The sequence below is a fragment of the Colias philodice genome, chromosome 31 (assembly GCF_061535455.1).
Source record: "Colias philodice isolate Cphi_HAF_F1 chromosome 31, ilColPhil1 Martin Lab GWU primary, whole genome shotgun sequence".
Classification (NCBI taxonomy): domain Eukaryota; kingdom Metazoa; phylum Arthropoda; class Insecta; order Lepidoptera; family Pieridae; genus Colias; species Colias philodice.
This window is the reverse complement of record NC_143116.1, coordinates 5,363,203-5,435,291: the sequence shown is the minus strand read 5'-3', so window position 1 is coordinate 5,435,291 and position 72,089 is coordinate 5,363,203. Positions and strand designations below refer to the sequence as shown.

At 34.3% G+C, this 72,089-nt stretch overlaps 1 protein-coding gene across 1 annotated transcript; it reads right to left on the bottom strand.

The window, feature by feature from the left end:
* Positions 1-21,647: 21,647 nt before the first annotated feature.
* Positions 21,648-65,811, bottom strand: LOC149475300 (uncharacterized). The gene is made up of 9 exons (XM_089713679.1): positions 65,606-65,811; positions 33,013-33,095; positions 32,430-32,552; positions 29,935-30,000; positions 26,532-26,623; positions 26,024-26,104; positions 22,736-22,854; positions 22,246-22,354; positions 21,648-21,950 (listed from the first exon to the last, which is right to left on the bottom strand). Exons 2-9 carry the CDS (start codon positions 33,060-33,062, stop codon positions 21,766-21,768), a joined length of 825 nt encoding a protein of 274 aa, XP_089569805.1. The 5' UTR covers positions 33,063-33,095; positions 65,606-65,811; the 3' UTR covers positions 21,648-21,765.
* Positions 65,812-72,089: the final 6,278 nt, after the last annotated feature.

The window sequence follows — 72,089 nt, the reverse complement described above, 5'->3', positions numbered from 1 at the left end:
AAAACACAAATGGCGCGGTAGATTCCTAAACAACAAGCTAAACACAACAATTAACTGTCGGGCTCAAATGCCATTTTGATTTGTATAAAATCACGGCAACAGTCGTCCGAGCGATGTTGGTGAGTGTGGGGTGGCTTTATTGTCAGTCCGTCAGACAACTGTGATTAAAGCATAAGTACTTGATGCATTGTTATCAATTATACTACACGAGATGCGCTTTCGTCTATAATTTAGTGTGAGCTGAGATTAATATATAAAATGACAATAGTATTTGCTTGGCGGCTCAAAACGTTAAAAATGTCCCGCGGACAACCAGTCACTGGGCCAACCAAAGTGGTTGTACCATGGACAATTTGGTTGTACCTAGGACAATAATTATATAAAACTTATACTTTAACAGTTAAATAGTTCATGTTTTGTTTATTACTCGGCTGTTTCGGGAACACATTTTTATTACGCGATTTTATGTCTAGTTTAATTGTAATTTTAACATTTCAAAAATCAAGACGCTACTACTACAACAAGATGTCCCCATATGAAAATCACATTATACTTCATTCATTCAGTTATATCGAGAATCAGTTCATTTTAATTAAGTAAAATCAATAATGCGATACGTAACAAGCTCGCCTTAATAGTTTTTTTGTAAAAAATATCACTATTTCCGCTTTACTGAAACTTTTTTATATATGAAACATTATTTGGTTGTTCAAAAGACATCATTCGTTTAAATTTTAATAAAAATATTTCGTATTTTGGGTGTAAATAGAACAAATATCAAAATATTATTTACTAGCTGTGCCCGCGACTTCGTCCGCGTGGAATAGTGACTGCATAGTAGTTACTAATTAACACACAATTATTGAGTAAACACGTCTTGAAACACGTACTACCATAAACAACTAAATTATAAGTACTTACAGATTATTTTACAGTTAAGAAATAAAATAAATAATAACACAAAATAACTGTTATTAAAATTTATTACTAAACTGAGCTAAAAAAACTTAGGTAAAAAAGAGTTCAAAATTTCCAGGGTATGGCTATCCTCCCGCTCCCATATCCTTCTACTTTCACAGACTTTCAACTTTTCCCTTTCACCCCTAGTAAATGGCAGAACCGATTTTGATGTAAACCATGTCTAATTGTACCTATATGTACACGTCATATCCTTTCGTTTGGTGCTCCATTTGGATTATTTATCCCCACTATATCACCCCTAAGGTGCCCTATATGTAATAAACAGATGAACCGATTTTGATAAAACATGACTGATTGTAATTCAGACGTCAATTGATATGCCGCTTGAGTATATTATTTGACCACATTCGATTATTCATTCCCACTTTTACCGCTATAATCCAATAAATGGATGAACCGATTTTGATTAAATACCTAGATGCCTCATTATACTTCTCACGTCATGTCATGCCCTTTCATTTGATATGCCACTGTCAAATATTCCCAATTTGACAAAATTCATTTTTTTATTCCCACTTTTATACCGATATCCAATAAATGGATGAACCAATTTTGATAAAATATGTCTTATTGTACTTTACACGTCATGTCTTTCATTAGATACGTCACTTGAGTATATTTGATAAAATTCATTTATTTATTCCTACTTTTACCCCTATATAAAATAAATGGATGAACCGATTTGGATAAAATTTGATTAATTGTTTCTGACAGGTCGTCTATTTTCATTTGATACCTATATCACTTGGGTATAACTGACAACATTCATTTTTTCCATTCCCACTTTTACCCCTATAATATAATAAATGGATGAACCGATTTTGATACACTATACCTAAGAACAACTAATGTAACAAAAAAAAACGCATCTAATTCGTTTTACCCGTTAGCGAGCTACGGTTGCACAGACGGACACGCAAACACACATAGCGGATGTAACACCCCTCTTTTTGCGTTGGGGGTTAAAAATATAATACCTACGACATAATTTAAAAGACATTTTATGTAGAAAATTTACCTAGAAGTAACCATAATGCTATTTGTGCAGGTTTTAGACTTATGAGCAAAAGTCGAAATAAAGGTCCTTTGATCCCCCTACTACCCCCTCAGCTAAACCCCCCCCACCCCACGGTACTTTCGATATGATAAATAAAAATAAAATAAAAAGTTCATTTATTTGCCTTCACAACTTAAGCTATTACAAAGGAACTAAATATGTAAACGTGTAGCATTTTCGTTGTGAAGGACTAGTGTCTGAAATAGGTCTGTGAAAGACCTGTAGTACAGATCACTAGCCCCCCTCGCGGATAGCACTACTAAAAATACATTCAAAGTTTCAATAATCAAACGACAATAAGAAGAGAAAAGGCAAAAACAATAGACTGAACTTAAATCTAATTCTACTTAAAAAGTAACTTAAAATAATATGCGTGACCAGTGTGTTAGTGAGTGTTTGTCTGCATGTATGTGTGCGCGTGTATGTTTGTATGTGTGGGTGTGTGTGAATGTGTATGTTAGTGTGTGCGTCTGCGTGTGTGTGCGTGTGTGTGTGTGTGTGTCTATGCGTGCGTTTGTGCGTGTGTGTGTCATACAGAAAGTTGTTAATATACAGTGCGGAATAAACGTTAAGTTTTTATATTTAAAAGATTTTCAGTTTGTTGGTAGTCTAGGGTTTTCAAATAATTAGTTACGGCTAGTTTACAATTATATTTATTTTGAGGATATATGTTTAATGTTTTATTTATTAGGTTATAAAGAAGAGGTCCCAAGAAGCAGAAAAAATTGTGTGAATGAAAACTTTTGAATTGTAATGTAGGGCATATTTTATCTTTACGACGTTGGCTAGATTGTAGGTTTTTGTCAAACACTAGTTGAGAATGCTGTTTTATGATTGTCTGTAGTATAAACGATTGCCTAACCGTCAGTAAGTCCCACTTTTTGTATAGCTCGGTGGTAGGGAAACGGTAAGGGAGGCCAGCACCAACTTTGAGGATCGAGCGCTGGGCTCGCTCTACTTCTATAAGGTAACTTTTTGCACTACCGCCCCAAGATGTGATACAATAATTAATTAAAGAGCTACATAGGGCAAAGTAAACCATTTTAATGACTTGTTGATCTCCTATATGTCTTAAGCCCTTAAAAATGTAGATTAATTTACGCAGTCTTGTTACAAGGACATTTATATGTGGTTTGAAAGATAGGAGCTGATCAATAGTTATGCCCAGATATTTAATAGTTTCGGTCCTCTCGAGTATAGGACATTGGCAATTCGGAAGAATGGAAGAACAAGAGTGAGCTGCAATAGAAAAAGATGTAGATGGAAGCATTTTATTTCTATGTGCAAAGACCATATATTTTGTTTTCATTACGTTTAAAGTTAGAATGTTGCGTTGTAGCCAGTTACAGACACTATTAAATCCCTGTTGAGCGTAATTGAATACCTCCTCCCATGAATTGCCAACAAAGAAAAGGGCAGTGTCATCGGCAAAAGTGATGACTTTACCATTTGGAAGATTGAGGTTGCACAAGCCATTGATATAAATCAAGAAAAGCGTTGGCCCGAGAATACTTCCTTGAGGTATTCCATATTTAACTGATAGTTCATCACTAGTTGCATCACTATTTAGCCTGACACGTTGTCTTCTATCAGTCAAATAGTCACTGATTAGTTTTAATGGGATATCACGTACACCGATACTTTCTAGTTTATCTAATAGGTGAGGGATAGAGACCGTGTCGAATGCTTTTGCCAAATCAAGAAAGATTGTTAAACAATTTTTGTGTTTATCCAAATTATTGATGATAGAGTTGACTAGCTCATGGACAGCATCACTAGTGGATTTGCCACGTCTAAACCCATATTGATTTAAAGAAAGCTTACTATTGGACTCTAAGAAACCAATTAATCTTTTATTTACTAGACGTTCTAAAATTTTGGATAGTGTTGGCAATATTGATATAGGCCTGTAATTATTCACACAGTCTCTATCACCTCCCTTATGTATTGGATTTATCAAAGCTATTTTAAAAGCGTTAGGGAATATACCTGATACCAAGCTCAAGTTGCAGATATGTAATATTGGAGGAATCAGTAAGTTAGCATACCTCTTAACAATTTTTCCTGAAATAAAGTCAACGCCGGATAGAGAATCATTATTTAAACCATTAATAAGATTTTGTACTTCTTCTTTATCAGTGGGAAGTAAGACAAGAGAATCAAGAGAGGATGAACAATTTGGACATAAATATGAGTCAATTACTGGATGTGAATTTTGATTCGAGCTGATTATCTTATCCGCTAATTTAGCACCAACGTTAGCGAAGAAATTATTAAAATCATTAGCACTTTGGACAGGATTTGTAGACCCTAAGCTAATATTACCAACTGATGGTTTTTTACAGTTACAAATAGATTTTATAGAATCCCATACTTTTTTATTATTTCCTTTATATTTCTGGACTTCTTGCTTTTCAAAGTTCCGTTTTGCCTTTCTTAATTGAGCGTTACAAAAGTTCCTATAGCGATGATAAGTAACTTTTAGCGTTTCGTTATTAGGATTTCGCTTTAATTTTTTATGTAAATTATCACGATTTCGCATCACACGCAATAGTGACTTAGTTATCCAAGGTTTACGTATTTTTTGCCGTAATGGAGTTTTAAAAATACGAGTGTTTTTAATTATGAAGCTTGATAAGCTGTTTATAAATTTATCAGTAGCTAGGTTAGCATCATTAAACTCAGAAATATAATTGAAATTAAAATTAGATAAGTCTGCGTCAAGGCCTGAGAAATCAACACGATACGATTTATTAGAGTTATTGAACGATGATGTTACTTGTAAGTTCACGGCAACACACTCATGATCCGTGATAGATGATTCAATTATAAAGCAAGTAGCTTTTAGGTTAGTTCTGATCATAGCATGATCGAGGCAAGTCCTCCCGTGAGTAGGCACAATGTGGCCAGGTAAAATGCGATAACCAGCTAGTAAATTAAGGTAATCGTATGCCCGCTTATCAGTTGTGTTTGATGAGATATCTATATTAATATCACCACACAATATAATATTTTTATAAGAACTAAGTTTTGTGAGGAGTACATCTAGAGAGTTTATGAATTTTGATGTATTCGTATGGCTCGGCGGGCGATATATTGCAATAATACAAGTTTCTGAATTTAAGGATAATAATAAACAGTTAGCATCACTAATACAAGGTTCCTCGTGCGTTACAATGAGGTGTTTGTTGTAATAAATAACTACTCCTTCGTTTTGAGTGTGTTGAGAAGATGTTGAAATGTAATGATAATTATAGTTAGGGAGCCAGGTGCAAATTGGGTTCATTATTTCCTCTCAAGAGATAATTCGTCAGAAGCATCAGAGTATAGTATTATAAAGCCTCGTGAACGTCAGCTGGCGCTCGGCTGGGGGGGTGAGCGGTTGTAGCCTCCCACGCACGTAGGAAAAAAAAATACATTCATTCATTTCCTCTCAGCTAAAAATTTGTCAAATTGTAGCTAACCCAATATCTCAACGAAAAAAAATAATCAGCTGGTTACAACGTGGTGTATTATACGTCAGCTGGTGTCTCGAACATGAAAAAAGAACAATTATTTTCCGTGATTTCCTCTCAAACAAAAATTTACCTGATGATAGCTTATATGTAACTGTGGATAAATATATAAGTCAGCTGGCTGTATCTTGGTGGAAAAACCGTCAGCTGATACTTTGAAAGTTATTACATAGGAGTTAGACAGAAGCATCTATTGCCAATTTATATGCATCAGCTGACTAGGTTTTCCTCAACTTATTGCTAGCTGATTTTTTAACCGACTTCAAAAAAAAGGAGGAGGTTATCATTTCGGCCGGTATGTTTTTTTTATGTATGTTCACCGATTACTCCGAGGTTTCTGAAACGATTGACGTGATTCTTTTTTTTTTGTTTGATGCGGAATGGTGTCGAATTGGTCCCATAAAAATTCGGATTCGGATTTATTCGGATAGGCCCAGTAGTTTTTATTTTATGAGCATTTTTGTCTAATCTCGATGACTTAATTGAAATGAAGCAAGTAAAGTTGATTCACTTCCTGGTAACCGATTGAGCAGAAATTTTGTATACGTATGTAAATTGGATAGCGATGAAACATTATCATGATATTATAGAGCTGATTTGATGATGGAATCGGAAGGTGGCCATAGGAACTCGGTAATATATTGACTCAACTTTAGGTATCGAGTTTGGGCTCGTTGGATTCGTGTTGAAAAATACACTAAAAAGTATTAAATAAAAATAACTACGTTAATCATTGATCTTTTTTAGACGATTAAATCCGTACATATTATGGCAAACAAACTCTTCATTTAACATTTATTAACATTTACGAGAAATTATTTCAATCTGACTTTATGTTGACGTCCTGCAAAACTTACATCGTTGGTATATAACGACTCTGATAATGAATCGGAAAGAGAGGAAAGTGACTCAAGCCAGAGCGAAAACGAATAAATCATATTGTTCTCACTATCATTTTTTATCAAGTTTATATAATAAATATTATTTATCGAGTAACTAGTTCATTTATTGCTAATTGATTATTTAATTATTTAAATATATAAAATTATTTGATTACATACTTATTCGTTTCAAAAATATTGATACTGAATGTTTATTTCAACTTAACTCTTATATTGAAGCGCAATGTCGAATAATTAAAGATACGTCATTTCCTCTCAGATGAAAATTTGTGAGCTGATTGTTAATATACTGATGCGATAAATAAAAAAAATCAGCTAGCAATAAGTTGAGGAAAACCTAGTCAGCTGATGCATATAAATTGGCAATAGATGCTTCTGTCTAACTCCTATGTAATAACTTTCAAAGTATCAGCTGACGGTTTTTCCACCAAGATACAGCCAGCTGACTTATATATTTATCCACAGTTACATATAAGCTATCATCAGGTAAATTTTTGTTTGAGAGGAAATCACGGAAAATAATTGTTCTTTTTTCATGTTCGAGACACCAGCTGACGTACAATACACCACGTTGTAACCAGCTGATTATTTTTTTTCGTTGAGATATTGGGTTAGCTACAATTTGACAAATTTTTAGCTGAGAGGAAATGACTGAATATATTTTTTTTTCCTACGTGCGTGGGAGGCTACAGCCGCTTATCCCCCCAACCGAGCTCCAGCTGACGTTCACGAGGCTTCATAATACTATACTTTGATGCATTTTACAAATTACCGCTTGAGAGGAACTTGGTCATAAAATCTGCTGCTGGCTCCCTAACCATTATCAAGACTTGGGATGTTTCTAGTTGATGACAGCCAACATTCCGATAACACAAGTATGTCCCACGAAATATTAGATCTTTGGAGAAATGTTATAAGATTCGGCATGTTACGGTTAATACTGCGTATATTTTGTGACAAGAGATTCAAATTGAGTTTACTATTAGAATTTATGAGATGTTTATCAATGTTATCTATGTCGCATATTATAGAATTGGCCACTTGTATATCATCAAGATCAGAGTTTAATGTTTCAACCATTGGCATCATTTTAAGTAATATATTAAATGGGGTAAAATTACGTGACGACGGCAACACCGTGGCACGTTAATTCTATAATAATTGTAATAAAAATAATAATATAAACTCTGATCATAAACGCAAGTGGCTATTAGCTGTGTTTTGATTAATAAGTAAAATAGAAAATTGATCTTGGTAATAATTGTATGGCACGTTTTATATATAGAAATAGGTATGTTAATTATGTTTAGTGTAAATATGTATAAAATACAGCATGTGCGTGGGTAACTAAATTTTGTGTATTTTGTGTAGTGAGTTAATTGTATGTGTAATGGTTGTTTATACGTAGTTATGTGTATTGGTCCGCATATAGATATAGAACAAGTTGAAAAAATTATATAAAAATAAAGAGTAATATAAGGTGTAATACGTAACAAAAAAGTTAAATTCATAATGCGTACATTATATAGTCATGCTATATGTTGACATAGATCAATTTCATTCACAATACGTATGGGTTTCGAGCTCAATTCTTTTTTAATATATATCTTTCCGTAAGAGGTCCATGCCGCAAACAACTTTTTGTTTTTGACGTTCTCACGCGCGACGTAAAAAATTCTTCGCATTTTACTAGATAAGAACTCGGAAATATAAATAGGACGCTTTGGACCTATTAAGTTAATATGCTCAGTGTTCAATTGGGATTCTTTATTTTGGCGCCTATTTTTATTGTAATTTATGAAATTCGACATAAAGGATTCCTTACGGAAAGATGTTGTGAATTCCACTAATACAGCGTCTGACCTTGTGCGAAATATTTCACGTATTTCTGAATTTTGAATTGGCGAATCGAGGCCTAATGTCGAACCGATGTTGGAGATAATATTTGTAAGAGTTTCTTTATTCTCATTAGGCTGTTTGTGTAAGTTCCTCACTTCAAGAGTAGTACAATGGGCCGACTTTTCAAGTTGTTCCAGTTTCAACTCCAGGGATGCCACACGATCCTTATATTCCTTATTTTCTTGCTCTAATTCGTGTATTTTAAACAATAAATCTTGATGTTGTCCTGAAATAGTTTCTACTGATTTTTGTATGTCCTGGTTTTGCGACATAATAGTAGTCAAAACATTATTTAAAGATTCGAATTTCATATCTTGTTGTTCTTTAAGTTCGACGAACATGGATTTTATATCGGAATTTGACGCGGACGGCGTAACGGGAAGTTCCGCAAAGGAACGCTTTTGGCGCTTCGTTATATTAAAGTAGTTGTCCGCCGTTTGTTGCATAGACGAAGTGTTGAGAGCCGAATCCGAGTTGTATTGCAAATTAGTATTAGGTGTATGCAAAGAATCAGGTGGTGAACGTTGCACAGACATAATTGCGGATAAATACAATTTTCGTTTACTGTCGATACACAGTTTTAACTCGTGTGAGTGCGGTGCAAGGTTGAAATTCGCTTGGCAACTTATTAATATATCGGATCGAGCGAAAGATTTGTTTTGCAGTGATGGATAAAGATGAGTCACTCACGTAACTTGTCCTCGTCGCACGCGTGTCGTCCCGTTCTTTACAAACACTTAGCTCCTGCGTTTGAAGTACTCGTAGTTGTATTAAGGTGAGTATCGACTTCGCGCTCCAAGAGATCGAACATTGGCGCGCGCTCCAGCCGCGTGAAATGGATACCAGTTTGGAACGCGCGCCAAAATGTTCGTTGGAGCGGTCGAACGCGGAGCGGTCCGTTCCGTCGGGTGTCGGTTTTTTACCGCGCATCAAACGTGGCGCGCGCGCCAATGGAGACGGGTTTGTCGTATTTTTTGTGTTTGTTGCGCTCCGAGTAATAATTATGGATAACCAAAGTTGCCGTAAATTAATTCAGCTATATGGTACGAAAGAAGTTTTGTGGAACAGTAAAATTTCTTCGTATCATAATAAATCGCTTAGAGAAGATGCTTGGAGAAAAATCAGTAGTGAAATGGGAGTCCCTGTGCCGGAGTTAAAGAAAAAAATTCTGCTGCTGCTCGTAGACGACTAGCTTCCATGATGAACGGTCAAACACTGGAACAGTTGCCACGCGCGCCAGGCGCGCTTAGTTGATATACTTCAATTATTTGGAACGCGCTCCGCGGAACGCACTCTCGGCGCGGTCATTCATGGCGCGCGCGCCAGGAGCGCGAAGTCGATACCCAGCTTAACGGTGGTACTTAGTTGGAACACGTTTTGTGTGCAGCGCGTGCGCAAGCGCAGTAGAAGTGATCAAGCGGCTTCTTGCGTGTTATGTTATAGTGGTAATTTGTGGTTCGTACAGTATATTGGATGAATGAAGGAAACAGCGGCAAATCCTTTGGATATTATGAGCTACTATTATTTTGTTTAATTTAAACTCACAATTCACTTTAAACTTAGTACAAAAAATACAAATTACTTAGAGAAAGAAACACGTCTGTACTGTACAGTGTCCGAGAGGGAAGGAATGATCATCTGGACATGTCAAGGAATAACTTTAGCGTATAATTTACGTAATAAAGTTATTCATGTATAGAATGCCTTAGCAAATGTTCGCCGTGATTACATAAATGGTCATAACTTTTTTATTTATGAACCGATTGACATGAAATAAACACTAAATGTTAAGTGAAGCTTACCACAATATATTAGTGAAAACCGCATCTAAATCGGATAAGCCGTTTCTGAGATTAGCGTGCACGAACATACAGACAAACAGACAAACAGACAAACAGACCAAAAAATTTTTAACTACAGTTTTGGGTTCAGGATCGATTTAATAATAACACCTGCTAAGTTTTTTTTTAATATTTTCATTGTACAGACATCACTTTTCTACGATTTTATTATATGTATTGATTGATTATTTAATATTAGAAGAATTTGTTTTAATTCTTAAGGGAATTTAACATTTAAAAAAGTACTATTGTGTAAGTTGTCCAAAGGACATTATTTCCCGTGAATAGATCGGTTCGTGAAGGTAAATCCACAAATGTATTTAATCAACATCACTGCTGCTTATATAATCTTAATCTACGAAGAATTATCTTCTAAATGAAATAGTAAAATGCTGAAAATTAAGTAAAAAAAAAATACGAGAAAATTATGATCGGGACCTTTAAAAATTGATTGACACCTAGACTCTATGTTACTACCTAAACTTAAATTTTCAAATGTTAGGTACCCTAAATCAGCATCGAGCTTATAATAATAAGCTTTCCGCCCGCGGCTTCTCCCGCGTAACGCGTTGGTCGAGCACTCACCTTGTGGACGCAAGCTGTACCTACATATTTTAAACAGAAGTAGCTAACTAGCTGTAGTTTACATAAATCTTAATAAAACACAAAGATCTATCAACGCACAGCCCAAATTACTGGACCGATCGGGCGGAAATTTGTTTGAAAGCAAGCAAAGAAGCACATGGGCTGTCTAATATGTAAATAGATTATCCAAACTAATATCTAATCTATACTAATATTATAAAGAAGAAAAGTTTGTAAGTATGTATGTATGTATGTATGTATGGTTTTCACGCAAAAACTACTGGACCAATTTCAAAAATTCTTTCACCATTAGAAAGCTGCATCTTTACTGAGCAACATAGGCTATATTGCATTTTCAAAAAAAATAGAGATCCTTACCAAAAATGCAATAATGTAACCCAAGGTGTAAAAAAATCCTCAATAAAAAATCTGTCATCGCGTGCGCTGCGGAATCTATTGAAGATAGAACAAAAAAATGTTCTACGGTATTATAGAATGGATCAATATCTACAAGAAAGTCCGCGATACCATATGTCCATCTTCAGTAGTTATGTTACTACAACAACTTTTTTACGTTTTCAAAGTAAATAGAAGTGCCGACAGTAATCAAACCATGTTATCGATACACATATATTAATTAGTGTCCGACCGAAACTGGTTTCCAGGCCGAAACCGAAACCGAAACCGAATGTTCGGCCGTGGCTTCAGTTTCGGCCGAAACCGAAACCGAAACCGAAACTCACGTGGTCTAGTATGAAATTTCTAAAAATACTGAACTTTGGTGCATTTTACCTATTATTTTGCCTTAATTAGGGCATGAAAGGAAAACACAGTATATTAAATTTGTTGTAATCATTTATTTAATATAAAATAAAAAAATAATATTTTTAAAATATTAATAATAACAAATTTAATTTTTATTATTTATTCAAATTAAGTTCTCGGTAAAATCAGTCATCCAAATCAAATCAGTAATTGTTACTGTTACTTTAAATACTAAGTTTTGGTATTTTGAGATCTTTCTCTTTATTAAAGAGTCTTTAATACTTTGGATTGGTATGTGTACTTAGAAGAATAATAAGTCTCTTTCAGGTACCTCTTATATAAAAATAATAATTATTAATTACTATTACACCCAGTTCCAATCTCAACAATATCAATAATCAAAAATTGTTTCCACCAGCGTGGGTCAACCAACGCTTTGGCAGCGTCCGTCAAAGCGTTGCCGAGGAAAACGAAGTTAGGCGAGCGTGAACGTGTGTGAACTAAGTTCACTGAACTTGCGAAATAAGTTTCGGTTTCGGCAAAAGTTTCGGCCGATTTTGGCCGAAACCGAAACTGCGGCCGAAACTTGATTTTTGGCCGAAACTCGGCCGAAACCGAAACCGAAACCGAAAGTTCGGTCGGACACTAATATTAATCCTTATCCCATTAAATGATGTTTTATTATAGACTGTTTCAATACCAGCAAAATACTTTTTAAATGAAAAGAATTGGATATTCCATTCAAAAGATATAACGAATTTTTAAAAGTGTCAATCTACAGAAAATAGTAGGTATACTGTTCGAGCAAGCCGTAGTGCGGGGGTCATGGAGGAATTCTACCAATATGCGTCTTGACGGAACACAGTGGGGTTTTGGTCGGTAGGAATCCGACATAACCCACGGCCCCTTCCCCGGAGGCCGTGGGTATCTATGAAAGATTTCCCCACTAAAACAAAAAAAAAAAAGGCCGTAGTGCGGGACGGGGTAAAGGTGATTATCATGTGATTAAAAATTAAACCTATAGTCCGACCTATAGTAGACTTTTCACTGTAACGATATCGCTATCTATGCGGATGAAACCGCAGGGCATTGCTAGTATTATTATAAAGCTGAAGAATTTGATTGTTTGCTTGAATGCGCTAATCTCAGGAACCACGCATACGATTTGAAAATTTATTTCGCAATTAGAATGTCCCTTTGTCTGTAAAGGTAATTGACGTAATGAATAAGTAAAATCAATCACTTCTAATACCAATAGGAGCGAAGCAATGCGGGTAAAACCGCACGGCACAGTTAGTTTATAAATAAAACAAACAGGTAACGTTTAAATTATTTTATTGACAATTTTTTTACATTAACTAATAATATTGCACAGCAATTCTTAATCATATTTTTAATTGAGTAATTACTAATTACACTACTGCTTATATCTAATTATTATCTAAAGTAATCTTATCTTATCTTATATATAAAAATGAATCGCAAAATGTGTTGGTAAGCGCATAACTCGAGAACGGCTGAACCGATTTCGATAATTCTTTTTTTATTATATTCCTTGAAGTACGAGGATGGTTTTTATGTAGAGAAAACGTAAATATGTACCACGGGCGAAGCCGGGGTGGACCGCTAGTCTTATATATAAAAATGAATCGCAAAATGTGTTGGTAAGCGCATAACTCGAGAACGGCTGAACCGATTTCGATAATTCTTTTTTTATTATATTCCTTGAAGTACGAGGATGGTTTTTATGTAGAGAAAACGTAAATATGTACCACGGGCGAAGCCGGGGCGGACCGCTAGTTGAAGATATTAATATGAAATTAACTTTATACACATGTCCTTTGCGTAGATCATGTTGGATTCCGATAATCTATACCTACTATAATATTATAAAGCTGTTTGTTTGTTTGAACGCGCTGATCTCGGAAACTACTGGTCTGATTTGAAAAAATATTTTCGTGTTAGATAGCTCATTTATCGAGGAAGGCTATAGACTATATATCATCGCGCTACGACCATCAGGAGTGCACCACGGAGGCCGGAGCCACGGGGGTGAAACCGCGCGGAGCAGCTAGTCTATACAAATATTATAAAGAGGAAAGGTTTGATTTTTTGTTTGTTTGTTTGTATGAATTGAATAGGCTCCGAAACTACTTGGCAGATTTGAAAAATTCTTTCACTGTTGGAAAGCTACATCATTTCTGAGTGACATAGGCTAGGTTTTATCCCGGAAATCCCACGGGAACGGGAACTATGCGGGTTTTTTTTTGAAAACGCGGGCGAAGCCGCAGGCGGACAGCTAGTTACCAATAAAGAACTAACCTTGTACGCTCGCATTATAAAATCTGGTAACCTTTATGCCAAGAAGCTTAAAAACATTACAATTTTATCTCTTTTATATTGACGTCGGTACTATAACCACTAGACTCACAATAAAGGTTTTTAGAGTTCGGCGGCGCGCGGCGTTGAAAATATTCCGTATATTTTGTGGTAGTAGGTATGTAGTAGGTTCAAATTTTATTGCATTCACTCACTAAAAATTTTGCGTAGGCACAATTTGTATCGGTGAGTTTATGAGCGAAGTTATGGGTGTAGTTGTTTATTGTGCATACGTCTAGGCTCTTTCGTTTTTCAATTTATTTAAAATGAAAGAAAGAAACAACTAAGTAACAACTTTAACTAAAAAATTTAACAGTATTAAGCTTTTCGTAATTAAAAACACAAAAATGGAACATTTTTAGGGTTCCGTAGCCAAAATGGCAAAAACGGAACCCTTATAGTTTCGTCATGTCCGTCTGTCCGTCTGTCCGTCTGTCCGTCTGTCACAGCCGATTTACTCGGAAACTATAAGTACTACAGTGATGAAATTTGATGGGAATATGTGTTGTATGAACCGCTACAAAAATATGACACTAAATAGTAAAAAAAAGAATTGGGGGTGGGGCCCCCCATACATGTAACTGAGGGATGAAATTTTTTTTTTCGATGTACATACCCGTGTGGGGTATCAATGGAAAGGTCTTTTAAAATGATATAAAGTTTTCTAAAAAACATTTTTCTTAAAGTGAACGGTTTTTGAGATATCAGCTCTCAAAGTCGTAAAAAGTATGTCCCCCCCCCTCTATTTTTATAACTACGGGGTATAAAATTCTAAAAAAAATAGAGGTGATGCATGCTAATTAACTCTTTCAACGATTTTTGGTTTGATCAAAGTATCTCTTATAGTTTTTGAGATAGGTTGATTTAACTGTAATTTATTATATTTGCTGCTACGGAACCCTTTGTGCGCGAGCCCGACTCGCACTTGGCCGGTTTTATTTTTTATTATAAATGAAGTCTGAATTACCTTAAATGTACAATTTTGATAGAAAATACGACTAGAATTGCAATATACCTATTAATAGATATTTTAACTACAATTTATTTATTTATTTATTTATTTAGACATACCAACAGAGTACACATAAAAATTATAACAATTAGATCTTAACAACTAACGAATATTAATGTGATGTATACACCAATTACAGGTATGCACAAGAAAACTTAAACATATAATTACGTTACTGTTATTTTAAGTGCTTAAATAAATTTAACTACAAAAATAAAATAAATAAATCGTTAAACATTTTTTTTACTGAATTTTTGTACCAAACAAGAATTTAGTAATTTTTTTGCGAAAAACTACAAGTGAATCAAAATTTATGTCTATTATACCACCCAACGACTTACATAGGTCATTAAAAGTACTACATATACGAGTTACTGGAGAGTTTCTACCAACATTATTACGACAATTTGGAAGGTCAAAAACTTTAAAAACAGGATAACGTGGTAATTTATTTGGAACAGCAAACCTAACTAGACTTAAGATTTGCGGGCTATGATTTATATTTCTGAGGATTTTAAACAGGAACATAGTATCGCGCAACAATCTACGATTACGAAGTGAAATCATTTTGAAGAATGATAATCGATATTCATAAGGCGATCTGTGTGAAATTCCCGGTGAAAGGAAAGCTATATGTCTGGTAAATATACGCTGAATGTTTTCAATTCTTTGAGAGTGAACAGCATAGAACGGATTCCAAACTACACTTGCATATTCTAAATGGCTTCTAACTAATGAATTAAAGAGTAAAATTTTGGTCTTTGATTTAAAGCATTTTGTGTTTCTTTTAAGAAAACCTAACAATCTACTGGCCTTTTTAACGATAGCATCAATGTGTGAACAAAAATTTAGTTTACTATCAACTAAGATTCCTAAATCGCGGATCTCGTTACCAGTTTCTATATTCTGACCATTAATGACGTAAGATGCTATAATTGGTTTCTTTTTTCGGGAGAGTTGTAAGAAGAAACATTTTTTAGCATTAATTATCATACCGTTTTTATTACACCAATCTTCCAACCTATTGAGATCCATTTGTAAATCTGAGATATCATGTTGTGTTTTAATAGTTTTAAATAATTTTAAATCGTCGGCAAAAACAGAATAATTACTTTTTTTGAAAACAGAACATAGATCATTAATAAAAATCGTAAATAATATTGGCCCCAGATGTGACCCTTGAGGTACACCTGAGTCAGATATGTAATAGTTGGACACATATCCTTTTACCGCCACACTCTGTATTCTATTTTTTAAGTAACTGGTTAGCCAAGCAAGCAATGATCCATGTATGCCGAGAGATTCAAGTTTCAATAGAAGGACATCATGCTGCACCACATCAAACGCACTAGAGAAGTCAGTATAAATTGTATGAACTTCATTGCCTTTGTCAACTTCGTTCGAAACAGTGGATATATAAGAAACCAGGTTTGTTTCAGTAGATCTACCTTTTTGAAAACCATGCTGGTTACTATCAATGAAACTGGAAGTATGACTTGCGATAACGGGACACAAAAGAGATTCAAATAATTTAGAAACACATGATAAAATTGAAATTGGACGGTAATTTTTAATGTTGGCTGAATCGCCTTTCTTATAGACGGGCACTATTCGAGCCTTCTTCCATTCAGAAGGGAAAGTACCACAATCCAAAGAGCGGTTGAAAATTAAATATAAGGGCAGCGCAATGACTGTACAACAGCGTTTAACAAATAACGGAGGAATTCCGTCTGGACCGCAACCCTTCGATATATCCAATTGTTTTATTTTTTTCATTACTTCACGTTCAGTAAAATACACCTTGCCTAAGGAGGGATGGTTACGATAGGTTATACTTGGTATAGAAAACGTTTTGTTTGAACAATTATTATTTTTAAAGACAGATGAAAAGTTATTAGCGAATAGATTGGCAATATCAACACCATTTTCTGCATATTTATCACCGAGGTACATGCGAGAAGGTAATGAACATTCATTCCGACGCTTTGCGTTTATATATTTCCAAAAATGTTGAGGATTCTTATTGATACCGTCTTCCATATTTTGCTTATAACTGTTTAAGCATTTTTGGTGTAATTTATGACAACGATCCCTCAAAATGTCAAACTCAAGTTTATCGCGAGGATTTTTGAATTTACGAAATTTAATACGCAGCCGTTCTTTTTCTCTCAAGAGTCTAATGAGTGAATAGTTATACCAGGGTGGGTATTTACCTTTTGTGGGGTTACGTTTAGGCACGAATTTACGTATAGCGTCAAATAATATATCATAAAATTTCAAAACCATTTCGTCTACATTATTGCACGCCTCGAGAACAGATGAAAAATTTATTAATTTTAAATAATTTATAATTTCTGAATAATTAGCCTTATGAAAATTAAATTCACAGCGGTTTTGACTACGCAAATATTTCGATTTAGCATTTGTAATTTCAATAAGCAGTTGGGGGTGATATGTATCCAATTTACTTAAAATGTCTAAAGGTTGCGATACGTGTACATTATTTAAATTAGTTAGGACAAGATCAAGAATTCTGCCGTCTTTATTTACAATATTATTGTACTGATTTAAATTATTCACCGCCATGAAGTCAACAAAACTGCTATCCAAAATACTATGGTAGTTAGATGGTTTGCAGAATATATCATCATTGTCCTTAATCCATTTAATTGAACCAAGATTAAAGTCACCTAATATGAGAATGTCATCAACATTATTCACAACAACATCATTTAAATTATCTAAAAATTTGTTGAGGGTTGATAGACTAACAGGTGGTGGTAAATACACGGAACATATAGCAAGTTTTTTACTTATTTTGTGACCCTGATTCGATTCATTACTAACATCAACCACAACCCACAAATCCTCTAAGGCACAGTTCTTGACCTCCCAATTACAAACGCGATAAGATTTCAATTTATTAGAAATGGCAATCATAACACCTCCTCCGTCCGTTTTATTACTATAGCTATTTTCGAAGGGGTCACGATCATTACGGTAAACATTATATCTATTGTCAATGAATTCACCATTACTTATTTTAGAGTTAAGCCACGTTTCTGTAAAAACAATAATGTCATACGAGCAAAGTAAAATATTATTAAACACATTATTCGTTTTTGTCCGTATACCTCTCACATTTTGATAATAAATATCAAGCATGGTCAACATTAAACTACTACATCACTCATATCGGTATCTGGTCGCAATTTATTCTAAAGACTGGAGTGCATCGTAATTTCGTACGGTCAAAACCGGACCAAACTCATTCTTACGAACAAAGATTTTAGCATTTCTGACCCAGACAAATTTAAATCCTCGTTCTTTTGCCTTGAGACGAGTGGCAGCATGGAGTTGCTTATTTGCAGAAGTCAAATGCTCGGAGACAAATACAGGCGATCTTCGGCCGCCGATTCCTAAATGATGTGACGAAAGTTTATCCTCAGGGTTGTTTTTATTATATTTAGCAACAGCGGCCAAGATTGTGTCGCGAATACGAGTACTTCGTAATTTTACAATAATCGATCGTGGACGGATACTCTCCTTGTTAAATTTAGCAACTCTCGTAACATGCTGAACGTCACTTTCTTCAAGAGGAGCGCCTATAGTCTTCGAAAGCTGAATTATTGTATTAGACAATATTTCACCTTTATTTTCAGGAACTCCGTTAATCTCAAGGTTGTTGTCGCGGAGTTGTTGTTCAATTATGTGCAACCTAGATTCAAGATCCGAAACTGTCGATTTTAATTTTCCGTTTTCTGTTTTGAGTTCATCCACTATGTTATTCCGTTCTTCTAAGGAAGTCTTTAATGTTTCAAATTGAGTATTAAAAAAGCTCAGCGAATCATTAAAGCAGGATATTTCTTGATGTATATTTTTGAGTTGCTCTGATATAAGCTCCTTAATAGTATTCCGGAGACTTTTAGCTAATTCGTCTTTCAAAATATCCCTCAAGTTGGCAATCGTGACGGGCTCATTACAATCTCCCTCAGAAACAATAGTGTTAACGTGTTGGCTGCGCATACGCGTGTTAACATACGCATCACATAGATTGTCCTGTGTAGCCGTTTCGTTGCTCATAGAATCACTTTTCGTGCTTCTGAGAGGAGTATTACTATTATCGAGCTTCGGCTGTTTACAGATGCATTCTTGACATTTCCATTTATTTTTCTCATCAAGATTCATACTATTATGGAAGACTTTTGATGAAATATTCGCACAGTAAAGATCATATTTTTTCTTACATAATGAACAAGTTAGGTATTCTCTATTTGTAATTGCGTTACAACAACCGGTGCACTTGCCTCTTGCTGATGACATTATCAATTATTATAAATAATAGTAAAAATAATGAGCCAGTAATAAATAATAATTAATTTGATAGACACGGCCGTGCGCAAAGCGTTAAAGCGCTGCAGCGGTGGTAGTGCAAGCGAGTTATCTATGCGTTGAAGCGACGCAATGTTTTTGCCGGTAGTCGTGTGTCAAGGTCACGGAGTGCAAAATAATAGTTTCTTAATTACTCACGAGTACAAAGTTGCTTCGCCTTTATTTTATAACCACTTTTTCTGCTTAAATTACTCTTCCAATCAATGTGTAACACGTATCAAAATAGTGATTGTGATGGTGACAATTTAAAAAATAATACGGAGAACAAAACAGTACGTAATATCTATATCACTTATGTGATTAATTGTAACAAAACAGTACGTAATATCTATATCACTTATGTGATGAAAAATTTATACTATGTAATTAATTATATTAAATGAATTTCTGCAGTTCAACTTTTTTAGTTAAACCATTAAACTTTCGGAACACCAATAACTTAACTAAATACAACTATTTCATTTTATCATGTGGTAACTAATATAATATTCCGAATTGACGCAATGACTTCAATTTGATAAACATGAAGAAAATTACATACTTATTCCTGGTTAAAAAAGAAATTTAAAAACATTTTTTTGAATAATTTTATCGTAGAATCGAACAAAAGAATATGTTTCGACCTATTTTAGTAATGTTTTAGAGAACTAAGCTTTCCCTAACACCATTAGGTTATTACAGTGATTGAGCAGAATTATAGCTACATCGATTATTTATCGAATAATGACAAGCATTTATTTGACGGCTTTGCCTTGTAGGCAAATTCGAATTATTATTATTTTAAGAACAATAGATAAATATATACAAATAAACAAATTATATTAAAAGCTGTACGTTTAAATTCATAGAAATAGAACACTTCAAGTTCCAATTAACTACGACGTGTTTATTGGCGTAGCTACATTTTTACTCGAATATATTGATTAAGAAACATCATTGGTAAGAAAAGGGTATAACATAATTATAAAATATATTTAATATTGTTATCATCGATATCAAGAAATAGTTTATAAAATGTCATATTTCAAATGTAAGATCAAACTCAAAAACTGACACCAATTAGACATATCTTTAATTCTTTATTAGCGTTTTAGAATTTAAAGATTTAACGGATTCTTACGGCCATGGGGAGACCAAGCTTGCTACAAACTGTGCGAATCGTCGGAAATAATATCTATACTAATATTATAAAGAGGAAAAGTTTGTAAGTATGTATGTATGTATGTATAAATAAATAAATAAATAAATAAAATCTTTATTTGAATTCATACATTAAGTTACAACTTACAATAGATTGGGGTTCAGGCAGGTTCAGGTTCATGTATGTATGGTTTTCACGCAAAAACTACTGGACCGATTTCAAAAATTCTTTCACCATTAGAAAGCTGCATCTTTACTGAGCAACATAGGCTATATTGCATTTTCAATAAATTAGAGATCCTTACCAAAAATGAAAAATGCAATAATGTAACCCAAGGTGTAAAAAAATCCTCAATAAAACTTCTGTCATCGCGTGCGCTGCGGAATCTATTGAAGATAGAACAAAAAAATGTTCTACGGTATTATAGAATGGATCAATATCTACAAGAAAGTCCGCGATACCATATGTCCATCTTCAGTAGTTATGTTACTACAACAACTTTTTTACGTTTTCAAAGTAAATAGAAGTGCCGACAGTAATCAAACCATGTTATCCATACACATATATTAATCCTTATCCCATTAAATGATGTTTTATTATAGACTGTTTCAATACCAGCAAAATACTTTTTAAATGAAAAGAATTGGATATTCCATTCAAAAGATATAACGAATTTTTAAAAGTGTCAATCTACAGAAAATAGTAGGTATACTGTTCGAACGGTTCGAGCAGGCCGTAGTGCGGGGGTCACGGAGGAATTCTACCAATATGCGTCTTGACGGAACACAGTGGGGTTTTGGTCGGTAGGAATCCGACATAACCCACGGCCCCTCCCCCGGAGGCCGTGGGTAACTATGAAAGATTTCCCCACTAAAACAAAAAAAAAGGCCTTAGTGCGGGACGGGGTAAAGGTGATTTTCATGTGATTAAAAATTAAACCTATAGTCCGACCTATAGTAGACTTTTCACTGTAACGATATCGCTATCTATGCGGGTGAAACCGCAGGGTATTGCTAGTAATAAATAAATGGCGTTTAAAATCCGTTAAAATCATTAATTTCTAAATGTACATAATACTCGCGTAAAATGAAACACTAGAAATTTTTATGTATATAACTTTACTATTGTATTACTGTATTACCATGGACTAATATGAGTGTATTAGTCTATGGTATTACTTAGTTTTGATACGTACTTAAAAATCACAATTATTATTATAACACGGTAATAATATAAAAGTTATTTCACAATTAACAAAAAACGACTCCTAATCATTTTGGCTTCAAAACCACTTTTTTACGTATCAAACTGAGAATCATAATATCTCCTACTAGTAGTAGTAGGATAGTCATTACTACTAGTAGTGGGGATGTAGGGGGGGTAGTAGAGTTGGGAGATGACGTCATAGGAGGGAGGGGGGGTGCGCGCCATGTTGAACAGGGCTTCCGGATCGCAGACGAATTTGTAAACGTAGCGTTCACCTGGAAATTAAAATGTTTTATTTATTCATATAAAGATATTTTAATAAGTTTTATAAATATACTAGCAATTAGCATTTAGCCCGCAGTTCTCGTTCCCGTGGGATTTTATGGATAATAGATAACTATCGTTAATCCAAATTACTATCTATGTGTGTGCCAAATTTCATGAACATCGGTTCATGAACAGCAGTTTTTGCGTTAAGGAGTAACAATTAACAAACAAGCAAACGTACAAACTTGCACATTTATAATATTTAGTCGGATAAGCATACCTACTAAATAAGACAATACAAACCTGCAACCTTCTGCATAATGCCCTTCTCATAGTAGTAGCGAAGCGATCGCGATAGTTTGTCGTAGTTCATCGCTGGTCGGTTCTTCTGAGCTCCCCAACGACGTGCTACCTGCCCGTGAATGTTATTTTTAATATGTATACCTACTTATTAGATAAATAATAATTGATACCAGTAAATATGGTTTAACAACCCAAAATGAAATGAAATAAAAATAAAAACTTTTGAAATACCTAGGTAGGAAACTACTCAAACCCTTTTTGCCAAAAATATCAATCTACTTATGTATCAACATTTATCGATCACGAGACGGGATTCGAACCCGCGTCTTCCGCCTTACAGGGGCGACATCTTAGGGGCGATTTTTCATAATCCCGTCTCGCGATCGATTTTCTATTCTTTAAAACTTTCTCATACACTCGACTAATATAAAACTCATTATCAAACAGAATATTTACGTCTTGAAGTCATATTGATTCCCCTTATCCATACCTCCTCAGGCTCGTGCAGTTTGAACTCCAGCCCGCGGCCGGTCCACGCCACGCAGCGCGCGCCCTCCGCCAGCAGGGACACTAGGAACTGCCAGAGCTGTAGGGCTCCGCGTCTGCCGCCTGGCGGATACGTTTAATTTTAACTTAAAGCTTAATATAAGTATTTAAACATTAAATATGCATTGAATATAACAAGTATATGTAACAAGTAAGTATATAGAACAAGTAGATTTAACACATTTTCACAATCATGTTGGTTATTCGTCTAACCATTTGCCACGTTATTCGCAAGAATGTGTAAACGTGATATGGTCAAATTCCAATCATTTATTTGTTACTGTGATTCTTTAAAACAATCTGTATTTGTGAAGTTAATAACTGTGTCTTTTTTACAGAATTAAACAGATGAATAATTCCTTTCTTCAAACTGTGTTTTTTTAAGTACAGATCAAACATTCGCATTTTTTAATATACACCCCAACATTAGGCTGCTCAAACTCCAATTAAGTAACTGTAAAAACTGATTTTCAAATAACAATTATTTATCTAAAGTTGTTTAAAACTAAATACTCGAGTTCCTTACCTTTGAATTGTGTGATGAGTTGTGGTTAACTATAAATATAAAGTCATTTATAAATATAATGAGCAAAGTCATGGGCGTAGCCACGGTGGGGCAGGGTGGGGCACTTGCCCCACCCTGGCTCTGACCTGGAAGGTACCTAACCAAATCTTAAAAACGTAATTATCTAGGTACTGACTACAAAACTAAATATCCGTTAAAAAATTCTCACTCGAAAGTTGTCAGGCGACACAAAAAAAATGCGATCTAAACAAAAAGCTTGCGCTTCTATGTTACATGATTTAAACCACTTTTGGTGCCAGAAAAAGTAGTACTGTTACCCCATTCAAAGCTGTTTTTATTTAGCCAAATTCGCACTAAATTTCCCATCCAATTTCACTTTTGTTTTAGGATAAGTTACTGACCATAAATGCACAAAATGCTGACAGATCCAGGTGGAGCTATGCTCGCAATCTTACATAAAAGTTTTTGGTCGATATCTCGGAAACTATCCATTTTAAGGCAAAAAATATTGGGAATTTTTTGTAGGTAGTAAAATTTTACATCTTTTATACCTTGTAAACTTTTTGTAAAACTTTCCGTTTACGATTTATGGCCTATTTAATGAGCCGGTTAATCATCTTTGGCAAGCAACTCTTTAAATATTGGATTAATCAATGAAATGCATAGGCATTAATATATTATACCTACATATGCATTAAGCGCGTCACACACGGTGAAGATACTATAATATTTTATCTTAAGATACTGTTATATTTAATATTACAGTATCTTAACGCATCCGGTATCAGCGTTCGGACCATCATTTTTCTATTTGTCATTGCGTACTAAGACTCCTGTAGAACCGCCATCCTGTTACAAATGACCCACAAAATTTCGCGTGATACCGGATGCGTTAAGATACTGTAATATTAAATATAACAGTATCTTAAGATAAAATATTATAGTATCTTCACCGTGTGTGACGCGCTTTATCCATTTATTAAGATAACTTTATTTGAAACTTTTTTTTTTCTAATGCTTTTTGAGTTATTTAACGTTTGGCGATAAAAAGTAAATTTCATTTCAATGTATGTTTCGTATATATTTCGTACAACTAAAATAATATTGAGTAGTTATTTTATATTCGGATGCAAGAATAAAATTAAGGAAAATAATTTAAAAAAGGTATTAAAAATTTTCTACAAGTAAAAAAAAAAATCATAAATTTTGCCGTTTCGGAAACGGTGAAAATCCACTTGCATTAGAAATTTCTTCTTCGTTTTTATTACATCCGTAAAAAAACTTTTGGTCTGGCACGTCACCCGCCGAGCGGCGGCATTTCTACATTATACGTGGAACAACTCAAAAAATATGGGCACTAGAATAAAAATTTCAAACGAAACTTGTAGAGAATAAAGAGACCTAAAAACTAAGTACCTACATACATGCATTTTATTCATTAATCCAATATTTTAACGATCAACCGGTTCATCAAATAGGCCATAAACCGTAAATAGTATGTTTTACAAAAATTTTACATGGTATAAAATATGCGAAATTTTACTCTCTACAAAAAAGTCTAAGCAACTTTTTCCCTATAGTGGATAGTTTTCGAGATATCGGTCAAAAACTATAGGATGGCGAGCAAAGCTCCACCTGGATCTGTCTGCATTTTTAACCGACTTCAAAAAAAAGGAGGAGGTTATCAATTCGGCCGGTATGTTTTTTTTTTTTTTTTTTTTTATGTATGTACACCGATTACTCCGTGGTTTCTGAACCGATTTACGTGATTCTTTTTTTGTTCGATGCGGGATGGTGTCGAATTGGTCCCATAAAAATTTTATTCGGATAGGCCCAGTAGTTTTTATTTTATGAGCATTTTTGTCTGTATTTGTAAATGTTGCAAGTGCATGTTTGAAGTCGGTTGTTTTTAACGCAGTTATTGACTTGTGTGTTTTTATGGTCAATAAGTGACCATTAACCTAAAACAAACATGAAATCGGAAGTGCAAGGTTTTGCTTTATTTACTGAGTTATTTAAAATGGTTTATTTTTCTATTTACATAGACCTATATTTTATGGTAAAAAGGAATCATATTATTGTATGTTAGACAGATAAACTATATAATATAGGAATGAAATTTGCAACATAAACGACTGTAGGTATCTTTTGTTTGTTTTGATTTATTCATTATTATTTCAGCTTGATACCGCCACGCGTTCTTGAAAAAAAATGTATTTTTAGATAGACAGACAGACGCACAACAAAGTCTGCCTGTCGGTTTGTCTGTCAACACACTTTTCCTCAGGAACGCGTAGAGTTATCAAGCTGAAATTTATATTCGATATACTCAAGTATGCGGTCTCTTAAAGCTGTGAAAAAATCAAACTTATAAGCCAACGCAATCAAAAGATGCAGCCATTTTATGCTGCAAATTATCGCAAAATTCGAAATTCGCAAGGGAATCAAAACCTACATTGTACAGTGTACTTCTCGTGAACACAGAGTCTTGAAATTTGGTTAAAAGCAATGTCTTATAGCACAGATAAAGGAAAAATTTCTAAAACATTCATTTTAGAGTTACAACATAATAAAAAGTAGGTTTGTTCGGAGCCCTCGGTGCGCGACTCCGACTCGCACTTGGCCGGTTTTTTTTTGCCCCACCCTGTGCCTTTGGCTAGCTACGCCCATGAGCAAAGTACCTACTTTTAATTTCATTGAACATACCAGAGTGCGTGGTGCTAACATGTTGGTGTGGGGAGGAAGCTTCAGCTCGGGAACTGCTGGCCTGGCAGAGAGAACTGCTCACTGGTTGTGGAAAGACGATCAAATTTATAAAATGAAGAGAAATATTATGTTTTAATGCTTTATTTATTTTTCAGTCATTTATTTAAATACACATGTTGTATAACATTCAAATGTTTTTAAATGAGAAATTTTTAAAGTACTTATTGAAAACGTCGATTACGAGCTGGTGGGATTCGAACTCGAGTTTTTCGTCAAAGTCACTGAGTTGGGTGTAAAAGTTAACTTGCTTCGTTATTATTTCTGTTATCGGTAATACGATGAGATGAGATGTCTGTTTTTCTACTTTAATTTCTAACTTGTTGTTCACCGTGTTATTTTCTACCTAGGTATTTAGTAGTGCTTCGGCAAGTAAAAAAATGCGTTTTTTAATTTATTGCTCTCTTATTTTATCTTTCGTGGAAAAATAAATATTTCTATGAAGTCTCACCAAGCCGGTCTCCCCACGGGTCAGCCGAACTGCTCACAGTCTCCTCTCGACTCTTGTTCTCTTCTTCTGCGTTTTTGCTGTACGAACTGCATCTACAATTGTTTATTTTTTAATTCTATGTACAGTCTCCTTAATTTTTATTTACATGTTAATAACACTACGGCAGTCCTCATGCATAACTGTATTTTCGAAAATAAATTATATAAAATAGCACTTTAATTCAAGAAAAATGCGCAAGACTCTTATTTATTTCTGAACGTAAATTAATATCAAATTGTCATTTAAAATTCATTTGCTTGTTAATGACATGTAAACATAAAAATGTGGGCTTCGCCCGCTATGTCTAAAACCTAATCATCATCATCACTATCACTACATAGTATAAAACAAAGTCGCTTTCCCTGTCCCTATGTCCCTATGTCCCTTTGTACGCTTAAATCTTTGAAACTACGCAACGGATTTTGATGCGGTTTTTTTTTTAGATAGAGTGATTCAAGAGGAAGGTTTATATGTATAATAAGATCCATTAAGTAGTGGAGAAGTACTGTTATTTTTGAGGTTTCTAATGTGATGTCGTAAAAAATTACATTTATTCCGCTTACATTGCAAACGCAGGCTGAACCCTACGAGTTTTATCAAAATAATGTACTAAGTATTATACACATTGAAAAGGTCTACAGAAAAGTCCGCGATGGTATATGTCTATCTCTTATGGATAACCCACAATAACTTTTTTTGTCATTTACTTTTTACGACAAATAATGGCTAATTTTCGAAGCGATTTTAACCAATACAGCATTAATCCTTAACCAATTAAATACCATGGATACATTGTTCATTTAATATAGATCTATATGGCCCTTTACACCGTATGATTTAAGTGAATATTTTCGAAGATATTACAGATTTAAAAATTGCAGGACGTAGCGTTTGCGGCCGCCCGGCTATGTATTTTATACCCGTGCGATGCCGGAGGCCGGAGCGGGCCGCTATATTTTTATACCTATACAACGTTCACAATTTTTCTGTAGTGTATTTAGTATCAGCATTGCACCCGTGCGAAGCCGGGGCGGGTCGCTAGTATATTATATACTAAAACCTTCCTCTTGAATCACTCTATCTATTAAAAAAAACCGCATCAAAATTCGTTGAGTAGTTTTAAAGATTTAAGCATACAAAGGGACATAGGGACAGAGAAAGCGACTTTGTTTTATACTATGTAGTGATGATGATGGATATAGTTTTGTACTAACCCCTTATTGCATGAATTATTAAGGAGATGAAATAAAAATTATTTTTTTGCAAAAAAGTGTTTATTAGACCTTACATTATGAGATTAAATTGAGAAAAAAAAATATTTACTTATATTATAGAAAATATGAGACGGCGCCATATATGGACTCGTATGCAGTGTTTGTTGTATTTTTTCTGTCATATATGGCTTCGTATGCAATTAGAAAAAAGTAACTAAATAATTAAATAAAAATATATTCCGGACTAATTTCACACACATGGTTGCTAAGCCCCAAACTAAACTTAGGCTTGTATCCTGAATGCTAAGTCAACTGATATACTACATATATTTTACATAAATCCTATCCTACTAATATTATAAATGCGAAAGTTTGTGAGGGTGGATGTATGTGTATGTGTTTGTTTGTTACTCTTTCACGCAAATACTACTGAACCGACTTTAATGAAATTTAGCACACATAATATAGAGGGTAACTTGGACTAACACATAGGATAGGTTTTATCCCGGAAATCCCACGGGAACGGGAACTATGCGGGGTTTTCTTTGAAAGAGCGGGCGAGGCCGCGGGCGAAATGTTAGTACTTTATATGGATACCTGAATAACACCCAGAATCACAGCCAAATTATACTTCGTGAAATTGCTTAAAACAATTACGTTTGTCATTAAAACATAAAAATAGGTACGTTATGTTTTTCACATAACGTGAAGGAACGAAATTGGAACAATATAGGCATAGCTGACGGGTGTTCTTCTTCCAAATTGGGTAATGACTAATCCCATCAGATCGTACAGAATCAAAGTGAAAATCTAGATGTCTTGCAGGAGTTTTTCGTAGCTTTTTTGCGGCAATTGGCGAGTCAGGAATCCTGCCCCCCTATGCAAGTGGCTTTCTGTTAGCGTAGCGTTAAATAGAATAGACTACGAATGTATGAGATTGACGTAAGCTGTAGATACGTTTATCTACAGCTTACGTCAATCTCATACATTCGTAGTCTATTCTATTTAACGCTACGCTAACAGAAAGCCACTTGCATAGGGGGGCTGAGGAGACTCGAGAGATGCCGATGTTCCTAAGTTTTTGAGAGACGACCACGTCTTTTGATAATAAGAGCTTTCCCTGACTTTCGCATTTGCTCTGAAACGGCTAATTAAAAATCATACAGTGGCATATAGCATGTGTCTGTATTTATTGATGATGATATGATATTTACATGCTTAGCAGTGAGATAAAAGTGTCCAGGATCGATACTGGAACAATCAGTGAAAGTATCCTTGAATGCATACCAAGCCACATATGACATAATATATTTTGGACGGAATGCATACGAAGCCAAATATGACAGATTTGGAAAAGTTCAAGAAAAACATGATTAAAACAAAAAAACAACCAAACCTAATGTTTTACCTTATTTTAGAAAGACTAAAGAATGAAGCAATATTTTTTTCCATGGCTTTACTCACCTTTTTGATATTGAAATCTTAATTTGAAAATCACGGTTTTTTCCGCGCACCCAAACCGTCGCACGCGCTAGACTAAATCTCTAATATATCTGATGGATATTATTTACACTGTATAAATTAATTACATTCCAATTCTCGATGAAATGCTGTTTAAGATGTAAGGTAGTTTTTTTAGATATTGTTTATGGTTAGCCTATAAAAAATTCATGAACTTCGTCGTCCATATATGGCTTTGTATGCGGTAAGGGGCTAAACAACTAAACTCACAATCACACTAAAAACTATCGAAAGCAAAACTTTACATACGCGTGTTTTCTAAAAAAGTAATTTGAACATTACTGCCACGAAATAGGGTGTTTATTTCGATGAATGATTTTACATATAGTTCCGATATTTTGGAACCTTTTTAATACGCGATTGTGAGTCTAGTTGTTTATCCTACTAATAGTATAAATGCGAAAGTTTGTGAGGATGTGTGTGTGTGTGTGTTTGTTACTCTTTCACGCAAATACTAATGAACGGATTACAATGAAATTTAGCACACATAGAGGGTAACTTGGATTTACACATAGGATAGGTTTTATCCCGGAAATCCCACGGGAACGGGAATTATGCGGGTTTTCCTTTGAAAATGCGGGCGAAGCCGCGGGCGGTAATCTAGTAACTTTATAGTACTAATTAATTACCTGTGCAGTTGATATTGATCTCTGTAGTCGTGATACTCTCGCGTGTCTTCACTCTCTCCTTTGCATCTGAATTAAATATTAGTTTATTTAAGAGAAAAACATTGATAAATATTTTTTGAACATGAAATAAGGTTCGAATTTATTTAAAATCAATAGATGTTATGGATTGGTGAGAGAAAAACATCTCAGTGTCATTTTTATAGATTAATATTCAATATATAGTCCAGTTAATTTAAATAATATCACTTAGGGGTAAAGTCACCAGTAGTTGACCATGTACCTGTAGTTGACCGCTAATGCACATAAACCGTTATAATAAGAATTCACGGCAATTTTAAAAACTCATTCGTTAATAAGTAGTTAGTGCTGCTATCTGGTCAAATAGGCGCGTAAATTGCGCATCCATATCTGTCAAATATAGTAAATGGTGGTCAGTTGTTTGTTGAGTGACGGACCATTAAATCAATAAATTCGTTTTTGTAATAATATTCGTAGAGATTGAAAAAGTTTGAAGCTGAATACTAGGAACTTTGTCACCTTGTTGACGGTAAGTGTTTTTCGTTTTTTATTCGTTTATGGTTTATTTAAATGACAGGGTAATTAAAATTTAAAGATTTGTTGACAAAATTGAGATGTGGGGGTGGTCCAATACTGATTCCGTTTGACTGCAATTTTCTAGTAATTGACCATGGTGGTCCATTACCGAATTACCGTTTGACTATGATTTTCTAGTAATTGACCATGGTGGTCAACTTTTGATTATGTTCTGTATCTTTTAAATATACTGCATATAATAATTAATTAAAATAAACTATTTTATTTACTTTAACAATAGATTGATTTTCTTTAGTTAGTTAGTTAGTTTTGTTTATGGTACGAATTTATGGCTATGATCTATTACTGAAACCAATTTTTATCTTGTAGATGCCTGGGAAAAGGGGCGCATTCCTAAATTATACTGAAGCTGCAATGCTTGTAGCAGTGAACGATGTTCGTCTTCATAAAACACCAATACGAACAGCTGCAAAAAAGTTCGGTGTACCAAGTATACCGCTTACAAATAAAGTAAAAGGGAAGTCACCGATGGAACGAAAAATGGGTCCGACATCCATCCTTACACCAGAAGAGGAGCATAAAATATGCGACTGGGTGCAAAAAATGGCAAATAAAAAAAACCGGCCAAGTGCGAGTCGGACTCGCGCACCGAGGGTTCCGTACATTGCTGTTTCTTTTGATTGCGTTGACATAGAAGTTTGATTTTGTTACAGCTTAAAGGTATTATAGACCTGAGTATTTGGTATGAATTTCAATTTAATACCTCTACGCGTTTATGAGGAAATGTGTAGTAAGTTTAAAATTATTAAAAAAAATATATATTATGTGATGTAACTAAAAATTTATGGTTTTCGTAATTTTTCCTTTATCTATGCTATAAGACGTTGCTTCGTACCAAATTTAAAGATTCTGAGTTCACGGGAAGCACCCTGTAGGTTTTGATTCCCTTGCAAGTGTCGAAAATTTGCGGCATAAACGGCTGTATCTTTTGATTGCGTTGGCTTAGAAGTTTGATTTTTTCACAGCTTCAAGGGACAGTAGACCTGAGTAATTGATATAAATTTCAGCTTCATACCTCCACGCGTTCCTGAGAAAAAGGGTCTTGACAGACGGACGGACGGACGGACGGACGGACGGACAGACGGACAACAAAGTGATCCTATAAGGGTTCCGTTTTTTCCTTTTGAGGTACGGAACCCTAAAAATGGCATAAAGATGTGCTCGACTATCCCTGGGATGCAGTAGTTGCTCACATAGAGGTTCCCAAGAAGACCAGTTCTACGAGAAATGTATATGATGTTCCAGAGATACATTCCTTGATATGATAAATTTGGCAAAAAGTTTGACGTTTACGCTTTGTGTTTGACAGTGTCCTTTTGTTTTATAACCATCTTTCGGATCTTTTAGAATCTTGTTTTTATTTAAATTATAGGCTTAAAAAGGCCTAATTATTATTATATTTCAAATAAAACGTTATCTTTTCATCTTATTGCTTCTTATTTAACAAATAACCCAATTAAAATTGTAGCATCTGAGTGGTCATCTACTGATGCAAAATATGGTCATCTTCTAGTTTTTAGATGGTCAACTACTAAATTTCTAATATAAGAACATTTTTAATTTTTTTTAAGTTTATTCGACCATTGTACGTGGTGAAATGCTTGTTCATATGTTAAAACACATTTCACAGGGTTTCCAAAAAAATAAACTTACTGAATACATATGATAATTAAAGTCAAACATTTAAAAAGAATATTCTGTCTCCTTAAGTGGTCATCTACTGATGCTTTTACCTTAGATTAATTTGATCATTTTCGTTACTATTAAATATTTAAAATTTCAAACGAGTTTTGAATTATATCAACGATCTATTTCAGTGATTCTATTTATTTGAAATTTCCTGTGTTACAATTTAATTTTTTTAAATAGTTTATACTCACTGCGTCTGTGACGGTTCGATGTGTGTGTGTCTGTGTGTGTACAGCGGCTGCGTGTGTGCGTGCACGTGCAGCGCGTGCGTGTGTGCGTCGTATCCTGTCTCTCGCCGGGGCGTTCCGGGGTCTCTGGGAATTAATAATAAGAACGAATAGAGTAAGATCCCAGAGCCGTAAGAAACATCTTCTTTCTAAAGCATATAAGTTTCGGTTCACGGTCTCTAGTGTGCTTTTTAATACCTGAATGTTTCTGGAGCTCTACCGGACACCTGCGCCACCTGAGCCAAAACTTAAAAAAGCTGTGTGTCACGTGTGTGTGTCGAATGTCACGTGTGTCGAATGTCACGTGTTGTGTCACGTGTGTCGAATGTCACGTTTTGTGTTACGTGTGTGTTATTACTACACTTTATATTTAGGTTTATTTTGGAGCAATTCTTTATTTAAACAATAACAACAACAAGTCGTTCTGGAAAACAGCATTGCAAAATTTTTCAAAGTTATAATTCCACATTCTGTGCTGTATTTCTCAATTTACGTTTTATTTCTACTTATTTTTTAGATTTAAATAATTAAAAAACAAAAATGATACCTGTGCTGGTATTGCAGTCCCCAGGGGAGAGGGAAGGGAGGCTGCGACATGGCGGCTCATTTCAATGCATGATGCTTGCTGAGCTGTGGACAAAAAACTTATTTATCAGCATTGTTATAAACACAAACCTCATATTTATTATAAACATTTGTTACAAAGCTGAAACTATTTACGCTCGCAATCTAACCTAAGTACTATAAACAACCAGAATAATATTTAATTTATTTTAAAATTACCACCGATTCGGAAAGCAGTATATATGGAGAAGAACCGGCAAGAAACTCAATAGTTGCTCTTTTAAAATCATGTCAGTATTACAATTTCTTATTAGACAATCGGATTTATTGAAAACTATTTGCTTCTAATAATTTTTGAGCGTGATTGTGAGTTTCATTGTTTATTGTACGTCAAAGATTGTGAGCGAAAATCTTGCTCACAACTTTGTTAAAATGTTGTCGCTCCTCTTTTTTATCAAGTAACATCACGAAATCTTGTAAGAATATATTGTGTGTTACCGTTTTACGCTAAAACCAATGAACGGATTTAAATGATACTTAGCAGTGGTGTAGCTTCTGTACCACTTAACAGAATGCCAAATAATCTATATATATATATATATATATATATATATATATATATATATATATATATATATATTATGGTTTTGAAAAAACTTTTCTACTCGAGCTGTAGCTCGGTTTATTATTTTTATTCCTAACTCCCGCCCTGAGACCCTCAAGGAAGAGGAGGTTCGGAATCTCTATTTATAAATACTGTGTTTCCTAGCACCTTGCTTATGATAGTGACTGAATGTATTGCCGCTTGTTTTTGCAATATTTGTATGTTGATGTTCGCGTCTAATTTATCTAAGTACTTATTTATACTCTTAGCAACGATTCCAGTTGCTCCTATCACTACTGGTATAATCTCTGCAGAAGTATTCCATAGCCGGGCTATTTCATTTTTAAGAGGATGGTATTTGCTTAATTTCTCTATTTCTTTTGGTCCTATATTATAATCTGATGGTACTGTTATGTCTATTAAATATGTTTTATTATCTGTTTTATTTATATATATAATGTCCGGTCTATTGTGTACTATTGTTTGATCTGTTTGTATTGGAATTTCCCACATTATCTTCGCGGTCATATTTTCTTTCACCTGAGGTAGTGTCAAGTGTTCTAGCCACCACTGTTTAGAAACTTCTATATTGTGTTTTTTTGCTAGCGCCCAAAATATATATTGTACTAAATTATTGTGTCTCTTTGTATAATAAGTTCCAGCTAATTTTTCGCATCCCGATATTATGTGTTGCACTGTTTCGTCTTTCACTATACATAATCGACATTTACCATCTACTGCTTTCTTTAATATATCTCTTTCATGCTGTCTCGTAACCACCGCTTGATCTTGAATAGAAAATATGGATGATTCTAAAGATGGGGATACTTTCTGTTTATTGAGCCATCTAAATGATTGATTTTTATCTATATTCTCCTTGTCTAAAACTGATCTATAAAACTGGCCGTGCAATGGTTTTGCTTTTATTTTTGTAATTCTGGTCCTAATTATTGCTTCTTTTAATTGTTTGTCTCTGTAAATTTCAAACTGATTTAATCCTATTTCCGTTAAGTTAATATGCGTTTCCTTAACTATTGAGTATTTTTCTTTGGTTTTGTCATGATTAAATATAGCTTTGATAATACGATCGGTTTCATTTTCAAGATAATTTTTATATTTAATTATTTGGGTCTTATGCAGAGTTTCTAGACATGTTAATCCTCTACCTCCGTGTTCTAGTGGTAAATAGAGTCTTTCAACTTCAGCTTTCTGTTGTTGTGCTTTTTTCATGGCTAGAATTTTTCTCGTTTTCACGTCTATTTTTCTTAAGTCCGATGTTTTATAATTAATGACTCCGAAAGTGTAAAGTAAAACAGGTACCGCGTATATATTTATGGCTTTGAGTAAGTTTCTTGAATTTAATTGTGAAGACGTTAGGGATTTGACTCGTCGAAAATATTCATGTTGTATTTGTAATCTAATTGTATGATGATCTATTTTTCCTGCTTCATTAATTCCTAAGTATTTGTAGTTTTCATCTGCCTGTAAATGTTTAAATTCTTCTCCGCTCAATAACAAGTGTCCATTTCCATAATGTTCCGTTTTTCTCCCAGCTACCATATGAAGAATATTGCATTTATTGAGTCCAAATTCCATTCCTATGTCCCTCGTAAAAATTTCAGTACTATCTATTAAAACTCTAAGATTTATTTCGTTATTAGCATAAATTTTTAAGTCATCCATATACAATAAATGATTAATTACAGTATCGTCCTTTAGCTTGTAACCTTTATTATTATATCTATTGAGGATTTGTGATATTGGATTGATAGCTAAACAAAAAAGAAGGGGAGATAGTGAGTCCCCTTGGAATATACCTCGGCGAATACGAATCGGATCAGTAGTTACTGAGGAATTCAAACCACGAGCTGTCATGACCACATTCCACTTAGGCATTACTATTTTAAGAAAGTCTCCGATAGCAGCTGGGCATTTATAAAACTCCAACACTTTGAATAGCCAGTCATGTGATATACTATCGAAGGCTTTTCGGTAATCGACCCAGGCCATGCTTAAATTTTTCTTATTTCTATGTGCATCTTCCAATATGGCTTTGTTAATCATTAAATGATCTTTGCACCCACGCGCGCGTTTTCGGCATCCTCTTTGTTCCGGTGCTATTAATTTGTTTATATCACAATGAGTATACAGTTCGTTAGCTATTATGGAGGTAAAAACTTTGTACATAGTTGGCAAGCACGCTATTGGGCGCCAATTTTTCGGATCCTGTGTATTATCATTTTTTGATATTAAAATTACTTGACCTGTAGTAAACCATTGTTCGATCGGCTCCTGACCTTTTAAAATTTGATTAAATAACTTGGCTATGTATTTGTGTGTGTTTGTTAGTGTCTTTAAATAATAATTTTGAATTTTGTCTAAACCTGGTGTCTTCCAATTCTTAGTTTTTCTAATTGCGTCTTTCACTTTTTCTTCGCATATTTCTTCAAATGAGTGTTGTTCATAATCGTCTGCCGAATTGTGTATGTCGACGATCCACGGTGCTTCTTTATTATATGTTATAGGATTTGAAAGTATCGATGTCCAGAAATTCTCTATATCTTCTTTTGATGGAATTTTATCAGGTACGTTTTTTTTATTATTGAGTGATCTAAAAAATTTATGTTGGTTTTCAGTAAATTGAGAATTTTGAATTTTCTTTTGATTTATAGTATCATATCTTAATAGCCTACCGGATTGAGCTTTCAATTTTTGTTTTAATATCTCTACATTATAATCCAAATCTCCTTCATTAATTATCCTGTATTTTTCAAAAAGTCTTCTTTTGATTTTTATCATTTTTCTACTGCTTACACCTGATTTTATTTCTACGAACCATCCTAATTCTTTTCTTATGTCATCTATCCTACGTTTTATTCGTCTTTTCCACGGTGGGTCTATTTTTGGTCTAGATACATCCGGAGGAACATATGCTTTTTGTTGATTTATATGTATTAAAGTTTTAGCTGCCGCATATATTATATTATTTATTTCGCGCAATGATTGATTTGTTTCAAGGATACACGGGAGGTATTTATTTATTTTATTTAGGTTATTTATGAATGTTTTATTAAATTTAGGTTTAGGTAGTAATGCCCTGCTTTCTATTGAGATTTCTTTGGTTTCAGATAATGTTTGCAAAAATTCAAGAATTAAAGGGTCCAAATCTTCGCTTACTATTATGTCGGGTGTTTGTGCTTCTTGGTTTATTGTAATGTTTGCTTCTTGTGTGTATGTGTTTTCGTTTTCTACTAGATGAGTAATTTGTGAACTATTTTCAGTTGTATAAGTTCCATCAACTTGTATATTATTTTGTTCGTTAAGTGTTGTTGTATGGATATTAAAAAATGATGACTCGGTGGTTTGTTCCGCCCTACTCTTAATTTCGTTCAGTAGTTCGGTTGAGATACTTTGTCGTTTTAATATGGTACGGACTTGATTTGACAGTGTATAACCGGTAAATTTTTGAAATTTAGTATCCAAGTTTCTATCTTTAAAGAGTTTTTCGAGTCTTTTTATGTAACCAGGTCCTTCGGTTTTAGCTTTGTAGTAGCAAAACATAAGTTCTTGTAGTTCAGTATGAGTCCACTTAATTCTTGCATCTTTATTTAATAATTCAGTGGTGATCACTTAATTCTTGCACTTGCACTTGCACTTGCACAGTCCACTTAATTCTTGCATCTTTATTTAATAATTCAGTGGTGATGTTCAATGTACCGGCGGAATTCGTGAGTATTACGTCTCTATTCCGCAAAGTATCATCGACTTGTTGTTGTTGTGTATTACTTACTTGAAATGGTTCTTCTCTATTGTCTGTACCTTCATTATTTTGTGTATTTGGTGTATTGTGTGTCATTTGTAGTGTACAGTGCATGTGAGTGTCATTTGTTAAATGTGTATGTTCTGCTCTATGTTGAATTTCTTGAAGAATTTCTAATGAAATTTTCCGCCGGGCTAGTATACTTCGTATTTGATTTGAAAGCGTGTATCCAGTGAATCTTCGACTTTTAGGATTGTCCGCATTTCTATCCTTAAATATTTTCTCCAATCTTTTAATATAACCTGGGCCTCCCCTTTTAGCTATGTAATAACAGTACAGTAAAAGTTCCTTATTCGCGGGTAATAGGTTCCGTAAATGTGCCGCGAATAGAGAAACCGTGAATAAGGAATGGTAATTTGTATGGGGTTATAGGGAATACGTTCTTAGGTGACGAAATAAAAAAGGAAATACATAAAGAAGCCAGTTTAATTTAAGTTTTCGACCAAAAACATATTTATTAATTACCATTTAATTAGGTATTATCTTCAGGTTTAGGCAATGGCTTGTCACTTTTTCATTTTTTTTAGTCGACATTATAAATTCGTAGTTGTAGTTCAAGCGATTACTAAAGATAACGAATGGTTTTTATTTAGGTAAATACATATATGTATGTACCGATGTACCGATTCGATCCGCGAATTAAGAATTTTAGGCCGCGAATACAGGATTTAGGTCGCATTTTTTCCATCCGCGAATAGTGAAACCGCGAATGAAGGAAGCGCGAATAAGGAACTTTTACTGTATAGTAATTCGTGAATTTCAGTACGTGACCACTTTTGTTTCGAATTCTCGTTTAATGTATCTGTGGTCGACTCCGATGTACCGGCTGAGCTTGTGGGAGAAAGATCCCTACTCTGCAAAGTATCATCTGTCAATTCATCTGTTGATACACTTGAAGACCTACTTCTAATTTCTATACTCCCTACTCTATTTATTCTTAACCTAGTACTACGTCTTACAGGTGATGCTGTCGCATCCTGGCTATCCCCCCCTGCCATATAACTACTATGTTTCCCATTGTTACGCTTCATTTGATTCCCACGAGTAGCTAGGGACAATCGGTCCACCATGGCAGAGCCCCGCATTCACCATGGTAAGGGTAATTGAAACCGGATTTTCCCTGGTTTCCGGAGTTCGCAAATTTGTGACTAAGCTCCCCTTAGCCATGCATCCCTCGGCATTTGCTGTTCCACCTTGGATTGGGTTGTATCTCATTTTGTCTGGTATCTCGTCTTGGACCTTTCCGGCATGAGAAGCTCTACCGGCTTAGCCCCAAGAGTCATCGAAACACACAAGCCCCACCACGCCGTCAACGTAGAGATACGGTGATGGGGTAGAGATACGGTGATGGGGTATATATATATATATATATATATATATATATATATATATATATATATATATGTATTTGTTTTAACCCGTGTCTTTGTCCGCGAGTGAAACCACGCGGCATTTCTAGTCTATAATATTAATAAGATTTATCAGATTAACCCGGGTTAAACGGCTAGTTTAAAATAAACGATACTAGCTAAATATTGATGCTAATGGATTATAGAGCTCCCTCATTTAATTAAATATTAAAATAAACAATATGGACTTAAAATGGCGGGCATGCTGAGGGTTATGACGTCAAGGGTTAATGTTATGACTTCCGGTCGTGTGCAGGCGTTTTGGTGTACAAACAGACAAATTTTTGATAGGGAATATTGTTTTGATATTTCTTGATCAGTTTGTTATGTATGTTCAGTTTTTTCTTTTGTTAAAAATAATTTGTCGAATAATTGGCTGAGATTTTTTTTTGTTGGATATTTAAGTATAACTTTTAGGAATTTTTATATTCTTTCAGTTATATATAATCTATATTTCCTAATCTATATTTTAAATTACTTAGGGCCGATTTTTCAATGCTTGGATAAAACTTATCCGTCCAATAAAGTATTACACGATAATATTAAAATGTCACGTAAACTGTCAAATACGGGCAATTAGAATACGTTTCTAAAATGGTAGTTTTATACATGTTTTATACATTATTCGACGAATAAGTTTTATCCAAGCATTGAAAAATCGGCCCTTATTTAAATGAGTAAATAAACATAAAAACGGATTTCTCTACGGAACCCTAAAAATAACTAAGATACATAATATCAGTACTAAAAACGGAAGCCAATTCCTTTCACAGCGGGATACTGACTGACAGCGTCATTACAAGCTGATTATCACAAAGTGATGTGATTTTGTCAATTTGATAGATTACTTATCTTTATGGAGAAAGTTCAAAGACTTGTGTTTTTGGTAATTATTTTGTACCTACTTGATCTTGCGGCTTTGCTTTTATTTTATGTGGTTAAAAATTAGATTCTGTGATAATTCAAATTTCAAAATTTCAAATTTTCAAATTATTTATTAATAAACATCTAAACAATCAAAACATCAAAACAAAAAAAACATCAGATTATTATTTATCTGTGTTCTTTTTTACTTTAAGTCCTGTTAGTTACTCCTAAGGTTACTTCCTGTGGTTACTTCCTTATATTACTACGCAAGTTGAGCTAAACCGATTTTAATTATTTTTACGATTTTTCTCCGATTGGATTCAGAAAAATTTATTGAAAAAATTATAAAATACAATACTTACATCTTTGGTCATGTTAACTTAATAAATATTCAATCAAATATAAATAAAATACTTATTCAATCTTCTTCATTATTTTTGAATACGTTTCAATCAGCTAGAAAGAATGACTATAAGCATTATGATCTCTCATTTTTGTTTCAACAAATAAATAAATATATTTAAAAGTAAAGGAATTTCGTCACTCCATACAAAAGAACCCCTAATTAACATTACTATCCCACAGAGTAATCCTGTTTATTCGTCGATACTCCCCTAATGCCAATTTGTCAAAGTATTATGTATTGTTTACTCAAACTCAAACTCACACTCAAAACGTTAACACGCTTTTACTATCTTCACCTGTATGTATGTATGTAACCGACTCCTTTAGATACGATTTCTACTCACTTGATCACTATCACTACATAGTATAAAACAAAGTCGCTTTCTCTGTCATTATGTCCCTTTGTAAGCTTAAATCTTAAAAACCACGCAATGGATTTTGATGCGGTTTTTTAAATAGATAGAGTGATTCAAGAGGAAGGTTTTAGTATATAATTTATTAGGTTTAAGTCAAAGCGGGCGAAGCCGCGGACGGTAAGCTAGTTAAACATATTTAGTAAAAAAATTGTACTGCTGTAGCAAGGACTGGTGACAATACAATAATTTCATGAGCTTTTGCGTGTTTTTAGTTTTTAGTAGTGAAACTTCAGGCGCGTTGAGTGTAATATTTCAAGGTCGCGTCATGACAATAGCGTCACGTCATGCAGTAAGGCGACGATTTCGGTATCGTTGAATCTTACAAAGAAGTTTCACTTCAGACACCTATGCTCGGTACACGCTTTTTTTTCTTATTCTAACTTCATCCATTAATTATTCAAAACAATAAACAAACAAACTCTCTACCATTATAATATAAGTATACATATAAAATTATAACGAAATGTCATTCCGTCTGAAACTCACTTACAGCAAACACATTCGAGTCACAATTTGTAATATCCGTTCGCTGTGGGGACTTAGCACAACTGCTTTGCGAATATTTTACGTTTTGATTGAAGGAATATTTAAATTAACTGCCTAGGCCCTAGATCAACATTCTACACATTTTGGGGCTAATCTAGGACTAATATTATAAAGCTGAAGAGTTTGTTTGTTTGTTTGAACGCGCTAATCTCGGGAACTACTGGTCCGATTTGAAAAATTCTTTCGGTGTTAGATAGCTCATTTATCGAGGAAGGCTATAGGGTATATATATTTATTTATTACAATCACGCTACGACCAACATGAGTGGAGCCACGCGGGTGAAACCGCGCGGTGCAGCTAGTGCCTAATAAATAACATACTTATGTGATAATTTTTATCTATTTATGCTTTAGATACCTATTGCTCTGGATAAACTACAAATTGAAACTTAACTTAGGATACATTGTAACAACGGCGGCCTTATCGCTAAGTAGCGATTTCTTCTAGACAACCGTATTTATTGGTATCACACGAATGCTATAGGAATAATAAATAATATAAATCCATACTAATGTGTGTGTTTATTCGTTGTAATGTGACATGGCCATGGGTAACTTTTGACAGCGGTGAAACGACCCATACCTCTTTGTCGCAAAATGATATAGACAAGGAAAATTTCTGTAAGCCAGCAGAATTTCCATATAGAAGGAAAATTTCTATACGTGAGGAAAATTTATCTATGCCGCAAAATTATATAGTGAAGGAAAATTTGTACAAGTCGGGAAAATTTCTATAAGCCAGCAAAATTTCTGTAAGTCCGGAAAATTTCTATGAGTCAGGAAAATGTTTATAAGCCAGTAAAATTTCTATACGTCGGGAAAATTTCGATAAGACAGGAAAATTTCGATAAGCCAGGAAAATTCTATCCGTCAGGAAAATTTCGATAAGGCAGGAAAATTTCGATAAGCCAGGAAAATTTCTATACGTGAGGAAAATTTCTCTTTGCCGCAAAATTATATAGATAAAGAAAATTTGTATAAGTCAGGAAAATGTTTATAAGACAGAAAAATTTCGATACGTCAGGAAAATTTCGTAAGACATTTCCATGAGAAAGGAAAATTTAAGACAGGAAAATTTCCATAAGACCGGAAAATGTCTATAACCTAGGAAAATTTCTATACGTCAGGAAAATTTCGATAAGACAGGAAAATTTCGATAAGCCAGGAAAATTTTTATACGTGAGGAAAATTTCTCTTTGCCGCAAAATTATATAGATAAAGAAAATTTCTATAAGTCAGGAAAATGTTTATAAGCCAGGAAAATTTCTATACGTCAGGAAAATTTCGATAAGACAGGAAAATTTCGATAAGCCAGGAAAATTTCCATACGTCAGGAAAATTTCGATAAGGCAGGAAAATTTCGATAAGCCAGGAAAATTTCTATACGTGAGAAAAATTTCTCTTTGCCGCAAAATTATATAGATAAAGAAAATTTGTATAAGTTTGTAAAATGTTTATAAGCCAGGAAAATTTCTATATGTCAGGAAAATTTCGATAAGACATTTCCATGAGAAAGGAAAATTTAAGACAGGAAAATTTCCATAAGACTGGAAAATGTCTATAAGCTAGGTTTTATCCGGAAATCCCACGGGAACAGGAACTATGCGTGTTTTTCTTTGAAAACGCGGGTGAAGCCGCGGGCGGAAATCTAGTATCTACTAAACCTATATTTCTATGAAATTTATATTTTCTTAATTGAATTTGATTTTCAAGTGTCGCACCAAAAAAGGATTAAAAATGATAACAAGACATACTACTTTATTTTTAAAGTGAAACTTTTATTACATCGTCTCAAACTTTTTGGTCTGTGTAGCGCATGTCGCGTGTATCGCGGCTGCCGAGTAGGTATACCTACTCGGCAGCCGACCGTCACGCGACATGCGCTACACAAAGCAGTGTTCGGAACCGTTCGAACAGTTTCACTTTTACCGTGGTTTCATAAAACCACACAACATTTTTTATATATTTACTAGCTTTCCGCACGCGGCTTCGCCCGCGTTTTCAAAGAAAAACCCGCATAGTTCCCGTTCCCGTGGGATTTCCGGATAAAACCTTTCCTATGTGTTAATCCAAGTTATCCTCTATATGTTTGGTAAATTTCATTGTAATCGGTTCAGTAGTATTTGCGCGAAAGAGTAACAAACACACACACATCCTCACAAACTTTGGCATATTTTATAATATTAGTACTTAGTAGGATAGGATTTTATTGGAATTTTAAACCAAGGATTGAAGAATGCGCTCTAAAGTCAAAATCAATCTAATTCACTTTCCTTCAACAGAATATAAACGATGAAAAAACAGTGAATTTTTAACATCATTGTGAACCAAGACGCGTGTTAGGAATCAATTTTTCTATAAATGAATGAAAACAGATATCGATATTAATATTCAGGGAACGCCGGGTGACTGTGTTGTTATGCAAATATTCTTAAAGGTATTTTGAGATGGCGCGATGCTTTTTGGAACATCTTTTTTATGTTTGAAAGTTTTGTTATATTCATTATTGTATAACAATCTTATCTATACATATAATAAAATCGTAGGAAAGTCAAAACTGTACATTGAATATTTTTTTAAAAGAATACATATTCCATGATCTATAATCGATATAGAAGCCAAAAATATAGTTTTTAGAATTTTTGTCTGTTTGTCTGTTTGTCTGTTTGTCTGTTTGTCTGTTTGTCTGTATGTTTGTCCGAGCTAATCTCGAAAAGTACTGCATAGATTGACTTCAAATTTTGCATGAATATTACTAACAGGTCGAGTGAGGTTTTTTTAAACATATAATCATGCTATCACCTCCGGGGGAGGAGCTGTGAGCCTTTACTTTTCTTACGTATTCCGTGTACTACGACAGCGTACAATCTAAAGACTCATGTTTAAATGTTGTTTTTGAGTAAGCCATGCTATTATCTAGCTTTACACTATAAAAACTACGTCATTTACGTAATTTGGGCAGAGAAACTGTTTAATGAATCTTAGTACTATAAAGACAAATTTGATTCAGCGCCATCTATGAGATTTCGTAAAAATCAAATCAATTTACATGTTAACACTACTGAACACAATGTTAAAAATTAATAATTTAAATATAATTATGTTAGTTATTTATTTAACTCTTTAACCCATAATAAATCTTCCCTTCCCTATAAGGTGCGCTTATAATTCGTGTGAATATACTACATTTTTAAAAGTGAGGGTAGATGTATATTATTTAAAGTCAAACTAGACACCATTGTCCATTACAGTTAATCTAATATTGATTGTGTTCATTGGTTACATTTTTAAAAATCTTCGTGTTTTAATAATTCGATCACGAGGCGGGACTCTAATACAAAAAGGTTAGTTCGTTGATAATTATTATTCCTTCATCATTTACATGTTGTTAGTAAAAAATAATATACTTTGACTGTTAATACTTTTGTTCAGTATTTATCTATATGATTATTGCTTGGTAATTAATATATTTTCATGTCGTATACCTAATTATAAACATAAGTGTGATGTGAAACTAGCTGGATTTATTTTTACACACTCACAGTCTTATATTTTGTGTTAATGTTAAAATAGTATTAATAATAGTGTAAATCATAATATTTTTTCAAAGTTAAAAATATTTCCTTTTTTCTGATGGTGTTGCCATCGAATTAAACCGCGCTGTCGTTTCGTTCACAAAAAGTCATGTTATTAGGACCGAATATGTAGCCGCCTCAACTTACGGAAACGAGAGTAACCTGCGTTGTCTGTTAGTTATTGTATAGTCGAATTTAACGTTACATGGAAATTGGAATCTAAATATATGTATACCTACTTATATTAAATCTGTAGAGGTCAATTCTGCACATGAAATATATTTCCTAAATAACTATTATTTTTCATATTCGTGAGCAGAGCAGCAACTCCATTTTTAAGCTTTCGTCGCGTGTGCGTTCTTAATGCGTGTATCTTAATGGTTAAAGCTACACAGAAATCAAGTATGAAAGAAATGTTCTCCATATTATATAAAAAATATCTCCCGACATCATAAATGTCTATCTTTTATGGTTGAGCTTAGGAGTTCAAAGCTTTCTGATTATATTTGTCTACTAGCTGTCCCCGCGACTTCTTTCGCGTGGAATAGTGACTATGGGACCTATGACCATGGGCTCAGGGTGGGGCAACAATAAAAAATCATTTTTATTTTCATGCTCCCACTCCCGCGCCCACTCGCACTCCCACGCCATATGCCACGTTCAGTCCCAATCCCACGCCCACGCCCACTCCCCTTCACAATTAGTACCTACCAGATCAAAGCCAGGGTAAGCGCCCCACCCAGCCCCACCGTGGCTACGCCCATGCTGAATTACTACTTAAGATACAATTATTGAGTAAATACGTACTAAAGTCCGGTCGCGAAGCAGAAAGAATTTCGTACAATGACCTCTTTACCTACTGACAGTGGTCACAAACATTTTTGAATGAAGTGCATGAAATATTTGGAGGAGAAAATGTTTTTTACTAATTTATTAAATAAATGTCCTCTATTCATTTACAATACTTATTAGTTAGTTACATTTTAACTTTTTCAATAACAACGATATATTATATAAAAAAAAGTGTGCGTGTACACACATAAGAAGTGAAACTTCTTTATGACCTTATTTTTCAAAAAATAATTTACTATGTAGGTACAATATTACAGAAATACGTTATTCTAACACGCGATTTCGACTTAGGCGGATTTTGATTGGACATAAAGAGTTTGAGGTTTATTCTTATAAATTTTGAATTCACAAAATCATAATTGAACACCTGACACCAATCAAGCAAACACAAACCTTACGCTCTCAGGTTAAAGGTTTACAATCCCTAAGGACGGCGGTCATTGCACCTGTGCGAGCAAGACACATTATTTTTACAAGGGATTGACAGTGACAGGTTAATGTACGAAATTCTTCCTGCTCCGCGACCGGACTTTACCATAAATAATTAAAAGAATTGTTATTAAAATTTCTTACTAAACTGAGCTAAAAAACTTACGTACCAAATTATTAAAGAAAATCAAGAAATGAAATGCCTAACCTATACCAAATAGTTACTACATAATGTAATTAAAAATTATGATTAGTATATAATATCGAAAATCAAAAAAGAAACGCCTAACTAATTCTACGTACGTGTACGTCTACGTAAAATTTCTTTTAAATTATGTCATATTATTTTTTAGGAACCAGGGGGGGGGAGAGGAGCAAATTCTATTTCCTTCCTTTCTTAAACGGATGTTTTTAATAATCTATGGTGTAGCCACTGATCAGCTTAATCGATACTCAGTTTTTATCAAATCCAGCAACAAATCCAAATTAGATCTTTCCTGTCTCACGCACGTAACTAAAGGCTGAAGAGAGAGAGAGCACGTAACTAAACCGTTTAGACGAAGAAAAGTGTATAGAAAAAGGAATAAATAATTTCATAAACTTCCCGACGATCTTTAAAAATAAATTATAACTTTCATTTTTTTCATTCCCACTTTTACCCCTATGTAGGTATAATAAGTGGATGAACCAATTTTGATACACTTTATCTAAGAACCAGCGTCGGAAAATATTCTGCCTAACAAAAAAAACCGCATCTAATTCGGTTTACCTGTTAGCCAGCTACGGTGCCATAGACAGACACACACACACACACACAGAAATACATAGCGGTCAAACACATAACACCAGTCTTTTTGCGTCGGGGGTTAAAAATATAATACGACATAATTTAAAGGACATTTTATGTGGAAAATTTACCTATACACCAGGGTAGATAATTTTTGAAACAAAAAAAAATCGCAGTAGGATGAAACCCATTAGAAAAGGATATGATAAAAATGTAAGGAAAAATAAATTACGGTCAATCGGAGTTCGGGAAGTGGGAGGGGGGGGGAGCTTTTAAGAGAAAAAAATGGTTTCTCTCGATTTCTCGATAATAATAACACCTGCTAATTTTTTTCTACATATTTTAATTGTACAGACATCACTTTTCCACAATTTTATTATATGTATTGCTTCACAAGCATTGGCAGACGACAAGCGCTTGTCGCCATCCGTCGCGATTTGAACTGAGCGTTCCCACGGCATGTGTGCGTATGGCAAGCACTGGCGAGCGACAAGCGCGCCGATTCCCATGGCATGTGGTGTGGTGTGGCGCGGTCGGATTTGTGAAGCAAACATGTCGTGGGAATCAGGCTTTAACTTAATTTTTATTCACCCGCATCAGTGCCACCTAAAAAATCTTTATATCGAAATTCGAGCAAAGTTAAGAAAATGAGAAATAAGAGTTCTCAAGGATCGTTAGAGATAAGAGGCTTACTATTGACCGAAAACAACATGTGTTATGCCGAACCTGAAACCGCTTCACAACGAGAATTGCGGCTCACAGCTGACCGCGAACGGCATGTACTATCCTGTGAGACCGAAACCTTCACTGAGAGGGTATAACGTCTCACAGCTGATCGCAAATGGCATATTGTACTATCCCGTGAGACCGAAACCCTCACTGAAAGGGAATTACGTCTCACAGCTGATCACGATCGTCATATTTTATCTCGAGAATCTGAAACTTTTACTCAATATGAAGACCGTTTGACAAATAATAGGGTGCACCATAATATTATTCGATCTCTCGAAGATGAACATGAGCATAAGCAATGACTAGAGTAGGGACGCGAATATTACCATTATTTGAGACAAGAACGATTAATAAGTTTGTTTAATGAAAGATTAAGAATTGAAACTATTGGTCTCTTGAAACGGACGAATAGCGAGAGGCCCGTCTTACTGCAGACAGATTTCGACATAGTCTTAATGACTTAGAGGTAAACATAGAAGATCAATCTACAAATTCGGTGGTGTGGTCCGACAAATATAAAAGTGGGTTTGCTTATAACCTCACAATTGATTACCTACAGATCATCTTCTGTATAGGCGATATTAACGTAGTATGTTTTTTTTGTAATGCTTTAAAGTGGAGTAAGGAGTCGGCTTTCGTTTGAAGATACGCCGGAACCTTTGAAATCACTACTTTTAAGTTTTAGAGGAACATGTGCAATCTAAACAGTTCTTAGACAATATTAGCTCTTATAGTATTGCGTTTTAAATGATCCTTTGGTGCTCAACAATCATCAGATGCTCCTTTCATTCTTACTTTTAAGATACAAGGTCAAGTTTATCATTTGATAGGATCCCTTTTGCCTGAAGGCCAACCTAAGTTTCTTTAAATATATTTTGTATTCGACTACGGCGAATAATCGAATACAAGAAATCAATATTTCTCGAATTTAAAACTGAACTCATTTCACAATTTTAGAACATGTTAATTCATCAGGTTAATCCGTATATATGCGTTTTAAATCGACATTAGAAGCTTTTCCTCAAGATGGTGATATTAATATAAAATTGGTATAAATGCCGATAGACGGAAGTCTATCAGCACTCAGGAATTCCCTGAGCGTGTTATAACGCCCAGGCCACAGTATTACAATTTTTCCTACAGTAGGGCGACGAATGTATTTTCGCATAGCAACGGAGGGGAACTCGTGGGGGGTAAAGTGACGCGGGCCACGTACCACAAACATGTTTAGTTTGTGGTACCGAGCGCGAAAGAAAGTCATCGTGTTTTTAGTAAAGTTACTATGTACACTAACGTAATTGACGTTACTTAGGTACATCACTACATGGTATAAAACAAAGTCGCTTTCCCTGTCCCTATGTCCCTATGTCCATATGTCCCTTTGTACGTTAAATCTTTGAAACTACGCAATGGATTTTGATGCGGTTTTTTTTAATAGATAGAGTGATTCAAGAGGAAGGTTTATATGTATAATAAGATCCATTAAGTAGTGGAGAAGTACTGTTATTTTTGAGGTTTCTAATGTGATGTCGTAAAAAATTACATTTATTCCGCTTACATTGCAAACGCAGGCTGAACCCTACGAGTTTTATCAAAATAATGTACTAAGTATTATACACATTGAAAAGGTCTACAGAAAAGTCCGCGATGGTATATGTCTATCTCTTATGGATAACCCACAATAACTTTTTTTTGTCATTTACTTTTTACGACAAATAATGGCTAATTTTCGAAGCGATTTTAACCAATACAGCATTAATCCTTAACCAATTAAATACCATGGATACATTGTTCATTTAATATAGATCTATATGGCCCGTTACACCGTATGATTTAAGTGAATATTTTCGAAGATATTACAGATTTAAAAATTGCGGGACGTAGCGTTTGCGGCCGCCCGGCTATGTAGGTATTTTATACCCGTGCGATGCCGGAGCGGGCCGCTATATTTTTATACCTATACAAGGTTCACAATTTTTCTGTAGTGTATTTAGTATCAGCATTGCACCCGTGCGAAGCCGGGGCGGGTCGCTAGTTATATTATAAAACAAAAGGACTGACTGACTGACGGACATAGTGATCTAGCAACGCATAGCCCAAACCACTAAACGGATCGGGCTGAAATTTGGTATTCTGGTAGATTTTAGGACGTAGGCATCTCCTAAGACAACTTTGCCACCAGCACGTGAGCTATCTTTTAAGATTATATGTTTTCATAGACAAAATGCTCACATTATCGAAGCGGTATATGCCGGCTGCGCGAAGCTGGAGAAGAAAACATGGATTTTCAGGAAAAATTTAGCAAAAAATTTTTGGCGTCATTTTGTTTTTTAAGTATTTATTACGTGATCAGTGTATGCAAGACTAAGAATAAGAATAAGAATAAGAATAAGAATAATTTATTTCGCCAAAAGCCAACAACAGATATAATGAAAAGAATAAGGAATACAAAAAACACAGAAAAAGACAAAAGTGTGGCAGACCTTTAGCAAAAAGGGGACCAACTCAGTATTAAGCTGTGCCTTCAACAGCACAGCACTGATTTTCAGTGGCCCCCAATGTTTGAAGTACAGCTACAGACCGAAGTATAGAGGGATAGAAATTATATTAATAAAATAAACAATATTACACGTTATAAATATTATACATATAAAAAGAAGGCATAGGAATGTACATATACTAGAAAATAATAACGAAAATAAAAAATTAATAAACATACATACAGATAAATAGACACAAAAGAGAGATGCTACATTCTACAGTAGGTTACGGTTGTTTTTTAAAAATCAAAGCAGCAACTTTATTTTTGAAGTTATTAATGCAACGAAGGTTACGTAAGGGTGGAGGCAAGTTGTTCCAACACTTCGTAGCATTATAACTGAAACTGCCTCTGAAAGCGGTTGTGTGATGTTTGGGCACAATAAGTAGCTTTTGACTCATACCCCTGGTTTCATTGACAAGCGATTTGCGTCCTTTATCCCTACAAAAATGAAGCCTCTGGTAAAGGTACGTTGGACGCTCATTAATAATAATCCCAAAAAGAAACTTAGAAAAATGCACTTGACGTCGGCTTTCCATATTTAAAATTTTAGCTTCATTCAAAAAAGGACTGACGTGATGGCGTGGAGGAATATTCCAGCAAAATCGCGCGCAACTATTTTGTACACGTTGTATAGCCTTTTTAGTACGTACGAGTAATCTGGAACCATACATACAATCAGTGTAATTGAATTTTGATAAAATTAGAGAATCACACAACCGTATACGAAGCTCAGTGCTTAAAAAGGGTCTAATTCGATATAGTAGTTTAAGCCTGTAAAAGCAATTAGAGATAATAGTGTTAAAATGGTTTTCAAATCTAGTTTGGTTTTCAAGACTACAAGTTCCTTCGCGCTTAGTGTACCGATAGTGGGCCACCCTGTATAAGTATTGTTATCTTATTGATACCACAGATATTAAAACACTATATAATACTAATAGCGAGGGTAAACCCTCAGAGCAGCAGAGCCAGTCATTAAAAAGTTTTTATTGGCTTATGATATATTGACTTCAAACTTTGTACACTTATCAAGGATCGGTGACAATACAATAATTGCATTAGTTTAAGTGTGTTTTTTCTGTGGTTTTTTCTTTTCTTTTAACTAGGTATTTTAATAATTATTGTGGTAAGTACACTTTATTGAAAAACTTTCAGATATGTATGTAGATTTTGTCCAAATTAATATGAAAAAAGTATCAATATAGGTAAATAAAATATGTCGCAAAGTATGACGTATCAGCTTAATGGTCAACTTAAATAAAAAATGTATAATTTCTCAGAATTCCGTTCACAAAAGGATCACTTATTCATAGTTTATCCATTTATCCACAAAAAATAAAACTGAAACGCAATCCCACTTTAAAAATCAACTGAAAAGTATGAAAAATCAATTTTCCAGCAATATTTCCTTTACGTAGAGCCGGTGACGTCACCGGAAGTCGTCGCAGCTTCATATCCGCTGTGGCTTCCTGTCTGTAGGTAATTATAATCTCGTTTGTTTTCTGAATCGATTTTACCGGTTTTATCGATTTGAATTTGATATTTCATTTGAGAATGAGCATCTTTTATCTATACTTTAATATTATAAAGCTGAAGAGTTTGTTTGTTTGAACGCGCTAATCTCAGGAACTACTGGTCAGATTTGAAAAATTATTTTAGTGTTAGATAGCCCATTTACCTAGCTGTGTCCCGCGGTGTAGCTCCGCTTCTGTTGGTCTTAGCGTGATGATATATAGCCTTCCTCGATAAATGGGCTATCAAACACCGTAAGAATTTTTCAAATCGGACCAGTGGTTCTTGAGATTAGCGCGTTCAAACAAACAAACAAACTCTTCAGTTTTATAGATATGTTTTTCTGTATAACCTCTTTTGATAAAGTCGGTTAAATCCAAACCAATTGATACAGTATTCAAACCACCGGTGACATGTACAGAATGCGAAATAAATTGAATTATGACTACCTGCGGGGTGCAAGGTGAAAATTTTGATTCGTGTCTGATCGATGTTTATTTTTAAGAATTGGGATTTGGGGTTATTTTTATTAAGTACTAGCTTCCGCCCGCGGCTTCGCCCGCGTGGTGTTTTGATAAAAGGTAGCCTATGTTCTTTCTCAGGAAAGATTGTCTGTGCCAAATTTCATCAAAATCGGTTGACAGGTGTAAGCGGGAAAGCGTAACAGACAGACAGACAGAGTTACTTTCGCATTTATAATATTAGTAGGGATAATTTATACTTTGTATTGTTAACTCTTCATGGAACTGCATTTTATCGATTTTGTTAAATGAAACACAGAATTCACTTTTACTAACTCTAAAATTAAATTTTTGTGATAAAAAAATGTGTGCTAGACTTTGTAGATCTTAAATATATTATAATTGTTATGATTGTAATTAGATTAAGTCAGTCGCAAATAAACGATCGTCGTGAGAGAACGCATTTTTATTTAAAGCCTCATGCCTCATTCAAAACTGACCTTTTGCAAGAACAATTATAATAATGCTTTTGTGTTTTATTTAATATTTAAGAAACTTTTAAATGAATTTCAAGTGTTTATGACGTCTTAACTTATGTATTAATTACTAGCTACCGCCCGCGGCTTCGACATAAAAAAAAAACATATGATATTTTATGTTAGTGAACTTAGCAGATCATTTTTAGCAGATCAAAAAAAAAATGTGAGTTCTTATCGCGTGCAGTTGAGTTCTACAGTTCCTGATACTTTTTAGAAATAGTTCTGGCGTTTTTACCTTAACAAACGACATTTGAAAAATCCCGACCTGGACCCGGCTTAACGTGATGCTACGACGTGATGCTACGACGTGATGCTACGACGTGATGCTACGGCGTGATGCTACGCTGTGATGCTACGGCGTGATGCTACGGCGTAATGCTACGGCATGTGTTACGGCGTGATGCTACGCTGTGATGCTACGGCGTGATGCTACGGCGTGATGCTACGGTGTGATGCTACGGCATGATGCTACGGCGTGATGCTACGGCATGATGCTACGGCAATATGCTACGGCGTGATGCTACGGCATGATGCTACGGCGTGATGCTACGGCGTGATGCTACGGCATGATACTACGGCATGATGCTACGGCATGAAGCTACGGCATGATGCTACGGCATGAAGCTACGGCATGATGCTACGGCATGATACTAAGGCGTGATGCTACGGCGTGATGCTACGACATGATGCTACGGCATGCTGCTACAGCATGGTGCTACGGCGTGATGAAATATGACATAAATAAATTTTCTAGTGTTTCATTTTACGCGAGTATTTCTAAAAAGTATCAGGAACTGTAGAACTCAACTGCACGCGATAAGAACTCGCATTTTTTTGATCTGATTTTTTTGATCTGCTAAAAATGATCTGCTACGGGAAGTTGGCAGATAATTTTTTTCAAATGTCGTTTTTAAGGTAAAAACGCCAGAACTATTTCTAAAAAGTATCAGGAACTGTAGAACTCAACTGCACGCGATAAGAACTCACATTTTTTTTGATCTGCTAAAAATGATCTGCTAAGTTCACTAACATTGATATTTTTCATTTTTGATAAAAGCTATGTTCTTTCTCAGGGTCTAAAGATTGTCTGTGCCAAATTTCATCAAAATCGGTTGAGAGGTTTGCGGGAAAGTGTAACAGACAGACAGACAGAGTTACTTTCGCATTTTTAATATTATTATAAATAGGGATTTCAGTGTTTAACTGTATTTTTTCTGTTTACTTGTAAAAGTTAATTAGAATATTCGTATTCTCTGTTGAACTTTATTGTTTTTTAGTTCCTAACTTGTGTTTCTTTCTATTGCAATTTCTGGTAAAAAAATCTGATATGATCGAACAATTTAAACTTCGCATAATCGTATAAAAGTTAAGTACATCTATACTGTGCATCTATCCCCTATATAAACAAAGCCATCCCTAGAGGCTGATCGCATTAGCTGAGCACAGATTAGCGAATACAGATAATAAATTATTTCAACAGGGTGCGTGTACATTTGTAAGATTTTTGTTAAAATAATAGATAATTTAGTAGATAGTGTATTAAAATGTTAAGTTAAATGTAAATATTAGTGAGAACGGGTGTTTTTGTAATATTTTTTTATGAAATTTAATAAAAATGATTGGTGGTTCTTGTTATATTAATGTTTTGGTTTTTAATAGATTATTTTGTTTTTATAATTTACTAGCGACCCGCCCCGGCTTCGCACGGGTGCAATGCTGATACTAAATACACAACAAAAAACGTTGTATATAAAAACATAGCGGCCCGCTCCGGCTTCGTACGGGTATAAAATAGATAGCCGGGCGGCCGGCCGGTAACGCCGCAAACGCTACGTCCCGCAATTTTTAAATCTGTAATATCTTCGAAAATATTCACTTAAATCATACTGTGTAAAGGGCCATATAGATCTATATTAAATGAACAATGTATTCAAGTTATTTAATTGGTTAAGGTTTAATGCTGTATTGGTTAAAATCGCACCGAAAATTAGCCATTATTTGTCGTAAAAAGTACCTAAATGACAAAAAAAAGTTATTGTGGGTTATCCATAAGAGATAGACATATACCATCGCAGACTTTTCTGTAGACCTTTTCAATGTGTATAATACTTGGTAGGTACATTATTTTCATATAACTCGCAGGGTTCAGCCTGCGTTTGCAATGTAAGCGGAAAAAATGTAATTTTTTACGACATCACATTAGAAACCTCAAAAGTAACAGTACTTCTCCACTATTTAATGGATGTTATTATACATATAAACCTTCCTCTTGAATCACTCTATCTATTAAAAAAACCGCATCAAAATCCGTTTCGTAGTTTCAAAGATTTAAGCGTACAAAGGGACATAGGGACATAAGGACATAAGGACAGGGAAAGCGACTTTGTTTTATACTATGTAGTGATAGTGAATAGTGATGATGTACTAGCTAACTAAAAAAAAAATTGACGTAATTTTGTTGTTTAAATATTATATTTCTTCCTGATCAGTGTATGCAAAACTACAAGTTCCTTCGCGCTTAGTATACCAATAGTGGGACACTCTGTATATCAACATAAAATAGCATATAACTATTTTTACTACACTACAGATTAGAGAAATACCAACACACACAAACAATATTGACGTTAACAAAACAAACGCTTATATTAACTCCTTGTTGAAACAACGCAATATTTGACTTCCGTTTCCGGCCACGCCCCTATCCCTTTTGCCCTAATATTGTTAATTTTACATTATATTACCAGATATTACCTATGCCAGACAAATAGGCCAATTTTTAACAATCGCTTTGTTAAAAATTGGCCTATTTTCACTAATGGATAGCGTAGTTCTTGACGAAGCTATTACAATTTACAATGTAGGCAGAGCCGCGGGCGGAAAGCTAAATGAAATGAATTTTTCGTAGAGTATTTAAGAAAAAGATTTTAATCCCTAAAGTATAGGCCACGAACGGGAAGACGAAGCGTGGGACGACCTCCCACAAGATGGACACACGACCTGCCCCCCTAGTCAAGTGGCTTTCTGTTAGCGTAGCGTTCAATAGAATAGACTACGAATGTATGAGATTGACTGTAGATAAACGTATCTACAGGTTACGTCAATCTCATACATTTGTAGTCTATTCTATTGAACGCTACGCTAACAGAAAGCCACTTGACTAGGGGGGCTTGTCCGAGTGGCAGGGAGCCGCTGGATGCAGGCCGCCGGTGACCGGTCGTATTGGAAATCCTTGAGGGAGGCCTTTGTCCAGCAGTGGACGTCCCACGGCTGATAAGAAGAAGAAGTTACACCACAGAAAATGTTTTTATTTAATTACCTTATTTCTGTATAATGTTGTGCCAAATAAATGAGTTTGAGTTTGAATGAGTTTGAGAAAATATTATACTACCTACTAGATTTCCGCCTGCGGCTTCGCCCGCGTTTTCAAAGAAAAATCCGCATCGGGAACTATGCGGGTGGTTCCTGTGGGATTTCCTATATGTCATACCAAATTTCCATCCATAACAAACATCCATCCATCCGCACAAAATTTTGAAATTATAGTATTATTAGGATACCTACTATGTACTTACAATAAAATAAAAAAAGACGTGTGGCACTCGGGGACTGCCGCGGTAAAGGTATTGCATGCTAAGCCTTCAAGCCACACCTCCAACCCGTCGGAGTGGGGAGCGTGAGGTTTTTTCGTTACGGATTTTCTCCATTCGGTCCCCGCGCTCAAGGCCCGCGATAGAAGCTATACAATAGCTTAAAAATGTGTGCGTGTACTAGTGTACACACGTAAGAAGTGAAACTACTTTATGACCTTATTTTTCAAAAAATAATTTACTACATATATGCAACTTTACAGAAATAGGTACGTCGAATCAAAGATGGCGCGTAACAGAAAAATGTCACGCGTAACGAAAAATGTTACACTAAATTTTTTTCCAACCCCAATAAAAAAGTTTCACTTCAACAAAATGACACACAACAATTCGAACCCTCCAGTTAGTTGTAGCCACAGTAACAATACGTTTGTAGTTTCTTTTGAGGCGATGTGATTACACTAATTGTCAAGTTTACACTGTACAGAAATACGGAAAAGTCGGAAAGTGGAAAGTCGAAGGTTTTTGAGGGTGAAACCTATCTGTTTTTTAATTTAGAGAAAACATTTTATTGTTAAAAGTTAATATTAGTCTAGTATTATTCGAAATTAAAATGATTTTGAAAACAATTATTATGTATTTGAAAACAATTATTAAACAAGTATTATGTATATGTATATTGTATACTTTTTACCCAATCTGCAGCTAGCTACAGACTGTGTGTCTTTGATTTAATGTTATATTAATTGTTAGTGGTGGTTGCCTATAATTGTGACAGCACTATGTCTACGATTGTTATTACTTTAATGCTTTTATCTATGTATCAGTGTATGTCATGTTGGTGATCCTTAGGGCCGATTTTTCAATGCTTGGATAAAACTTATTCATCGAATAACGTATAAAACTACCATTTTAAAAACGTATTCTAATTGCGTATTTGACAGTTTACGTGACATTTTAATATTATCGTGCAATACTTTATTGGACGGATAAGTTTTATCCAAGCATTGAAAAATCGACCCTTAATGAAATAAATAAATAAATAAAAAATTCAATTTACGGTGTCATTCTTTCGTTGTTCGTGCGTTCGAAAAGATTCTATGCAGTGTTCTAATACTGAACAACAATGAATACGAGTTTTCGTTTACACTAAAAGATGACGAAATAATGCTCTTGCTCTTGCTCTATGTTCATTTGATGTAATAAGCACCGTTAAAAGTAGGATATTATTTTCTGCTTGCTTATTGTGGCCTTAGATCATTAACACGTTCGCGGACAGTACTGGTTTACAGGTTGCAGCTACTGAGACACTACTTTTTTTCATACATTGCCCAGGGGCGTAGTGTTACAACACATGGTTAAAAAACCATATGATATGACAGAACGGATATAGGCGTAAACGTCGTAAGTACTCAGCGTCAGATTCATAGTCACCATCATCAGCAAATGGGTATGGACTCGATTCAGGGGTAGACGCTGCATCAAACAGGTCTTGAAGACGTTTTTGTTCTTTTTCGAACGAGTCTCGAGACGCCATTTGCAAAAATATTCGTTACAAATTTAGTTCAACAAAATCGTGTTCACAACAAACAATAGCAACATAAATATGCTGTTTACATAAGCAACTAGACTTGAATTAGTACATCCAGTATGAGTAAAACAATTAAATTACGTTGGAAACAAAATACTCACTTTCTAAACAACAATTCATACGCGGCACGCGGGATCACCGCAGCGGCGCAGTACTCGACTAACCGTATGCAAACATGACGCCCACGGGCGTAGTGTGCGCGGGGAGAGGGGTAAAAAAATATGAATGTATGCGTGGAAGTACCTTCCTTTGACGAATTTTTGTAAATAATGCAGTGACAGTACAAAAGTCGTAATTATACCTGTGATGACAGTACAACATGCCGTTCTTTATGATAGTATGAAAAATCGCTCGTCGTTTGGCGTACTGAATTTATGCAAGTAAAAACTGATACGTCGACAGACGTACTGTCGTATCACTTTTAGCTGTCTAGACGCCTGTGGTCGTTTCTGTCCGCGAACGTGTTAAGTAATTATTATTTATTTTTTTATTTTATTTAAACAATTAGATGACAGGGATCCATTATAATGTTAGTACGTGACTTAAAAGCTAATGTTAGTAGGTACAATATTAAAGTACTATCATCAGTTGACGGGGCACCCTATGCGTAAACCTGTCGCTTTGAATGGACAAGTTTACGCACAAAGTGTCCCATGAAAGATGACATATATTATCTCTCCGAAATTACCATCAAGAGACTGTTGCGACTGCGCCGCACTCTATCAAATGTAGACGCTGTTTTTTTGCGTATTATCCAGACGCACTGCAGTAGCGAGGCAGTCCCAACAGCATTCTAAACGCATTATTGTACATGACACGTAAGGCATTAAGCGATCTATCAGTATAGTCAAACCATAGACTACCCGTGTAGAAATTCTGGCAGTAGGCTTTAAAAAGCGTGATTTTCACTGGATTACTACAACGGGCAAATCTACGGGCCAACATATTACTTCGGATCGCCAATGCCCTACGCTCACGTTCGATATCTACATTATCTTTGAGGTCATCAGTAAGCATGTATGTGTCCGAGGTACTTGAACTCTTTAACTCTTTCAACTGTTATCGCGTTAAGAGATATCTCAGACGTACATTTCCTATGCTTACCAACGTCCCCAAAAACAATGCATTTACATTTAGCCACATTATAACGCAAACCGTGAGCAGCTACATATGTCTCACAGACTTTGAGCATCTCAGTAATGGCGCTTGCAGTCGGAGCCAGCAATACCATATCATCGGCATAACTTATGTTGTTACAACTTATGTTGTGTAATGATCTAAGATTGTGGCTAACACACAATATTTTAGTGTATGTATTTTATCATATATATATTACACACAACAAGTATTTAAATATTTTATTTCATATTTATATTCGTAACATCTAATAACACGCACCCCACACTTATTACATTGATAATGATAATGCCTTGATATTAGCTTTTATTAGCTTAACCTGTACGTTTGTAATTTGTATGTAACAGACTGCTTTAGAGTTTGGACTCTATAAATTATCTATAATTTATAGGGTCCATAGTTTTAGTGAGTCTATAGACTCACTTTAAACGGACAGATTTAATTCAAATTTGTACATGTGTTTATCAAGGACCGGTGACAATACAACAGTTTCATGAATGTAATCGTGTCTTTTTTACTCTAGGTATTAATTACTAGCTTTCCGCCCGCGGTTTCGCCCGCTTCGTCTGTAACCTATACCACATATAATATACTACGTATACAACCTATACATATTTTGACGTTTATTTTCAATGTGTACATATTATGTATTTGTAATTTTAACTGACAGTTAATTTTAACTGACAGTATAATATCGAGAAATTGTGAAATTATGATATTTTTGTGAATTTTCATTTCCTTCATAGAAAATTCAATATAACATAAACTATTTTTCATATGTTTTTATTTGTATTTGTATTGTAAATCGTAATATCTAACACAATAAGCCTAGTAATTAAGTGTTTTAACAAAAGAGATGTCACCGACCAACAATGGCTGACAATTACCTAATTGTTGTCATTTTCATTTGCCTTGGGGCTAAGTAACTATACAAATAAACGATTTTATTAATGTGTTTACGTTAAATACGTAAGCCCATTTAATCGAAAGGTAATAATGATTTGGTATTTCATTTCTAAAAATTCTAAAATACTCTAGATGATTTCATTGCAATTGAAATTTTTAGTAATTTGGTTAAAAAGATTCGACTTGGTATCGAAAATACTTATCCTATCGAATCCTATGCTACTATCCTACTAATATTATAAATGCAAAAGTTTATGAGGATGGATGTGTGTGTTTGTGTATATTGTGTAGGTGTGTAGGTATGTTTAATCGATTACAATGAATTTTAGCACACGTATAGAGGGTAACTTGGATTAACACAAAGGATAGGTTTTATCCCGGAAATCCGACGGGAACGGGAACTATGCGAGTTTTTCTTTAACTACGCGGGCGAAGCCGCCGGCTGAAAGCTAGTACATATATATAAGCACATTTAAAATTAAGTATATTCAAAACTGTATCAACAATGTATTAAGCCTCTTAATCTGATCAAAAAAGCAATCAACCACAATTAAAAAATTGATATCAATTAAAAGGGGAAGCGTGAGAGGCGCCGTGGGTCAAACTAGTCAAATATTAACCCTTAATTGTAAAATATACTTAACCCGTTAGCTTAATATTTAGGGCCATTTTCCGCCCGTCTTGTTTCGTTACACGAAGGGTTAAACGCTCTTTTTGATTACGTTAATAATTATAAATATTAAACAAGTAAGATTGGTGTAATGTTGTGTTTTATATTTGATACAAAGTTTGCTACACTTAGTAAGTAGATAAACTGTCAATTTAATTCGATTGCATCTATTATTGAAAATATATTTTCTAGTTTTTACTATTGCTCTTTTCGAAATTAAATAAGTAAAAAAAAAACTATCAACACTCAAAAGATATTGTCACAGTTGATATTCATCATCATCATCATCAGCCCATATACGTTCCCACTGCTGGGACACGGGCCTCCTATGAGGGTACAGGCCATAATCCACCACGCTGGCCAAGTGCGGGTTGGCGGATGACACATGTCGTCGAACTTTTGATTCTTCGACATGTCGGTTTCCTCACGATGTTTTCCTTCACCGTTCGAGCAGTGGTGTTGTTACAACATGCGCAGATAAATTGAAAAATCAATTTATTTCCTGCGCGCTCGCCTGGTCTCGAACCCCGGACTTATCGATTCGAAGTCCGAGGTCTCACCACTGAGCCACCACTGCTCGTTTTGAAGGATTTTGTTGTTTGAAAAGAAAGAGGACTAATTAAGGATGAGGAAAAATTAATTAACAAGCATTACCTACCTATACAATGTATTTGCACGTTGAACCAAATAAATAAATATACAAACTATGTATTTATTTTTATAATATTAGTAAAGATAAATGATTGGATTTTTGAAATGATTACGAAATATTTACGAAAATTAATTTTCCATCCGACTTCGGATGGAAATAGTAGTCTTATTATATTAAAATATACATTTAATAGATAATTTCGCAAACTTCAAAGCCTGTCGAAAATATAATTTAACGGTAATATAACAAGTTTAATTTTGCGTTTCTAGTACGTGAATTTCAATCTTATTGCTTAGGAAATATGGTTCATATAAAAAGCACATAGTATTGACAAGGTTAACCATAGATTTTTGATTTTCTTGTTCACGGGGGGCAATAGGGTGAACATGTTGGATGATTTTGTGGGATAATTCATTTTTGTTGTCTTATCCGATTGTGGTGGAAAAAGGGTTAAGTTTATTATGTAGTATAGCGTAATATATATTGTTTGCGTTTGATATCAAGGGTATTACACATTTAGTATAATTAAAGACTTCAATTTGAAAAATTAAAAATAAAGTGTGTGATGATGTGAATTGGTTGATAAAGGTATGGGATTTGATTTTTAAGGGGTAGAGAATACGTGGTATTAAGCGTTGTGTATTATTCCGGAGGATAGGTACAGCAAACGGATTTAAAACTTTTAGCCGGGTATGACTTTTTTGTTCTTTAAATTAATCTTTATTGTCTTAATCCAAGTGAATTCAAATATAACAAATATTATATCATTATAATCCATACATTCATCTAGTTATAAATAAACAAAAAAATATATTAAAATTCATTTAATACATAATAATCAATACTTATTTAATTAATATTAAAACACGTAAAATAATTAATACAAAAACATAATATTTCTAAATGGGACTGTCCCAAAAACTCCAAAAGCGTATACACCGATCGTTTGCCATTGACATTTGACAAGCGAGTGATGTTCTCACAAAGAGACTAAGATCGTGACATTAGTGATGTAATTGTATCGATTATTCTGTCTTAATCGACTTGTTAAAAGGCGGGCTTGTTTTTTTCTGTGACTAGCTGAAAACCGTGGCGTTACTCGCGTACCCAGGTAATATAATATGCGTGTAGTAATAACATAATATGCGTGTTTGTGTCAAATGCATACAGGCTCTTTGTGTTATTTTAAATACATATTATTTTATTGGTTAAAATTCTACTAATCACTACATAGTATAAAACAAAGTCGATTTTCCTGTCCCTATGTCCCTATGTCCTTATGTCCCTATGTCCCTTTGTACGCTTAAATCTTTGAAACTACGCAACGGATTTTGATGCGGTTTTTTTTAATAGATAGAGTGATTCAAGAGGAAGGTTTATATGTATAATAACATCCATTAAATAGTGGAGAAGTACTGTTATTTTTGAGGTTTCTAAAGTGATGTCGTAAAAAATTACATTTTTTCCGCTTACATTGCAAACGCAGGCTGAACCCTACGAGTTTTATCAAAATAATGTACTAAGTATTATACACATTGAAAAGGTCTATAGAAAAGTCCGCGATGGTATATGTCTATCTCTTATGGATAACCCACAATAACATTTTTTTGTCATTTACTTTTTACGAAAAATAATGGCTAATTTTCGATGCGATTTTAACCAATACAGCATTAATCCTTAACCAATTAAATACCTTGAATACATTGTTCGTTTAATATAGATCTATATGGCCCTTTACACCGTATGATTTAAGTGAATATTTTCGAAGATATTACAGATTTAGTACCGGCCGGCCGCCAGGCTATCTATACGAAGTCGGAGCGGGCCGCTATGTTTTTATATACAACGTTCACAGTTTTTCTGTAGTGTATTTAGTATCAGCATTGCACCCGTGCGAAGCCGGGGCGGGTCGCTAGTAATATTATAAAGAGGAAAGGTATGTATGTATGGTTTTCGCGCATAAACTACTGGACCGATTTCAAAAATTCTTTCACCATTAGAAAGCTGCATCTTCACTGAGCAACATAGGCTATATTTCATTTTCAAAAAAATTAGAGATCCTTACCAAAAATGCAATAATGTAACCCAAGGTGTAAAAAATTCCTTAATAAAAATTCTGTCATCGCGTGCGCTGCGGAATCTATTCCTTGAAGTACGAGGATGGATCTTATGAAAAAAACGTAAACATGTAGGTACCACGGGCGAAGCCGGGGCGGACCGCTAGTAATATTATAAATGCGAATGCGAAAGTTTGTGAGGATGGATGGATAGATGAATGAATGACCGACCGACCCTGTGAAATGTTTAAAATTATGTATTTTAAATTTTTTGAATCGTCAAATACACAACTTTAAACATTTGACTGACCGGTTGGCTTGGTTGGTACTTGGTAATGACCCTGCCATCCAAGCCAGAGGTCGTAGGTTCGATTCCCACCCGGGGCAAATATTTGTGATGAACATAGATGTTTGCTATGTGTCTGGGTGTTAATTATCTATATATGTATTTATTTAAATTTATATAATATGTATGTTTATTATATCAGCCATCTGGTTTCCATAACACAAGCGAAAGATTAGTATGGGATCAGATCGTGCCGTGTGTGAAAATTGTCCTGAAATATTTATTTATTTATTATTTCGGTTGGAAAGCAGTTTCTACAGATCATCCAGAATATTAATTTATCTAGAGAAGGTTCAAAAAGGCAATGTTAAAAAAATGGACATTTAAAATTTATAGCATACTAGCATATTTCCGAATCCCGAAGATTTCCGCATTCTTCCGCCCGTGGCTTCGTCAGCGTTTTCAAAGAAAAACCCGAATATTTCCGAAATGAAAAATAGCCTATGTGCAGGTCTTCAGCTAACTGCATAACAAATTGCATTGTACCTAATCGGTTCAATAGTATTTGCGTGAGCGTTTAACAAACATCCATCCATCCTTGTTTACTAAAATAAAAAGTTAGTTGCTAAAAGGATATAAATTTATATTTTTACTAGCTGTGCCCCGCGTTTTACGGTTACACGTAACTGTCTTGTACGTGGAAAGAAAAAGACCCCATAAATCATATACTAAAGTTCCATTTTGATTGCATGTGTGCCTGTTTCAGAATATTAGGTAATGCAAATTCACATAAAATTTAGGGAGCCTCCCCTTAATACTGTCAACGGCAAAATATTCTTTATGAAACGGAAACAGAAAGAAATAATTTGGAAAATCCAAAAGTGCACGCCTCATAATTTTTTTTAACAATTATTTATTAATTATTATTTTTGTTTATTTAATAACAATTAAACCACATCGAATCAGACCCTGAAAAATGAAAGGGTTCTATTCCTGAGCATACTCAAGCGTAAGAGAAAAAAAAAGACTCGATTAGTAAAGTATTTCGGTCGCTATCGTGTTAACAAGAAAATCCTCCGCACATACAGACACACGGACGTCCAAGACAGAACTTTTTTAAACTGTTTTTTAACTAGTTTAAATAACAAAAATGACATCAAAAATATCATGAATGTTAAAAATAGTGTTTTTTCTTAATATGTGTGTGTATGTATTATCTTACAAGTGCAATGTATGATACATAATGTTTTGCGCGAAGTGACAGTAGTACCCACCTCAACGCTTCGCTTATGAGGCGTGCAATACAGAAATATGTAGAAAACTAAAAATTATCGTCAATCGACACTTTTTCGTATGAAACATGGTAGCCTGCGTAAAAATTAATTTAATCACTTTTTTATTACCTTTAGAGTCTACTACGCGGAGATTGGTTAAGAAAATGGCTAATTTAACCAAAATACCTAAAAACAAAACGGAGATACGTATTATGTGCGTTTATTTTAGTCGTATGAACATTATGAGTCTTGCGCTTTGGGATTTTCCAAATTTATTTTTGCATGTACCTATAGAGATATAGACTATGACTTCATAACAATACTACTTATAATGCGGAAAAACGAATAAGTCTGAAAACGTACCTATTGTACTGGAATCTATACTAAAATTATAAAGCTGAGGAGTTTGTTTGTTTGAACGCGCTAATCTCAGGAACTACTGGTCTGATTTGAAAAATTCTTTACAGCTATCTTCGATAGCTAGCTAGTAAGATAGATACGATATTGGGAACGGCCATTACTGACTGACAGCTGCTGTCAAAACGTTATAATTATAAAAAAAAAATGTAAAAGTTCGCCATTAGAAGACTACATTTTAATAAATGCCGATGTGATGCCGATTATATCTTACTAGCTGTGCCCTGCGGTTTTACCCGCAGTGCACCACTCGTGAGTCAGCGTGATGATATTTAGCCTATAGCCTTCCTCGATAAATGGGCTATCTAACACCGAAACAATTTTTCAAATCGGTTCCCGAGATTAGCGCGTACAAACAAACTCTTCAGCTTAATAATATTAGTAAGTATATAGACTTTCAATTTAAAATTACAAGATTTGTATAAATTAAAATTTTAGATTTTGTTTCATATCACTGAATATATTATGGCTCACGTAAATTATCATAAATAAAAACTACTTACCACCTCTAAACACGTCACAACCACCAACCAATCACAAATTATCACTCCGATGTTTACTCTACAAAGTCTCGATAGCAACTGAAGCAGAAATAACCATTTTCTCAAACCAACTATCGCTGTCCCGTTCACTCGTATAGCGCGAGAGCGAGAAGAAGTGTAGAGGGTAGTTTTTGTTGTCTCTTTCGAATGTTATTAGAGTGAGAGAGATAGCATGATGTAGGCGTGGTTTACAAAGGGTGGGGGCGTGGCTTACTAGGGTTGGTTTTGATTTTGCTTCAAAAATTTAAGCATGATTAAAATTTCAACAGTCAGTCAAATTATGAATTATATTTTGTAAAAAAACTAAAAGGTTTTTGTGTAAGTGTTGTTGATGGAACATATTTTTGGTAGATTTTTCTATTATAAATATTTATATGGATAATAATGAGAATTTCTTATGGAAATATAAATTCGTCAGTAGGTAAGAGCTAAAGAAATTATTGATTATTCATAGTTCTCAATTTTATATGTTAGATACCTACCTATGATTTCATTTACACTTTCAAGGAATACTAGAAGCTTGCCTCGGCTCCGAAGTCCGACTTGATCGAAAATAAAACATAGCGGCCTATTTCAAATTCAAATTCAAATTATTTATTTGTCAGAATTGTGGTAATACAAGGTCACATGATTTAATTAATAAAATAGTCCACACAATTCGCCAAACAATTGGCATACAAATTTTTCACGATTACATTGCAGATTATATACCTAAATATACAATATACATACATTAAATAACATTAAAATGAACACGTTTTTATTAATATCACGATTTAAAGAATTCATTTAAAGAATATAAACATTTTTCCGCTAACCATATTGCACGCCTCATATGCGAAGCGTTGAGGTGGGTACTACTGTCACTTCGCGCAAAACATCTGATTTTTCAAACTTAAAATGTCTTTATGTATCATACATTGCACTTGTAAGATAATACATACACACACATATTAAGAAAAAACACTATTTTTAACGTTCATGATATTTTTGATGTCATTTTTGTTATTTAAACTAGTTAAAAAACAGTTTAAAAAAGTTCTGTCTTGGACGTCCGTGTGTCTGTATGTGCGGATCCTTTTTCTTGTTAACACGATAGCGACCGAAATACTTTACTAATCGAGTCTTTTTTTTTCTCTTACGCTTGAGTATGCTCAGGAATAGAACCCTTTCATTTTTCAGGGTCTGATTCGATGTGGTTTAATTGTTATTAAATAAACAAAAATAATAATTAATAAATATTTATTAAAAAAAATTATGAGGCGTGCACTTTTGGATTTTCCAAATTATTTTCAATTTTCTATGCATTAAATTTTTTTGGCATTTCACGCAGTTCTTTAGGGATGTGATTAAATAGATAAATACCTTTATGCACATCACACTAGCATTGTTTTGAATAAGTTTTGATTTACAGTTTGGCATCAATAGGCGAGTAGGATCCCTAAAACCCAATTGTGAATTGTTTTTGGTTGGTTTGAAGAGTTCACCGTGCTTTTTTACAAACATACCTACATATTTCCAATATACATATATACCTACAATACTCATGGATATGAAGTACATAATTTGAATTAGGTAACTGTAGTATAATTTATCATGTGTTTGTTTATTTATTTGTCCGTTATTTATCATTCCTTTACGTCGCAAGTCGCAACGTTATAAATTATAATTTTATGATATGATTATTAATTAATTATTCTTTATACCGAGGTGATACCTACATATACATATAGACTTTCCTACGTGAACGAAGATGAGGGTTACAGATAGTAGTCACTACTACGAATTTTGAATGATTTATTCATTTATAAAATCTACATTATTTCGACGAAACATAGGCTATGTTTTCTTTCGATTTTATCTAATGTCTTTATCTAATGTATAATTTTATCTAATGTAATGCCGGACGGAGCCGGGACGCGCGACTAGTGTAATATAGTGTTAAATATAATTTCCAACTGAATTTTCTACGTGGTTTACAGCTAATGTAAAAAATATAACGGTCGAATTGACAGCTTTTTTTTGAAGTCGGTTAAAAAACAAAGATATTAAATATCAATGTTGGTAAGGGTAGTAACGGGTTAAGGCGTGGCGAGGGGTAGGGGCGTGGTCATCCCTTGTTCACAGGGGTACCTAACAGTTTTAATAATAAATGTCAATTTTGCAAAATTTGACGTTTAAAATAAGTGTATGACGATTTTGTGAATAAAAGATGTGACCTTGATCATTTATTAGCTTCACCTGTATTAATATGTATTACTAGCGGTCCGCCCCGGCTTCGCCCGTGGTACATATTTACGTTTTATCTACATGAAAACCATCCTCGTACTTCAAGGAATATAATAAAAAAAGAATTATCGAAATCGGTTCAGCCGTTCTCGAGTTATGCGCTTACCAACACATTTTGCGATTCATTTTTATATATAAAAGATTTGTATGCATTTTCTTTAGACTCGATTTTGACCCACTTTAAACGGACAGATTCAATTCAAACTTTGTATAGGTACCTACTTATCAAGGATCGGTGACAATACAATAAATTTATGATCCATATTTGACCCATTTATTAAATTGTTTTTTTTTTATTTCTTAATACCTAGGTATATTTATTACTGACTAGCGGTCCACCCCGGCTTCGCCCGTGGTAAATATTTAGCTATAAAAGGTAGCCTATGTTCTTTCTCAGGGTCTAAAGATTATCTGTGCCAAATTTCATCAAAATCGGTCCAGTAGTTTATGCGTGAAAACCATACATACACGATTCGCTTCTGGCATTCGCCGGCCGCTGCCGCGGCACTAACTTAGATGACATTAAACAAGTTTTTAGAATATTCTGAATTTTTTTAATATTTTATGGACTCTTTATATTTTATACGATCTGGCCAAATGTGGATGGCCAAATCGTGAAACGTTGACGATTTAACGATCTGATCAAACTATGTTGGCCATTTCACGAAATGCGACCATTTCGTGAAATGATCGATCATATCATGAAATGAGCAAATCTACGATATGGCCACGACACATACATACATACAAACCTTTCCTCTTTATAATATTAGTATAGACTAGCTTCCGCCCGCGACTCCGTCCGCGCGGATGTGGGTCTTCGCGTGGATGGTTTATTTCTCCATTTTGAGTAACTCTGACAATAACATCTTATAAATATGTATCTATTGGACCCAAATACGGCTAGGCCTATAATAATACGCAACGTGTTCGCGGTTCTACAGAACAACGTCTATGGATAAAACTGAAAAATTAAGATTATTTTTTTTCTACGTATTTTTCCAGGATAAAAAGTATCTTATTTTACGCCCAGGATAATAAGGTATAATTATACCAAGTTTCATCGAAATCGAACCGTTAGTTTCAACGTGATGTCTTCACAGACAGACAGACAGACAGACAGACAAAAATTTTTTTAATCACATATTTGGGTTTGGTATCGATCCAGTAACACCCCCTGCTATTTATTTTTTCAATATTTTCAATGTACAGAATTGACCCTTCTACAGATTTATTATATACAGGGTGTCCCGCTATTGGTATACTAAGCGCGAAGTAACTTGTAGTTTTGCATACACTGATCACGTAAAAAATACATAAACAACAAAATTACGTTAAAAATTTTTTGATAATTTTTTCCTGAAAATCTATGTTTTCTTCTCTAGCTTCGCGCAGCCGTCATATACCGCTTCTCTAATGTGAGCATTTTGTCTATGAAAACATAATCTTAAACGATAGCTCACGTGCTAGTGGCAAAAATGGGCGGGTTGCTTGTTATGGGTGTACACATAGAGTTTTAAGAATTCATCTATTTGAAAAAAAATGCGTCTGGATTTTTTTAAGTATTTTTTACGTACTCAGCGTATGCAAAACTATAACCTCCTTTGAGCTTAGTATACCAACAGTGGGACACCCTGTATATGTACATATGTATATATAGATATTCATAGAAGTAACTACTAACTACCATATTATGAAAATGATACGAGTATAAACATTCAAAATCGACTCCATACCTTTATTTTCTATGTCGGATAAAATAAGTATATCTATAGGTATATACTATATATACCTACCTACCTAAAGATATTACATATTTCATTCTACATAATATAATAATTATATCATTTATTAAAGAGAAAGGTTAACTTGAGGTTGTTAACAACAGCACAAGGCTTTATTAATTATACGAAATTAAAATTTAAAATTTAATTCCAATTACGTAAGCTGGTTTTTCACGTAAATTAAATCTCCTTTGCTCTGGTTAAACCGTAATAATATCACTTTGGTATTGAGCACCTACATAAATAGTCATTCGAAATATGTCAAATACCTCGAAAACCAAGGGACTTTCACTTGACACAATACATTCTTTTGAATCGACACAATGTTCTCTATCTCCAGACTAAGATTACCTAACCATAAATTGCGCCACACCCTGTATAATATAACGGTCCATTTACATCAAACGAATCAAAATAGAGTAAGAACATTCTTTCGTGATCTTTTAGTGTAAACGAAAACTCGTATTCAGTGTTGTTCAGTATTAGAACATTGCATAGAATCTTTTCGAACGCACTAACAACGAAAGAATGCTCTTCGCCTGTTTACACTTAAAGAATTTGACATAGTGGGGTTAGAATGAGCATGAGCATTCGCTCGTTTGATGTAGATGCACCGTTATTTTGTGTAGTAATTTTGAACTGAAACTTCTTTATCGGGGTTGGAAAAAAATTTAGTGTAACATATTTTGGTTACGCGTGACATTTTTCCGTTACGCGCCATCTTTTTTCGTAAAACTATTTGTCACCTTCTGGTATTCAGAAAACGCAATTACTTATGTATGTTATAATGTTCTTCATTCTTCAAATTTAAAATAGCTTTCAAACAATTTTAAATACCGGTCAATCCAGTCCGTTGTAATAGACAGATAAATAAAATTTATTTGTTAGTGGTTTCTGGGTTCCACTTTATTAAGATTAGCTTCACCTGTGTTTGTATATAACCGACTCCTTTACACTCGATTTTGACCAACTTTAAACGGGCAGATTTAATTCAAACTTTGTACACTTATCAAGGATCGGTAACAATACAATAATTGCGTTTATCTTAAGAACGGTTTTTTTTATTTTCTGTGATATTGTTATACATATATTGCGTTACGTCATGAAAAGTTGTTTCTGCACTTAAATCTATATTATACTAATATTATAAAGCTGAAAAGTTTGTTTGTTTGAACGCGCTAATCTCAGGAACAATTCCGATTCCGATTCCGAAGTCCGATTTGAAAAATTCTTTCGGTGTTAAATAGCTCATTTATCGAGGAAACTATACCTATAGGCTATCTCGCTAAGACCAACAGGAGCGGAGCACTGCGGGTAAAACCGCGGAGCACAGCTAGTATTGGTATATATTTAGTTACGTCATATAAAGTTATTTCTGTACTTTCATAGATTATAAAATGTGGAATGTTTACAAGTAGTCATGAGTCATGAGTACTGCGGTGAAAATTCTCTTCTTAGAATAAGATAAACATTATTTCAGTGAAGGCAATACGGAGTGTAAATAAAATTTGAATATCAATTTAACTTATATTTCTAAAAGGAGTAGCATAAATCATAATATAAAAGACTTTAGAATGTAGATAAATTTTAGGTATACATATAGTTACGAAAATTTTCAAATCTAAATTTTATAAATTGATGGTTTTTTGAAGTGAAACTTCTTTATCGGGGTTTGAAAAAAATTTAGTGTAACATTTTTTCGTTACGCGTGACATTTTTCCGTTACGCGCCATCTTGTTTTTATCCCATACACGCGTGATTGACGTATTTCTTCTGTAAAGTTGCATATAGTAAATTATTTTTTGAAAAATAAGGTCATAAAGAAGTTTCACTTCTTACGTGTGTACACTAGTACACGCACACATTTTTGAAGTGAAACTTCTTTATCGGGGTTGGACAAAAATTTAGTGTAACATTTTTGCGTTACGCCGTACGCGTGACATTTTTGCCTTACGCCGTACGCGTGACATTTTTGCGTTACGCCATACTCGTGACATTTTTAAGGTCATAAAGAAGTTTCACTTCTTACGTGTGTACACGCATACATTTTTTTTTATCCACAAATACTGATAATTTGACACACAAATAACAATTTTTCGATAGCAAAAAAATATGCTATGCTTTTTTAATGGAAATGGCGGGAAAAGCAGCTAGTAATAATTACTATTTTTTGAATCTTTATAGAAATAAAATATTATAATAATATGAATTACATAGCCATTGTAAAATATAATTTTCTACAGAACCAATGGCTCTACATGGCTGGACTAAAAATGGAAAAACCAATAGATTTGACAAAGTAATATTATGTAGAAATGTAGTTTATATGGCGCGTGCCAGCTACATTAATATTCAACGTTTTATCAATTCCG

What these genes read in the sequence shown, in the direction of transcription:
- LOC149475300 (XM_089713679.1), bottom strand. Translation starts at nt 33,062, where the DNA reads ATGTCGCAGCCTCCCTTCCCTCTCCCCTGGGGACTGCAATACCAGCAC. An exon ending in ATCGAACCGTCACAGACGCA is followed by an intron (nt 30,001 to 32,429) that starts GTGAGTATAAAC and finishes TATTTAATTCAG; the next exon opens with ATGCAAAGGAGAGAGTGAAG. An exon ending in CCCGTGGGGAGACCGGCTTG is followed by an intron (nt 26,105 to 26,531) that starts GTGAGACTTCAT and finishes TTCCACAACCAG; the next exon opens with TGAGCAGTTCTCTCTGCCAG.